We start from the raw sequence: 62,995 nt of genomic DNA, 5'->3' as shown, positions 1-62,995 counted from the left end.
CAGGAGCGTGTGGCCTTGTCATTCTTTTTGTCACTTGAGTGGGGACCCGATTTCATTGGAGTGATTCCAGCCATGCGAGACTATTTCAGCTATGTTCGCAGATATCGCTGACGTTTTAGGCGTCTTGTCGATCAAAATACACCGTCACCTTCAAACTGAGTACGGCCGAGAGGGACCAGCAGTCTGATCTTCGACGACCGGCAGCGCGCTTATTGTTGCTATCGCCGCGGCTGAGTTCAGTTCATTTGAGAGAACAGATTCACCTAACAAACAATTTCTTTTGTGAGCCATCAGCAGCCTTCTTGCTGCTACAGCTGCCACAACCGAGTAATGAGTACACCACTTTAAAAACCGAAAAAATTTGCTATAATTGAAACGATTCAATATAATACTGCACGCCCAGATACAACGAGCATATAATCATGCATTGCAATAAAACTGTCCAGCTTGTCCTATTTATTTTCCCATTTCCGCTTACAACAATGTCAATAATGGTCTTTCATATTTGATCCAGGCTAGAACTGTTCACTAAATAAAAATAGCCACTTCTGTGTGCTCCGATTGCTGAAGCACCAAATGCGGTGACCCGTTGTCCTTGAAACGCCATCTCGGCTGAAACTGCATCGTGAATGCATCAGTAATTGGAGTGCGAAAGTGAAAATCATTAAACTTCCTTCACAAACCCGATATACTTCATATGAAATCACATTAGAGCGTTCCAAAGCAGCAACAGGTGGCCGTATTGATTTATCGAAGGTGAGAGAGCTACTGACGCTATCCAAGGCAGGGGCGACGTTTGCCGTTTTGAGGAACACGAGAACACACCCAGTTTAAGCCACATCCATTCGAACTTGTTCACAAGGTGGACACCTCCAGAACACGGGCCCGGGTTGCTTAACTCATGATAATGCTAAGCAAGACACAGAGCCAGGTTACGTTCTTGAGCAAGTAAGGGCATGTCTAGGCATTGCTATAAATTTAAACAGTACTGTGTCTACACTAGAACGATAAGTAGTTCGAATCAGCTCAGCGTTTAGGGAGGAGGCTGAGGTTAGATGTGCCTCACCAGAGAACTTTCCAGTAAACAATTTATCTTTTAAGGCGAAAGCCTTTAATGCCTCATACTGTCGTTAGCAGACGCGTCGGCAGCCGTGTCGACAAACGCGTCGGCAGGAGTGTCGACAGACGCGTCGGCAGGAGTGTCGACAGACGCGTCTGCAGAAGTGTCGACAGACGCGTCGGCAGGAGTGTCGACAGACGCGTCGGCAGCCGTGTCGACAGACGCGTCGGCAGATTCACCCGCCTTTCGGCGTCACTGCTTAAAAGGCTCAAGGTTCCAGCATGAATAAAGGCGCATGAATGAATGGGCTTCATAAATAAAAGGAGTAAAGTCGAGAAGGAAAATAAAAAATTAAAAAGAAAATAAACAAAAATAAAAACACAATAAAAATAAGATGCGAAAATAAAAATAAAAACAATAAAATTAAAAAAGGAGCAAAAAACAAATAGAAAACAAAATACGAAAAATAACAAAGGAAATAAAAACAAACAGTGGCCAGGAAATGCTTTCGCCTTGCAGCACTTTAGAGAGCCAAAGTGCCCCCTGAATTTTTTACATCTGCCTTTGAACAAAGTTAGCTATCAAAGTGGATTAAACAGATGCGAATTAAAAATGCTTCCGGTCAGTCACAGATGTGAAATCAAAACAATGCAAACACGTCGTGAAGACACGTACGTAGGACCACCTTTCATCCCTGCATCAAGTGGCGCTGGAGACGGTTCCCCCAGCGGTATTCTAGAAACTTTGACGACGCTTCAACTACCCTTAACCCTTAAAGAGTACAATGCGATGGCATTAGAGATACCTCGTGCGCAAAAACTCCTTCTCTTGCTTAGATTCATAGATCGCGGGGTGTATACCGGGTGTTTTTTTTTAGAAGGTCCAAAATTTAAAAAAAAAAGGCAAATTTCTTTAGATTTATTTTAGCACTGGGGCTATACTGGAGGCTACGGCGGGCGGCAGGCAGAGGAAAACTGCTTTAATTAGTTCGCTGATTAACTAAATACGTTAATTAACTTTTCTAATTTTTGTTTTAGGGGATACGTTGTATTCGCAGAATTGGAGATCGTCCTCTAAACAGTCCAACTGAGAAAAAACAATTTTGATTAAAAATTTTTCACGCACGTTACGAGGCGCGAAAAATTCACCCTGGTAGGCATCTTCACACCGTAACGCAGCGGCGGGAGCGGCCTCTCCTCCCTGCGCTTTGCGTCACGCGTCCCGGACTGGCGGCCTGCGCTATCGCTGCTTATCTCGCTTCGCTCCGCGGCCTCACGGAATGAAGAAAAACGCATTGACACAAAGTGCAGGGCGGAGCGAGCTACGTCACAGGCGCTCACAGACGCTGTGTTATAGTGTGAAGCTGCCTACCAGGGTGACTTTTTCTCGCTTCGTTACGCGCGCAAAAAATTTTTTCATGAAAATCTTTTTTCTTGGCTGGACTGTTTGGAAGACGATCTCCAATTCTGCTAATACAACATATCCACTAAAATAAAAATTTTAAAAGTTAATTAGCGTACTTAGTTAATTAGCGAACTAATTAAAGTAGTTTGCCTCTTACCTGGTGTCCGCCGTAGCCTTCAGTATAGCTCCAGGGTTAAAATAAATCTAAAGGAATTTACCTTTCTTTAAAAATATTGGACCTTCTAAAAAAAACACCCTGTATATATAACACTACTGAAGCAGGGGTGCAGCAGTTAAGTGGTGCGTCATTGCCCCCGCAGGTTGTTCTCTTCAAACACTGCCACCGGTGGGACTTGTGAGACGCAGGTTGCTATTCCCGAGCTCCTGTAAGGCACTTTTGCTCATATAGCTCTTCGGAAGGCTGTCTATCTCTCGACCAATGAGCTAATGTGCAGTGCCAAGTTGGGCAGGCGGCAATTGCACTGCGGCAATTTGAATTAATTTCATTGCCCCCTGCCATGGCAAGCAGGTTGCCGCCATCTGGACAGTGATTCCTACCTTGTGGAGAGCACGGACAAGTGCTTCCGGTGGCCCACTGTGGCAGGTGGGCCACTTGCTTTCTAACGCGACAGCGTTAAGGCTCCCGTTGTGCACAAAATCCGGCATCGTCGTCGGCGTTGCGAGGGAAAAATCCCCAGAGAAGAAAGCTAAGTTGGCCACCAAGGTCACGTGACCCTGTGACGTCATCGCAACCTGACTACCGTGGCAGGTGGCAGTTAAATTTATTATTGGTAGCGAGAGTTTGCTCCGAAAGAGCAACCTGGGTAGCAAAAGCCCCACCGGTGACAGCACTTTCGCAGGGCAGTGGCGCATCGCTTAACCGCTGAGCCACTGCGCCATGAGTGGTATGAGGACTCCCAGGGATCTATGAATGTTAAGTGGAGAGTGACCAATTCTGCATATATGGCGATTAACTCATTAAAGCTATCGCGTCATACCCTTAAGGCGGAGCTAATGTCCCCTGCAATTCTTTTTTGACGACACGGACGAAAGGACGGACGGACGGACTTCTATAGGACCTGCATTCTATAGAGTAACCCAGCATGTCCGTTCTCAACGAAGTTGGGTTATTGATGGCCTATTCACCTATCTTCATCGAACCACTGAGATCGAGACGGACCGTCTGGCCAAAACCTGCGGTGTACCGTCCTACTGTCTCGAAGTCGATGGGACCGAATTTGTCGAGAGGATAGTACTAGGCTCTGTGCCTGATACACACGTGCATGACTGCGAAGTTACGCCAGTCGTCGTTGCACTGTTTGAACAAAACCCTGGTGATGTCTTCATGCACGCCAAAATCACGTGATCACCTGTAAACAATGTGAGTTTTCGTCTCGAGGATCTCTGGGGTTGGCAACTGACCCGCGTTGTGGAACCAAAGGACAGGCCAGGTCCGATGGTGCAACTCGTAGTAGAGACGAAGGAACTTGGGCCGTTTGTGGGCAACGATGATTTGATTCCCCATGTTCTCGCGTGGTGGCCATCCTGTGGCGGTCTCCTAGCCCCTGTACTTGTTCATGTTCTTCACGAGGTAGGAATCACTATCCAAACAGACGTCTCCGTATTTACAAAGTTACTCAGTGCAAATATGCAACCGCAAATTAAAGAAGCGCTTAATTGTACCTCATGGCAAAGCTGTGCTGCTTTTGGACTTCCCATCACGTCTTCGCTTAACCGTGCGACAGCAAAGCTGGCATCGCCGTAATACATCAGCGATCGTCCCGTGCGCTTTTACCGGCTTACTCCATAACCTAGGGAATAAAACTGCTGGTTACGCTTCGTTAAGAAGCATGAACATGTCAGCTTTTGGATTATTAAAAATGAATGCCACTTAACGGCGCTCTTCAGCGCTAAAATGTCAAACTCTCCCCGTTGGTTCACTGTTAAAAGAGGAGATAGTATTCGGTCTCTGCAGGCAAGTTTCCTACTGAACAGTTTCCTTGCTCTTAGACATAACCATGGATAGCGAATGTTCTAAAATAGATTATACTGTTTCGGATGAAAACTGCTTCCAGTCTTACTTTCATACGAAATCAAAGCGATGCAAACGTGGCGCCCATTTCGGAACTCCTACGTCGTAGAAAAAGTGCCAGGTTCATTCCTTACTCAGGCGCACATGGTGAGGCTGTCCCAGAGGCATTCGCATAAGAATACAGACGGCACCGTCACAACGTTACCTGCATCTTAGGTAGTAATCCTCTGTCTGCGCTCAACAAAGGGATGTTTTTCACGGCCGTTTCACCGAGCTTCATGGAACCACTGAGAATGAGACGCGCCATCTGGCCAAAATTTGCGCTGTATCTTCCAACGGTCTCGAAGTCGATGGGGCCGAATCTGTCTGAGGGGGAGTAGTAAGCTCTGTGCCTAAAAAATACGTGCACTGGAGTGAAATTCCTACAGTTGCACTGCTCGAACAAAACCCTGGTGATGCCCTCGTGCACTCCAAAGTCGTAGGGAACGCTGCAGACAAGGTGAGTTTTCTTCTCGAGGATATCTTTCGTTGGCAGTTGACCCGTTTTGTATAGTAACAAAGGTCAGGCCTGTATCAATGGTACAACTCGTAGTAGAGACTAAGTAACTTGGACCGTTTGTGTGCAACGATGATTTGATTCCCTATGTTCTGGCCTGGTGTCCATCATATATGGCCATCTCGTAGCCCTTGTACTTGTCCATGCTCTTCACGAGGTCGGCATCTGCCTCCGTACTTCCTCAGCACCCTGATGCGAATGATGTCGGCGGCATGCTTAATCCAACTCACCTTGACCCCGAATATTGCCTGTGGTTTCTCCACGTATTTCAGGGTAAGTCGGGGAATGTCTCTGATGTGCCTCCAGTTGGGGCTTTGAGTGATTGCGCTGCAGTCGTCGCAGTGAATCATTAGCACGTCCGGGTTCTGCTGAAGCCCTGTTGCCCGCACGCAGACTACTTCTATGAAGGACAACGGAGCATCGCCCAGTTTGACGAAATGCACTATGTTGGGCACTAAAGAATAATTGTTCACATTAATCGTCCCTTCTGGCACTGGCAGGTTCGAGCAAGGAACGTGAGGTTTGGCTTCCACGTGGTTATAAACGCAGCAGCAATCAAGGTGCAATAAAAGTACGTCGCGAATCGTCTTCCAAGCGCAATGTGAATTCCTGTCTCACTAGCGCAGCATAAACTCCAGAACTGCTTGGATATTTTTTGCTTGCGACTTTGCCAGGGCAGCGACTGGTGGGAATCTTTCTGTGCGCAGGTGGCAAGGTGCCTGCTTCGGCTGAAAAAAAGTGTGATGCCGGGTACCTCTAGCTGGATTGAATTCGGTGATGTCGGTGAAGTGGCGGGACACAGCGACGCCTCTACTGCGCTGACTTTGGAGATCGAGTTATTTCGAGATAATTCGAACTGCGCTTTTGTCGCACCTAGTCCTGCGCTGAAACTTCAGCGGTGTTCGTCAGAACTGCGTTTGATTACTACACATATAAGCGCGACGCTGCATGTCACATATACGCCGTTAGCCATCCAACCTCCCCTCCTTGCATTGTCACGCTAGCAAAGGTCATGAGAATCGGCCGACGTCATTGGCTGGAAGACTTCCTATAACAGGGAAAAGCCGCTTCGTTCTTGAGTTGTGTCCAGTTGTAGTATCTGTAGGAAGCTGATCTCTGACGTGCGCAGATGCATTATGTTGCCTTTATTGCAGTTAGCGGACACAGATGCAGAAATAATGTGCTGTGTTGTAATAACATGCTTGACGTGATGGAGGCGAAAAACTAAGTATCTTTCGCAGTGAACGTTGTGCGTCGTCATGTAGTGTTGTATACTTCCATCGGAGGCACGAGCTGTGTTGTTGTTGTTGTTGTCCTGTGCTTTCGCACCTCAGGACCTCACTGTTGCTCTTTGTTGTTTTTATCTGGCATTGGTAGGATGAGACTTGGCAAAAATGACTTTTTCATTCGTGTGAGAGCAAGAAGATAAAATTGTCGCTCTATCAATTCATGCCCAGCTAATGCGTGTGTTCGTCCACTACCCTCGTCTGGTGAAACAACACAATTTTTTTGAGCATGAGGAGCCTACAATTAGCCTACAAATCTCTTGTCAGATCAGAATTAGAATATGCATCATCCATTTGGAACCCGCATCATGCTTACCTTATGAATACTCTTGAATCGGTTCAAAATAGAGCGGGCAGATTGATCCATTCTTCATATTCTTACGACATCAGTGTGTCAGCATTGAGAGCGGAATCTGGCTTATTACCCCTCTTAGTTCGTCGCCGTGCTGGCAGCCTTTGCTTATTTCGTAAATTTTTGGTTGCCCACCCTACGTTGTCCGGCCAAACTGCATATCGCACCGCATGCGTCATCTTGTTCAAGTTTCCCGACCACGTGCCCGTACTGTGACTTTTTTCTCCTCATTTTTTTCTCGGGCTCCTGCAGACTGGAACGCCCTACTCAACAACATCGCAGCCATCACGGGCTCATCAGACTTCGTCAAAAATGTCACCACTCATCTTTCGCTGTGTTAATACTTGCTCACAATACTGTTTGCACCCAACCCTTATGTAATGCCCTTACCCGAGTTTTAAAGTATTAAAATGAGATGAAATTCGACACACATTGATAACGTTTGCACCAACCTGAGCTATTACAATGGGCACTCTTGAGCATGTTTTTTTGTCACACGTTTTTTTTTTTTTTCAGCTGAAAAAACAAAAAGCAGAGGCATGTGTCATTTACTAGGGATCATTTCCAAAGGGCAAAGTGTCTTTCTTCCCAATGCTGCACAGTAGCATGCAGTTCGCGCGCACGTGCGCCGTCCCGGGAGAAAGCCTTGCAGTGTGAGGGGCTCGGCTCACGATCATTCTGACTGGCTGACAGCTGGTGATGTCCTGTCCCGCGAGTGGAAGAACAATGCAGGCCGTTAGAAAGGTGCGCTTGCTGGGCTGCATGTCTAGCAGCTGTTTGTGTAGCACAAGTTGTCTGAACTGCAGGCTGGCAAGGCTTGCGCTGTCGCTAGGTTCATGCGGCCTATAGTTCTCTACCGTCCTTGAAACAGCGTAGCGCACCGCCTCTCGCTCTGGTCTGCAAAGGGACGTAGTCCCTGCACTCTATTGCACTGACTACGGCGATGCGCAGAGAGCGTTTTGTGAAGAAGCGGCGTCGACCACCATTTATAGACCTTTATCTCCACTGAGATAGTCAGCACAGGTCTTTTATACCGTATCTACCGTATCTCTTTGCAAATGGACTGCGCGCTACAATTGGAAGCAGGGTGTCGAACCGGAATTTTTTCGGGTTCGGTTCAGGTTCGGGTTCACACCTTTCGGGTTCAGTTCCGGGTTCGGCTCCAGAGCGACATTCCGTTCCGGTTCGAACCGGTTCGGACCGTACTGAACCGGTTCAAACGGGTTCAAACGGGTTCAGGGCAAAAAAAAAAATTAGAACGTAGATGAGTTTTAATCAACCTTGTTATGGTGTTTACTTTATTCTGTGACATCGATATATAACATAAAAATGCAAAAATTTGTTTAATGCGAGATGTTCTCACTTTACCCACTTTATGTATTGTCCGCGGCAGAAAGACGAATTTACGGCAAGAGCAGAAAAATGAAATAAACTCGAAATATAATGTACGGCTATGTGTATGCTATAATCCTTCTCATGATGTATAAGGCGAAAATCCGGATGATTTTGCATCTACACAACTCTCCAGCTTGAGGAATTTCGGAGACCCCGTCACGCGAGAAATTTGTCTCCTTGAAGCTCGAGTCAGTCGGGAATTTTTCGTACGCAGTACACTTACGCGCGCGCCGACATGACCGCCGCACCAGGCCTCTACGTTCCCGCGCACTATTGAGACACGAAGCTGCCATGTATCGGCAGCTATATACAGACAGACACCTTTTCGTCGTCCTGAAATCGACTTGCCAGCACCCCTCCCCCTTTCCTACATGTTACGAGAATATGCGAGAACCCCTCCATCACCCATCCCCCACCGAACGAGAGCCTCGTGGGAGCACTAGCTCTCCCTAACACCCTGGGCGTACCAAAACATATTTTACTGAAATCTCCTCTTCGATATAGCCTTTGTGACTCGCTTTATATATCTCGAGCCCCTGTTTCTCAGTATTTTCACAAAGACAGCTAGTCTTGGATTCTCGCTAGTACAGGGAGAAATTACGACTATGACTTATTATGATGACGTCGACCTGTTTTATTCTGATGAAAAGAATATGATAAAAAAAAAAACACCTTTGGATAGCTTAGGTTGAGGCGCTTCGTTTCTGCACGGACACAAATTGGTAACATATTCGTTGGGATGTTGCGTCGCAACATTCTTGCAAGTGCAGCATTCTGCTAGGAAGAAGGTGTACTTGCACTACGTAGAATTAATTTTTGTAACTTTTCCTGGGGGGCTATCAAAGGGAGCCTGAGCGTCTACAGAATTCTTTGCGCCCTTGGTGGAGTCTGGTGAATCTGTCGTGCACCATTTGTCCACCAACTTGTTTCAGGACATTTATTTTCAAAACTATACAAACCCCTTTTTGGGAGCTGTGCTTAATAGGCGGCTAAGTGCTCGTCTGTTTTTTCTGAACATGATCGTGAGAGAACTTTATGCTGATACATTCGGTTTTCTCCCTCTTCGCTTTTCCTTGGGATAGCTGTACGACCTCTCCACAAGGCAGACGATAAAGGTTGTCATCGGTCATTGCTTCCTCTACCGATATATCCGCAGCCTTACGTAGCCTTTCTTGATACGAATTCAGCGGATGTAGTCCAGCCCAACGGCCGAAGATATAACGAACGCTCGCTTATTACGAACGGGTGCGGTGTTACCGTGAAAATATGCATAAGGGAAACGGCAATTCGTCGCAGATACAACGAAAAACTTTGGCCGCGCCACTCGGTTATAGCGAACGAGCAGGCGCCGTAAACTACCCCCGAATTTTAAGAGGTCGTGCTTCCAGTAAGCGCGAAGTGAAAGAACGTCTCTCGACCTTCACGACACCGCTCCGGAAAGAACATGTTGACAGAAAAATGCGATAAAAGACGGCACCGCCGTGCGCAGCGCTAACCTGAAAATCCGGCGTCTGGGAACACTGCAAACGGTAACGTAAACACGGTAACGATATGCTATAACTCCCTATTCAAACAGTGAGTAACCGCAGGCCAAGCCCACGTCGATGGCCTACGAGGGCAATCATTGCCTGCGTGTTCGCCGGCTGGGCAAAGCCTCTCAAGTGGAAGCGCGTTGCGTGTGAGAAAGGGGCATCGTCGAAAGCGAAGCTGCTGACCATGGTCGTGAATCAAGAAACAGCAGCGATTTGAGAATTTTTAAAGCCTTGCTAGCCATGCGTGTTAGCCACGGGTTGGTCACGTGGCATGCATAGCCTGCCCAGTCGGCTCCATCTTTCGCGCTGCTACCACGTGCAGGCAGCGTCACACAGCGGACAATGCAACTGATGCACTCAGTGCCGCGAGCGCTGCGCTACTTTTGTCGCTTCATGAGTGCACGAACTACAGAAGCAGCTCGAAAATACACGTGACCGGACGCATGTAGATGTGTGACAAAGCTTCGCTGATCCATGGCTGGCCAGATGTTTCCTCAGACAACTACGCTCCTGCGGAGCACAAAATTGCATAAGCGCGGGCTGTGACGAAGACGAACACCAAGCACAAGCACTCCCGTACTCTCAGGAATTTTGTTTATGTGGCCGACCTGCCACCAGCTGCCGTGGGCACTTCAACCACGATTAGTTATACCCCGTCGCTAAATTTGATGGTTAGCTGCAAGGGTCTCCACGAGGATTAACTGACCACCCTAGATAGCCTGGAAAGAGCCGCTGGAGGATCTGCTTTGCACAAGTAGGAGCGCATAAAGTAGTTTTATAAGAAATAAACGCCACTTTTAGTGGCCTTAGTATTTTTGGCTGTTATACAAAGAATCCACTTACTACGAACATCAGATATAATGAACGGAATCCGCGTGACCGTCAGGTTCGTTATAAACAGGCTCGACTGGAGTTTCAATCGGCCGCAAAAACCTTGTTCACGCTTCAAACATGGACCTTACGCGTTAGGACGTACCTGCGCGCTAAGGAGGCGTTTGTGCCGTGGTCAGTGAATTGCTACCTGTGAGAGCAACGAGAAATCGCTGAGCAACAAAATAATTGTTTCTTTTTGTCGTGATGCTGCGCTTTTGGGGCATACTTCAGCAGTATCTTAAAATATACATTGAGATCATGCACTTCACTATAAGATTTCTGTCTGAGACGAAAGACTCCGAAATTCCGTGCGAACTCTTCGTGTTCGTAGGACAGCTTAGCCTGTGGAACACCCGCATGATGGATCAACACGCAGAACCACCGCGTTCAGCGAGGTCGCTGTTCAGAGAACAGTGCTGTTTACCGCTGGAGGACTATGTTGTTCAATTTCAATCTCCTGACTCATTCCGAAATTTTGATGTGCGGGCGGAGTAAGGGATCCACGGTGGCGTAAGGACTTATGCTGAGATCTTTGAATTCGATGAGATCATGTAAGGCACGAGGAGGGTCACAGAGGTTCCTAATATTTTATGCAACAACGATAAACAGAAGCCTCGGAGATGGTGGAGTATCCTAAGGCATCTCTAAACGGAGCTTTTCTGTTGCGCCGCCGCTGGTACGAATCCAACTCGGAGTATGCATACTCGTTTAGTTGTCCTTAATGCGTTAGCAGTATAGCATCCCTTCCCAAAAATAACCGCACTGTGCGTGCGCGCGCGCGCGCGCGTGTATGTTTGTGTGTGTGTTTGTGTGTGTGTGTGTTTGTGTGTGTGTGTGTGTGTGTGTGTGTGTGTGTGTGTGTGTGTGTGTGTGTGTGTGTGCGTGCGTGCGTGCGTGCGTGCGCGTGTGCGTGGAAATTGAGCGCATGCATTTGCCCTGTGGCCGTCCGGAGCACCTTCTCTCGACCCTGCATCTGGGGACGCAGCCTCGGCGAAGGACTTCATCGGGGGGAGGAGTCTGCTGCGTTGCAAGACACTGCTGGTGTGTGAGCCCGCGAACTCCGGAAAACTGTTTGTGCCGCGAGCGTTCCGACCTATACTCGGCGCCGCAGGGTGCCGGCCTCGTCGAGGACGCGGGGCTCATGTTCAGCCGAAGACGTACCCCTCTCGAACTTGACGTTTATGAGGGTCACGGCTCTCCCCTCTCCTCTCGCAATTTAACTCGGGGTGGTCTGTATTCGGCCCCTAACGACGCTTTCTTCTAAGAAACGCGGCTTGGTCACGTGACCACGGCGTTCGAAAACTCGGCCGTCAACGGACAAAGAGAGTCCTCCTCCAGCAGCGGAAGAGAGCAGCTGCTCGGGGAGCAGGTCTGTACCTTCCAAAGGCCTGGGGCCCTCTTTCCTTTTGAGTCAAAGTCTCTGAATAAAGACCCAATTCTTAGGCTTCACTGAGTCCGCAGCCCGCACCTAGCAACAGCATTCTCAATCGGTGCTCGAAGGACTGTGCACACAAATTTTATTGCGTGTTTTCTTCTTTCAAACGATGACTTAGATATCAGGATACCTGGACCACTATGCGGTATTCGCCTACGGCCGCTGAATAATTTAGAAAATAATTTATTCTCAGTCTGTTTCAGCTTCATCAACCGAGAAATGTTGTGACTTGCAGTTGAACTGTCACGTGAGGCGTGCAAACCTGTGATATAGACGCTGATACTTTGTTTTGACTCACTACTGCACATAAACCAGCCTGCGTCAAAGGCTAGAATTACAACAAAGGAGTTATTGCCGTCTTATTTCGTGCCTCATGTAACCTAAATTCAATTACAGGTAACAGCACTCGTTCTGCTGATGAAACTAAAACAACATCACGAAGAAATTCGAATATAAATTATTTATTGGCTGTAGGCAAATACCACAGGGTGCTCCATGTATACCAATGTCGAAATCATCGTTTGAAAAGAGAAAATACGCAAGCAAAAATTTGGTGTCTATAGTGCTTTATTGAGTTAGATCAGTGCTAAAAATTTGATTAAAGCCATACACAAACATGAAAAGGAGGAGAAGTAGTAACTCAAGATTTTACATAAACCTGACTTACAATGCTTTAGAATTGGCGCTTGTACATTACAGAAGTGTCAATTAGGTTTCTTCCCACACATCACACTTCATTCAATTTTGTTGTCTCATATACTGGACGCCATTCTCCCACTTTCCAGCGCAGACAGCTTCGGATGGGTAAACCTACGCGCTAGGCTATCTCATTTTGTCTGAAAAAAAAAAGAAGTGTGCCGGGTTGCAAAAAAAGTGGGGCTGAACCGAGCTCCGAACCGGTTCGGAACGGTTCCTTTGAATCGTTCCGGTTCGGGTTCAGTTCCAAGATGGCGAAAAAAATATGGGTTCGGTTCGGCTCCGGTTCCGGGTGGAAATTCGGGTTCGGTTCCGGTTTCGGGTTCAGGTTCGGTTCCGGTTCGACACCCTGATTGGAAGTCGCCTTAGACAGTGAAGAATGAAGCGGAAGCTTTGAGGGCGCGCACAAGCTTTTTTGCACGCGTTTTCAACGCTGCTTCCAGCATTTAGTTCACTATAAGATGCTACTTAAGAGTCCGCTTGTGCTGAGAGTTTACGGTTACCTGCTTTATTCCACGAAAGATATCAAAAGCGGCTACATATTGCATCCATTCTCTTTGACGAGGTTGCCTCAAAGCGCCTGGTTACGCTTTACTAACTTTGCTTTAACTTTACTTTCTAAGATGAGGCTTCTCCTCGAGGATTTTTTGCGTTGGTGTACGGCCCGCTTTGCTGTACCAAATGTCGGGCCTATACCGACGGTACAATTGTTGGTAAGAACTTGGACCGATTACGTGCAAGCCCTGACAAAATTACACGATGTTGGGAACGAATGAATTAGCGTGATTCGTTAACCATCACCGCCGGCGCAGGTAGGTCTGAGCAATAAATGGGAGGAATCGGATGCTTTGGCTTGGAGAAATAATACAAGCACGTGGCTTTAAACGCGGCAGCGATCAGGATTCAATAGACATGATTTGTTACGAATCGTTTTCATTTATAACGATCATTCGTCTCTCGCGCGTACAGCAGAAACCTCACGACGTCTTTTTTTAAAGACTTAACAAGTGCAACGACTGTCGATTTTATTTTTTTTTACACTGAGTACATGGATCACATCAGCCCCATTTGGTTGAAAAAGCGTGATGCTAGATTACTTTTTTCCGGATTGCGTTCGATCATGGGAAAGAGGGGCGTAATTTTTCACGCTTACTTGGAGATCGACTTAGGCGGGAATAATTCGAATGGCGTATCTGTAGAGCCTGGTCCTTGGCTCAAGCTTCAGCGGTGTTCGTTGGAAGCATTATGTTGAGTGCCACGCAGCCATACGCGACTATGCCGCATCTGTGCCGTCGTTTGCCTGACTTTTGAAAGGTGATGGAGTCACGGTGGGAGCGCCCTCAGGGCACACATTCAGAGCTGGCGATAAACGCGGGGAAGCGTATATGACACGCGCACGCGCTTTTTCTGTACTATGAATGTTCCTTACAGGCAACATTTTAAGCACCCTCAGCAGTCTCTTATACAGTGTTCTGAGAGTTCAGAATTACCCGCTTTATTTCACGAAAGAGGGTAGACGAAGTCATATATGACACCCTTTAAGGAAATATATGGACAGTTCCGAGCTGAAGGAAAGCATTTTTTTTTGGTTCCGTAAGTTAAGTAACTGCAAGTACAGACGAACTGAAAAAACAAGCGCATAAGCTCACCTTAAGGTAAGATTCTTCTGATGTTAAACCTCCTTTCTCATCTTCTCTTATCTAACAGTGAGATAGCAATATTAACAGCGCTGTACTGGTTTGCCTCAAAACATACAGGTTAAAGCTCCTTCTTAAGCTCTGATAACCATGCAACATGTTGATGTTAGGCTAGGGATAATTATAAGTATTTACGCCATTTAACAGCCCTTTTCTTTATTGAAACGGTCAATAGTTCGTGCTAGTTAGAAGTTTAAAGAGGAGGCACAAATTGCTATGTTGTAGGAAGGAAGTTCCTCTGTAAACAACTTCTTTTCTGATAACCATAGCCTTCGAATAACCTGAATCCTCAAGCAGATAAAACTGTTTCGGATAAATGCTCTTTCAGGCCATGCTTACGTATCAAATCAAAACAATGAAATCATAGCATACTTTCCTATGAACATCCTTCTGAAGAAGGGACCAGCCCCATTCTCAATCCAGGCGCAGGCGTAAAGACTCTCCACACGGGACTCACAAGGAACGCAGGCGGATTTCTTGTACTACAGCGCAACGGCACAAGGCCAGAGGACAAGAAGGGACGATACACAGCGCTGTGTATCGTCCCTTCTTGTCCTCTGGTCTTGCGCCGTTGCGCTGTTTCACAAGAAATCATGTCTGACCAACGTGCCCATCAGTTATTGTTGTATAGTTACGCAGACGGAACTACGTTGAGATCTGATACTTGCCTGATCCAGTGAGGCTACCGCTGCGGCCAACCTATTGTAAAGACTCTCGCTCTGGTCTGGTATAGAGTTCATGTAGACTACCATTAACTGCGGCGATGGGCAGCGAGCTTTCTGTGGTAGGGCGGCGTCGACACTCATTTAACATCCACAGGCTTCCCTGCAGTACATCCCTCAAGAAATGAACGGTGCGCTCCAACTAAAAGTCTGTTTAAGCAGTAAAGAAATGAGCGGAAGCCTAAATGACACACGCAAACTTTTTGTCTGTAATTCGTTAGCACGCCTCTTCAAATATATCGAGTGTTTGCCTTATTTTAAAGAAACCTTTTGACCTTATAAAGAAACTGAGTGAAAACATGCAAGGAGGAATCAAAGGAGCGCGAAATCGCACACCGTATGACAAAGCTGTCCTGCTGTTGAACTTCCTTCCTCGCATTCGTTTAACAGTAAAACATAAAAGTTGTCATCGCCTTAATCTGCCAGTGATCGTCTTATATGCTCGCTGACCGGCTTGTCAGCTTGTTATAACCCAGAATATAAAGCTCCTGGTTGCGCTTGGTTAAACGACATCTACAGTCTTTGTCTGTACAGTCTTTGTCTGTACAGGTTAAACGACATGTACAGTCTTTGACATGTACAGTCTTTGTCGCGTGTTGGTCAACGGCCGGCTTTCAAATACAGCTTCTGTCACATCTGGTGTTCCGCAGGGATCAGTACTGGGGCCTCTACTGTTTTTAATCTATATCAATGACATCGTAGAAAATATTAACTGTCAGGTTCGCCTGTACGCAGATGACTGTGTCTTATATCGCTCGATTAAAGCGTCATGTGACACAAATAATTTACAGGAAAATCTGGACCGCACTCAGCGCTGGTGCGAGAAATGGGACATGGCTTTGAATGCTAAAAAATGTTACTATATTTCTTTTACGCACAGTCGTACTCCTGTGTTGTCTGACTATGTTTTAAACAACCAGCTTTTATCTAAAATAACAGATTTTAAATATCTCGGGGTTTATTTTTCAGCTGACCTGACATGGAGAAAGCAGACTGAATATATATCGGCAAAGGCATCTAGAATGCTAAATTTTTTAAAAAGGAATTTTCGGGACGCTCCTCAGAAGGTTAAGGAACGTTTATACTTCACTAACATCAGGCCAATTATGGAGTACGCCTGCGCAGTATGGGACCCTCGCGTAGTAACCTATTGTGGCATGTTGGAACGGGTTCAGAATCGTGCGGCGCGGTTTGTTACCAATAAATATTCTTTTAATTATCGAAGCAACAGTATTAAGCAAGAGCTGAACTGGGACTCTTTGGAGGAGCGCCGTTTACGAATAAAATTAGAATTCCTTTACCGCATCTATTAAAAAAAAACTGCTATTAACCCCGAAACTTATTTGCTGCTCCCTCATTTTGTATCCAGAAGGCGCGACCACGACTGGAAACTACGTGAAATAAAATGCCGTACTAACGTGTTCAAACACTCTTTCTTTCCGCATGCCATAAATGAATGGAATAAGCTGCCTCATAGCATTGTTGAATGCCAGTCCGAAGAAAAGTTCCGAGCACTGTTGTCGGTACTGTGATGTACACCCATGTTCATCTGCTGTTTTCCTGTTTTTCCTCTTCCTGTCCTTTACCGACCAAGTGACTGATGTGAATGCTATGTTTAAACCTCTTTTTCATCCTCTGCCATCCGTTCTTTCTTATCCTGCACAAAAAGTTGGCACATGCTGTACGATTGAATGTTTGTATGTATTCCCCCTGCAATTATGCCTTCATGGCGCTGCAGAAATGTAAATAAATGTAAATAAATAAAAAAGTAACCAGGCTGCATGGTTTGCTTCAAGCTCGTACAGTGGAGCCCTTACAGCTTCCCTGAAGCTGAAATGGTCATTAAAGGTAAGGGTTGAGGGTCTTCTTACCTTCCAACACGGTTTGATCTTGAGGAAAGCCACAATAAGGGCTCCATTATACAAGCCAGAAGCAAACCACGCAGCCTGGTTACCTTTGACAAAGACTGTACATGCGAGAACGTTTCAGGATTAAACGGTTAAATACTCCCGGTTGCGTCAATATTTAAAGAGGAGGTACTAGTTAGCCTGCTTCAGCAGCCAAGTTTCCTAGTGAACAATTTCATTTTTATTAACCATAGTCATGTAATAACGAGGATTCTGAAATAGTTTATACTATTTGCTATGAAAACTGCTCCCCGTTGTTTTTCATAAGGAATAAAAGCAATGCAAAAATGGCGCACATTTCGGCGCTCGCATGTTGTAGAAAAAGGGGCAGGTTCATTTCCTGTTCCGGTGCACATGAGAAGGCTGTCGCAACGGCACTCGCATAAGGAACACATACGGCACAGTCACAGCGTCACCTGCATCCTAGAGAGTAGTCCAGCTTGTCCGCGCTCAGCAGAGTGATATTCTTTACTGCCGACCCTCCGAGCTTCGTGGAACCACTGAGAACGATACGCGCCATCTGGCCGAAATTTGCGCTGTACCTTCCAATGGTCTCGAAGTCTATGGGACCGAATTTGTCGAATGGGCAGTAGTATGCTCTGTGCCTAATAAACACGTGCACGGCTGTGAAATTATGCCAGTCGTTGTTGCACTGTTCGAACAACACCCTGGTGATGTCTTCATGCACCCCAAAATCACATGGTATCCTGTAAACAAGATGAGGTTTCGTCTCCAGGATATCTTGTGTTGGCAGATGGCCCGCGTTGTAGTACCAAAGGTCAGGTCTGTAACGGCGGTACAAGTCGTAATACAGGCGAAGGAATTCGGACTGCTTGTGGGCCACGATGACTTGGTTCCCAATGCTCTGGCCAGGTGGCCATCCTATGGCCGCTTCATAACGCCTGTACTTGTTCACGTTCTTCACGAGGTAGGAATCACTGTCCAGATATATTCCTCCGTACTTCCTCAGTACCCTGATGCGAACAATATCGGAGGCGTGCTGAATCCAACTCACGTTGATGCCGAATATTGTTCGTGGTCTCTCTACGTATCTAAGAGTAATCCGAGGGATGTCCTTGATGTGCTTCCAGTTGGGGCTTTGGATGGTGGCACTGCAGTTGTCGCAATGAATCATCAGCATGTCAGGGTCCTGTTGAAGCCAAGCTGCTCGCATAGAGACGACTTCGATGAAGGACAGCGCAGCATCTCCGAGTCTGACGAAATGCACTATATTGGGCACGAACGAGTCGCCGTGCTCTTCAACCGTGACCTCAGGCACAGACAGGTCCCAGCAGTAAAAGGATGCAATCGGATGTTGTGGCCTCGTCAGGTAAAATATTAGGCAGGTGGCGAAAAACGTAGCTGCCACTACAAGGCAGAACAAATGCTTTATCGAAAATCGCTTTCTCTTATGCGTGATGTAGTACATTACTGCTTCTCACTGAGCACAGCATGAACTCCAAACTTTCTTCCGTTTTTATGCTGCAGACTTCACAAAGGGCTTCGACCGACTATAGTTGCGCTTTCACTCTGCGGGTCTCAGTATCCAAACTTGAAAAAAAAAAATAAAAAGTGCTGATTACCTCTTCACAGCTTGCGTTCGATGACTGCACGTGACGAAATGGCGGAAAAGATGAACGTCTTTACCGCTCTGAATTCCGTGGTCTTCAAGTCAGCAGCAAATAATTCTGAGTAGTGCAACACACTTCATTGTCACGGCTGATCTCAATGTTCGACGCGGTTCGACGGGAGCAGCGCGCGTACAGAGCTCTGCACGTTGCACATCTGCGTCGTCAATCGCCCGACCTTTGATGTGTATGAGGTTAGGCGTGGCCACCACGGGGCGCCTACACAGCAGCACGTTCACGTCTGGTTGGAAACGCGGCGAGGCAAAGTACAGACGCGGCCGAGTACTCGGGCAGAGTCTAAAATGCATGCTGCGCGAATTCTATAGCCCAGTATCTCGTTGCCTGGCCGGAACTGGGAGGCTTCCATGACGGAGAGCGGAGGTATTTTGTTTACTGTTTCTTCCCCGTATGCAATGACTAGATTTTGCTACATTTATTCAAAGTAAAATTAGTACATTTTGTATGAGTAGGTATGGTGATGGCAACTTTTGTTTCCTTTACACCATTTCCTTGCGCGTTTATTTTGCATTGATCGCTTATGAGAGATTCGCGTTTAGATTAGTCGCTGTTGCGTTGCCTGCCCTTGTGTTATTTCGCAGCTGCAGTTATTGCCCTTGCATTTCGTGCCCTTGCACTGCTCGCTTTTTTCTTTTGCGTTCTCATTGCTTGAATATTTTCTTTTATTCTTGCATTATTTGGATGGTAATTAACTTATAGAGCACTGGTTTCTTTATTTATTGATTCCATTTATTTGATCTCAATTTTATGGTAGCGCACACTACTGCCAAAGCCTGACTTAAGATCTTATTATAACGAAATAAATAAGTAAACATAGAAACCAATACGAAGACCTCTCCTGCGGGAGCTGCTAGCTGCTGTCGGTATGAAGCAGGACACAAAACTTTCACGCGTATCATGACGCACGCTCTGACGCGTGTGAAATCTGATCGTATTGCTTTGAATGCATCTTCCCGAGGTAAAGGCGGCAGTCATTGCGCTATTCTGTGAAAGAATGCTTTTCGCGTTGAAAGCCAGAAGTTTTAAACAATGTTCGGTGCAGACGCGGTGAGCTGGGCAGACCTACTGCATCCAGTATATATCTAAGACGTGCTTGTTTTTAACATGAAAACTAGTAGTTAAACGGTACATTCTTGTATTTATGCTATCGTTATTATCGGGATCCGATGTCATCCGACGAATTGGAATATACAACTGTGTTACCATATTGGTTGCGCTGTTACATAAGTTATGTGTTACCATGTCGCGCCCCTAGCGCTGAGTAGCCTAGTCGAATTGGGGAGTTATAAAATATTGACAGCGTGCATTAACTGTAGACAGTAAACAAATCATTGCACGCGAAAACAAGAACCAGTGAACTTGAGCTCTTAGTGTCGACCTCTGGCATTTCTCGCACTGTGTAGCGTGTCCGAGTAGGTATGGAGTATGGAGGGCAATGCCTACCCATTTCTAGCTTTTTTTTTTCATTCTGGCGCAAAGCATGGCCAGACGGCATCCAGACGGAGAGGAGTGGCGCGCGCAATTTTAGCAGAAAACTCGCACCGGAACCTTTAGCGAACATGGGCACACTTTTGTAGATGCAGTCCATCTCCACAGTGTTCATGGGTAACATGCATGGGACTAACGGCTGCCATTATGTACGAAGCTTCAATCTTGGGATTACGCTTAGCAATTTTCAGTTGGCCACAGACATCGTAATTGACAGATGCTTAATTATTCATGTCCTATGTGTCATTCAGGTTCTCTCTGCACGGGAGCTTGGCGCCTGATGAGCGACCGCTTTTGCCTTTTATTCCGTCGTTGCTTAACGGGGTGATTGATGAATGGAATGTTGCTAAAATTATCAGGTAGCCTGTAGTGTGGGAACCTGACCTTGTTGTAGTAGTGGCATTAATAAAATGATGCCATATTTTCAAATCGCTCATTACGCGCTCAAGTCCGGTGACGATCATATTATAAGTTGCGTTTTCTTATTATACACTTCTAATACGTACCTAAAATCGATTATATCTTTGTATACCTTTTCCACAAATAATCTGTTATAGTAGTAACAATGAATTTAACTTAGTTGGAGAGCAAGGCTTAAAAAGACTGCAGTGAATTTCTGCATGGTCTTGTTGTAATTATGGCTCCATAAAGGCTGCATACGCCGCTTTTCATTCTCATAACAGGTTTAGTCGGGAAAGATAGAAAAGAGATTTTAGAGCGCAGCTCTTTGGCGTCCGTTCCTGGGTTTCGCGTCGTCGTCGGCGTCGGCCTCGTAACCAGCTCCGCCCCCCTTTCATCCCCCCAGCGCTATCGGCGTCAGCGGCATCAGTCAGTCGCTGCTATCTCTTCCCTCCTCCCTTAATCGTGTTGTCCGCTTGCTGCGCGCGCTTCTGCCCCCATCGTTTGCCGCTGGGTGTACACGCCGCCCCCCTCCCCCCTCTTCCTGCGAGTCTCCGGTTGTCAAAGCGCCGGCTCGAACTTAATTCCTTTCTTCGCTCCTCCTCCAATGCAACCCCTGTGCGGTGGCAATCAGAGAGCCAGATCGGTGGCGGCGGATCTGTATATGTGCACCGCCCGAGCCGAAATTGCGAATACGTGTGAAAAATAATAAAAAAATTCTGTGATAGCGCATACATGTGTTGCTCGATCTATCGAAAAGGTGAAACAGCTTATTTGCTGCGCTCAAATTTCGCATTAGGAAGTAACGTAATCGTCGGTAATTTTTTATCCTCCGTAAAGGAAAAAGGTATTTCTTGCGATGCACATACGGAAACTCCAAGGCGGAGTAGATTTCATTTATGTACTAATTACACGTAGCATCCACCTTAGTGCACCCATACGACTACAAAGCCGTACTGCTGCTCTGAGGTGGATACTAATGAGCAAATATTATGCGCATTTACACAGACGTGTGAGTGTGATGCCTGATAATATCTCTACCAAGGCACAGACATCAAACAAAACCTGCATGATCACATGATGTTGTGACGAAACATCATTAGAGTCGTATTCCGACTTTCGAGACCGAAGCTTGAGCCTTCTGACGGCCTCTTCCCTTACGAGTGCCACAGACATCGCCTAAATACAAAATACAAAATATTTCTCATAAAAAATACCAAATATTTCTCCTATGCTTTTCTTGGTTTCAGTGTCTGTTGGCTTCCTCCATATGTATGTCATAACGAGTTCTCATTTCCCTGTCCCTGTCGGCTCACACAAGGAGACATGTGGAACAAACGCATTATTTCATGCGCTCGGTTCTTCTACACATCCTCTACACATCCATGAGATGGGTGTGGAGAGGAATGCAGCTATATCTGCCATAGTTCAGGCTGACGGTTCGACATTAAGGGACAAACTTCGGCCGTTCGTCGTTGCTTAGGATATGAACCGATGTCGATTCGAGTGCGAGCGTGTCTGTGAAGTGCATCGAGCAGGATCATCGTGCACAGACGTTGCTAGCCCTTCTTTCTAATGAAGCGTCCAATGAGATCAAGCGCATGTTAGACGGCGACGTGGAGAGCTGCGATGAGCTGAAGGGTATTTCATTGAGGAAGTGTCGGCTATTACCTGTGTAGCTCAGAAAAAAAAAATACAAGTACGAAAAGTAAAGTTAACATTCGCACTTAAATTTTCCCTACCAGCTTAAAGCCGATATATATTAGAATGGCTTAACAGTTTGGATGTTTCATACGGCCCGGATACAGTGGCTGAGCGCTTAGCTGTAGAGCAACCCTCACAGTGCGTCACAGATGAAACTACCTCGTATGTTGCAGATGCACCTGCTGCTCCGTGGGCGTGTATGTGGGCGATGACGACATACTACAGCCGATGAATCATCATTCCTACCTTCTGACACGGTAGTCTCATCATCGCAAGATGAAGTTACAGAAGTTTTGCTTGTTGAGAATGTAGGTGGGCTTACAGGACCCGGGTCTTTTCTCGTGTCAACAGCGAAACAGGTGTCAGAACGTACCAGAAATGAAGTGGGGAAAGGTAGCGAAGAAAAAGCCATTTTCGACCTATGCGAAGTTTAAAAAAAAGGCACGTCGTGTTGTACATCGTCTCCGGCAGAATTGAGAAAACCCGGGATTTATTATCAACGGAAGCGGACGCATATAGAGCCTGCGGACGCTGAGAAGATGTACGCTAGTGTTTGCTGCGAGCGATGCGAGACCAGTCGATATCATTCGTACTATTGCGTGGTCAGCCACATTCTGGAAAGGAGTAGCTCTAGCGGTAAGACCGCTGGTGCGAGGAAGGACAACCACTCGCATTAGGTTGAAATGCAGTAGGAGAACGAAGAGAGCGACTTGGTAGCGTTCATACCACGCGAGAGCACTGGTTTGCCAGCTCCTGAAGAAGCCAAGGGGCTGGACTACAGTGGAGTAGAGAACCTTCCAGGCAGGATCGACGCTGCGGAAGTTACTTCATTTCAAAACGTTGAAGAAAGCGAAAACGATGAAGCGAACGGTGCGCTGCTAGCACTCCGGCGGGGGGCACGTCGTTTAAAGCAGCGCGCCACTTGCGTGGGTGCAATGTATTCTTGCTTGTAGGTTACAGATAAGCTTATCTATTAAGGCGAAAGCCTCTAATGGTTCATACTGTCGTCCGTTAGCAGAGGGTGCCACACCTTTTCCAGCGTTTAACTCGTGTTAATTGGGAAACTAAAAAAGATAGGAGAAAACAAATGGCTGCTTCAGATAGAGGAGGAAAAAATAAACCTAGAAGCCAAGTTTGATGACTGTAGGTTTATTAATTAAATAATTATAGGCAAAAATGCCGAAATTGCGTCGAAATAGCGCGGACGTCGATATAGCCACGGGAATGGTGTGACGTCACATCCACCTGAAGTCGTCACGGCATAGAGAAAATTATCACAGAATGGTCGGAAAAACGTCGGATTTGTGTCGAATTAGATGAAAAATGTCTAATTAATGTAATTAACACTTGAGATCTCCGAAATATGTATAATTTGGGTATCGATATAGCCACAGGAATGGCGTGACGTCACATCCAACGGAAGTCGTCACGGCATAGTGTCCTCGGCTTTCGCCTGTCAACACTTTAGTTGCCAAAGTGTCCTCGTAATTTTTGCCATTTTTATATAATGAGTCATCGATATTTCGAACTATTTGACCACCTCCTGCGAATGATACATTTGGATTCTGTGTACTTGAAGCCCATGGGCGAGAACCTGTTGACTAATGTTTTACGACCGCTTTTTCATGAAGCAGTTTCATTGTATTCCGTTGTACCAGCTGTGAAAGAGAAGGCTGGTTCAGTACGATGTGCAAGGAGCACAGACCTCACAGAACCTCCGTTTAGCTCTTCGAAACAGTGACCTTATAAATGAGGGTCAGATGAAGTGACAAATCACATAGTGTGGAAATGCTAGGCTGCATACCTGTTACCACATGTACCACAGCTCCAACCAACAATTGACCTCATGCTAGCGCAAATATCTGCATTTGGCCTAAGTACCCAAGTCGAATGACATTTTTTTTCGTTTTGTGTCCAGTTTAGTGTGATTCCTTGAACGAGGCTGTTTATAAGGCCGATAATTATCGTGCTGTAATCCATTTAGGTGCTGAAGCAGACAAACTTACATCATACTAAAGAAAAGCAAAATTTATACCAATGATCTCATGTCTACACCTTGTGAAATGCTTGCACATTAATATTAAACAATGAGTTGATAAACTTCAGCAGTAATAGGGAAGTCGCTGAATCAGAGAAATCACTGAGACGTGTCACTGAGACGTTGATTGGTGCTTGTTCCCAACGGGCACTCAAATGCACTTCTCCCAGTGGGACTACAAAAAGGAATACACCAGTCACCAAACTACCTTCCTGCTTCTTTCCGAATACTTCAGCTTAAAACACTCAAGACCGAGCCAATCTTCATGGGTTATTCACACAGTTACCTTAATGTCTTCTCGTATCTTTCTGAATAACACAGTTTAAAACACTCAAGAATGAGGCAATCTTCATAGGTGATTCACACATTTTAGTCCAGCCAGGGAGGACGAAACATGCAATCTGAACGTTGCTCCTGCGCTTTCAAAGTCGACTGTACCGAATCTGCAAAAGGGCCAGTAGAGGGATTTCAATCTTAAAAACGCGTGTATGGGTGCTGAATTTTCTCCCACAGCGTCACATGCATCCTCCAGAGTAATCCAGCGCCTCCGCGTTCAGTAAGGTGATGTTCTTCACAGCCGATTGACCCAACTTCGATGAACCGGTGAGGACGAGACGTGCCATCTGGCCGAAATTTGTGCCATATCTTCCGACAGTGTCGAAATCAACAGGACCAAACGTATCCAGGGGACATAAACGGGATCTATGCCTGAAGAACAGGTGCAGGGCTGAATAGTTCCTCCAGTAGTCGTCACAGTCTTCATACAAAATTTCGCTAATGGATTCGTTTACAGCGAAATCGTGGAGAACCCTGTGAACAAGATGGGGCTTCAGTTCTAGGATCTCCTTTGTGGGTTGTTCAGCCGAGTTGTAGGTATAAAGGTCGGGATTGTAGCGACGGTACGACTCGTAGTGCAGTCGAAGGAATTCGGACCGCTTGTGGGCCACGATGATCATGTTTCCAAAAAACCCGCCTTGAGGCCATCCAACCGTCGTTTCGAAGCGCCTGTACTTGTCTAGGCTTCTTACGAGGTAGGCGTCGTTGTCCAAGTAGATACCGCCGTACTGTCGCAGAACCATGATGCGAACAATGTCGGAGGCATGATGAATCCAACTCAGTTTTCTGCCGAAGATTTCTTGCGGTCTCTCAATGGGATTGAGAGTGAGTCGCGGAATATCCTTGATGTGCCTCCAGTGCGGACTTTCGATGGCCACGCTACAGTTGTCACAGTGAATCATAAATATGTCCGGTTTCTGCTGAAGCCAAGCTGCCCGCATACACACAACTTCGATGAACGACAGTGAGTCATTGCCGAATTTTACGAAGTGGACGATATTCGGCACGAGATAATTGTTGTCTTCCTCCCCCGGCAGTGCTGACTTGTTTTGAGGAAACGGTGGTGGTTCTAGGTAAGGACGAGCCATGAGGCAATATAAGTAGAACAAGGCAACTAATGTGGCTGCTACTGCATAGTTGAAGAGGCGTTTTGCTCTAAATTGTTCTGTATTCAACTTAAGATCCATTTCTTGTTCCGATACGCCGATAGACTATGCAGGGTCTCAGTGGTCTGCGATCACAGAAAGGAATTCCTGGCCTCAGCTGCTTACCGTGCTCAGTGTCAATGCTTCCAAGTTAGTCTTGGTTGACTCCACGTCGGATGATCCGCGCTTTCGTCGTGGTGAACCTTCAGCCGAAGCTGCATATGAGTTTGTCAGCAGAAATCCGATCACACCACTGCATAAAGAGATGACGTTGCCAAGAATCGGCAGTAAACTTCTTCGTCACTGTGTTTCGACTGCTGTCAGCTTGTTTTTTTGCGGGATATGACAGCAGGTGTTGTCACGTACCAGAGGGTTCGCCGAAACCCATTGAATGCCCAAATGAAAGTGTTTTGCTGTTTTTGTTTTGGACGTCAGAGTAGAAGGTTTGCACCTGTCCGATAAAGAAATACAGTCTCACGCCACTATCATCATTGCGGGGCAGGTACTGCAGAAAGAGCTCAGCCGCATATGCGCCAGTGTCAGAATATCAATAATTTACAAATTACAGCTAGTGTGACGAGCCTAAGCACACCCATAGCCACTTGAGCGGGGCTATTGCGGCAAATACGAGTATCTATAACTAAGCGATGCAAAGCGTGGCTTAAAACTATGTAGAGGAGTGAGATGCAAATGAGCTACGGTTGCAGTAGCCCTTCACGCCTGCACTTGCTCGCATTGGTGCCGGCGCTGTACTGGTGTTGTTACTGTCCCTGTCAGCGTTACGAACAATGAACGCCATGTTCCGGCCGTGGAGACGCTGATCTGCATTATCTCACTTGAGTCCCGTGCTCCTCTTATGAACTAGGCAGTCGCTCGTGATTGAATGGGCGTCCATGACGCTGCAGTGCATGAATTTAAACATTTATCGAAGCTGCAGTCATGAAGTAGTTTAGTTTTCATAAATACTTATATTCATGCATTTTACCGTCTACGTCATCGCACACCTTTCTTCTTCAACCTCGGCGCGTGTCTGATGGTACCGTTTTGGAGCTACGAGCAGCTAGAAAGTTCACTACCGCCACAGCCGGGCGAGAAAGAGAGAAAGGGGTGCGGTAGTTTGGGCGCAACTGTCGAAGAGGCGGCGGTTGCGTCAGGCTCAGCGGTTTGAGCGCTTGGCTACTGAGCCCGAGTTCCCGGGTTCGACCCCGACCGCGGCGGCCGCGTTTTGACGGAGGCGAAATGCAAAGGCGCCCGTGTGCTGTGCAATGTCAGCGCACGTTAAGAATCCCCAGATGGTCGAAATTATTCCGGAACCCCCCACTACGGCACCTCTTTCTTCCTTTCTTCTTTATCTCCCACCTTCTTCCCTTTCGTTATGGCGCGGTTCGGTTGTCCACCGAGATATGCGAAACAGATACTGCACCATTTCCTTTCCTCAAAAACCAATTTACAATCTAGTATATTCGCTGAAACGCCCCGTACATGTAATTCGAGGAAGCCTGCAGTACGCGTCCGATTTAAATTTAGCAACCAACGCAGGTGTACTTGTGTATGTAGAGTAAAAAATGCAGTCGTTTGAGACGTAGTCGATTGTTACAGGAAGACCGCAGCTCACGGGGCGGGTGGAGTACATGGCATCGCTTGGATTCTATCGATCGAGCAGCAATGCGTGTTGTTATGGGCATCCCGCGAATTACCCCAATTCACGCCCTCCAGACCGATGCGCAAATAATTACGCTCGACGAGCTAATTCACCAGCGTCGCCAAGCACGGTGTACAAAATACCGCAATATCCCCGAAGCCGCAGCTCTCGCAAATCACATGGAATACGGCTTTCTGTTGCCTATCGTTTCCTGCCCGTCCCGACCACAGTTGTTTTACCAGTAAGTTGTGGACGATGGGCCTATGACTCGCATACGCTCACGATGCGTTGGTCACGTGAGTTAGTCTGGGGATGGAGCGCGTCTCGTCTAGGATAGAAGAGAGAGAGAGAGAAACAACTTTATTGCCATAGATTGGCGGGATTTAGGGCAGGTGGGCTTGGTGTGGCCCCCAGGTGGGGGCGACTTCCTGGGCCCACGAAATGAGTGCCAGTTGGATGCTCTTGTCTGGCCTCCTGAGGAGTTGGTTCCATCCGTCTTCGGAGGGAGCTGGCAGTAAGGTTCGAGGGGGCGGATTTCCCGCGCAAACCTTACTACGGCGACACCTGGCGTGTGTTGACGCTAATGCTAGTGCAGATCACGTGACCACGGCTATCGCTTTTCCTGAATAATTACGAAAAATTGCAACATGCTCATACGCTTTCTCCCCTGCCTAGCACAGGTGGAACTGTTGGCCATTCGGTACGCATTAAGCATCCTCTGTCCACTCTTGGCACCTAGAAGCCACCTTGACATCCTCACAAACTGCTCAGGCGCCATCAGTCTGCGGTGTGTTCCGAACACCGATTTATTGGCGCAGCTAATTCGGGACATCAATAAAAAATTCTCACTCATGGTATGTGTACGATGGTATTTGTCGAGATGCACACCCTACACAGGTTTTAGCAGATGAAGCTAGACACGAATCAGCTTTTTCACGTCCGCCGCCGCGGTGGCTCGGTGGTTATGGTGCTCGGCTGCTGACCCGAAAGACGCGGGTTCGATCCCGGCCGCGGCGGTTGAATTTCTTTGGAGGAGAAATTCTAGAGGCCCGTGTACTGTGCGATGTCAGTGCACGTTAAAGAACCCCAGGTGGTCGAAATTTCCGGAGCCCTCCACTACGGCGTCTCTCATAGCCTTAGTCGCTTTGGGACGTTAAACCCCATAAACCAAACCAAACCAAACCTTTCTCACGTCCACTTCAAGCGGCCCCATCGTCTCCGGAGACAATACTCCTCCAAAAAAAAGAGAAAACCTCCGGCGCGTCACGCGGGCACTTCTCCCACCGTGTGGCACCGACCACTCTGGCGGCCTTGCGCGCTGGAAAGAGGTCTTCCGTCGAATGCTACGCCTCCGTGTCGCCCACACCCCAGCGGTAGCCTGGTCGCGGCCGGCACAGTGTCATGCCCCTTTCGGTGACTCCTGCCCCTTCCGTCCCGCTCCTGTATGTGAGGCGAACACTAAATACATGCTTTGAACCTGCCCCTCTTTGAGTGCCATCCGGCAGAAACACCAGCTCCGGTGCGGACCGCCCGTAGGCCGTCCGCCGGATGTAGAAGAAGGGATTTTTGGACAACACCACCGGACGTTACTGGACTTCCTTACAGTGTCCAATTTGTATCTATATTTGTAACTAATACTTTAGGCCAGCAGGCACACTGTCGCAATAAAAAAAAGACACCTCTATTTTTCTTTTCGAGACGCCTTGTAAGCAGTACAGATTCCGTACTGTTATCACTGCTTGGGCTGAAGAAAACGAGGTACAGCTGCGAGTGCTATTGAGTGTCCGTGACATGATTTGGAACTAATAAGGGGAGATATTTAGGAAGCTTCCAAGAGATCGCGCTTAAGGCATTCACGGGTGGGCAGTATTCCAAAAAAAAAAAAGAGGGCGTGAAAGAATAGGGGCACTATTATCATATTTATTCTCTGTTTAAATTTCTGCCGAAAGATATCTAAAGAGCCTAACTTTTCTTTCGTCGGGAACACATCTTGAGGTTATGTCTGCATGTACTATTGCATTTAAAAGCACTGGCCATTCATATAGTCTTTTTCAACACTATTGAGTACAAGCGGTTCGCTCTTGTTCTTTGCTGTGCGTCTGCGTTCCAAATCTCACGAACGTCAGACAGATTATACTCCTCGTCACTTGAGCCCCCAGACTATAGCCAAGCCTACGCTGACGTCAAACAGTTTATGTGGATATACCTGGCCAGCAGGGAACAAAAGGAAACGAGTTGGCACACAACTCAAACCCAGCTTTTCTCCTCCGGGACCGCTGCAGATGTACCTCGGAATCAGGCCAGTTCGATCCACTGACCACATACAACGAAATGCCACAACACCACGGATTAGGGCGGCAGACATATCCATCACCTGCCAAACGCCTCCGCAAACACGAGGAGATTTATCTTCGTACACTGTAGACTGAGATATTCCACAGCCCTTGTGTGCAACACACCATAAAGCTGGATTTCATCGAATTACAATTAAAATTTTGTGGCGAGAAGGGGGACCTGTGCCATGTAGTACGGGCCTGCCGAAAAAGAAAAAGCATTGACATTATAACTCAGCCAGCGGGAAGGGAGTCGGCGCTGTCTAGTTCGGACGAATGACGTCAACGTCAGGTTACCGAATGAGAAAGGCGCAACTGTGTCCCGGACTGTGCAACTGTGTCCCGGACTAAGGACACCGCCCTCCTATTCCCTACCTTCTACCTGTACTACGATAATCATTTTCATCGTAATAATCCGAAAGTTAGAGGCGAGCCCTTAGGCCTCTTGAGTTTCGACAAATGCTGCGCAAAGCGTCACAGAGAAACTACTCGTTGAACAGCTGTCAGTTCGCTCACGACTAAAACTTTCATTTTTTTTTATTGCATAACTTACCATCCAACAGTTTCCTTTAATACTGTATACAGCTGCAGCAGACCGCTGCCGGCCATGACATCAGCGCACGCGTGAACGGCGTGGCTATGCACTCATGCGGCAGGTGCGGCACGTCCGAGAGGAGGGTAGTGAAGAGGAGGGAGGGGGAGGCCTGATCGGAGAGAAAAGGGAGGACACGTGTTGTACGAACGAGGAGACAGAAGTGTGCAGTTTTGCCTATCATGCAACCCCCCTGCAAGTTTTGCTAGTCTTTATCTCTTTTTCAGTAGCCTGCAGCCTCAGATGCGGCAGCCCGCGCGCAACGCCAGGCTCCCGTGCCGTTGCCAGTGTCAGCGGTGCTACACCGCTACGGTAAGAGCAGTACGGCTGCCGACGCAGGTGCACGCAGTTCCGGAGCCTTTCGGCGTGTAATGCAAGCGGCAGACTGAAGGCGCACGAACAAAAGAAAAAAAAATATATAAGCGAACAGCTGAGCCAACTGTTGCACAAAAGCATCCCCACCGATTCACTGATTCTCTACTGGAGCCCGTGTAGTCTGTCGTGGCAGTTTTTGTCCTCTTCTTCCAGGCTCATTTGAGAAGCATTTACGGGCTACCCAGCAAGCACTGTATCTCCCGATGTGCGCCCAAAAGGACTGAATGAGTCATATGCCAGTCGAAAAGTCAGTAAATAATTCCAGACTGTAGAGGCAGGAGATAGACACACAACCAAAAAATTACGAGGAATTTTAGCGGCTAAAGTGGTGAAAGGCGAAAGCCTGAGTGCTGTATTCTGCTACGCGATTGTTCACTTCACATTCTGTTGGTGCATTAACTAACTGCTAATTAATGACGCTTAATCTTTGCCTTTAGGAGTGGAACGCGACAGCGTGTTGTAGCGCTGCCAGGGAGCCCACGGAACGCAACCACCCGTTCGGCGCGATGCGTTGCCCTTTGAACGCAACGCTTTTTGAAGACACGAAATGTCGCTGTAATTCTCTGTCACCTCGGTGGACACCCGAACCGCACCGGACAGGAAGGAAGTGGAGTGAAAGAAGAAATAGAAAGAGGGGCCGTAATGAAGAAAATGGAAATATTATTTGAGGAAAGGAAATTACGCAGTAACTGTCTCATATTTCGGTGGACACGCGTCAAAATTCGTGCGCAGTGACATCGCCACCATTTCGACCAATCAGAAACGCGGACAAATTTGCTAACACGTCTTGGTCACGACAGTATGAGCCAATAAAGGCTTTCGCCTTAAAAGGCATTGGTCCCATTAGGTATCTAGAAGCGGCTTTTCGGGAGTTAGTATGTTAATTAAAACATCAAGAAAAACGGGAGTCCATTTTATTTTTTCCTGTGAAGTAACTCCGGGACCAAAGATTTTCAACGTGAAATAAAAAACGACTGATCTCACCTCAAGCGCGTGGCAAGAAGGCTTTGCTCTTGCACTTGTTCGAAACTTAATAGAAGAAAAAATAAAACACCTACTGTTGTGGTTGCAAACATCTCGTTATGAGTTTAGATATTGTTTGGTACAGCACAAGCAAAGACGTATTTCCAATAACCTGCGTTAAAACTTTGCACTATCATCATCATCTATTTTACCCTTAAAGGTCTTTGTTGAGGTATTATATAAAAAAGGGGGGGGGGGGGGGGGGCAAAGCAAATACAATTGCGAATAACACGTTCCTACAACAAAACACAATGAAATGCAATAAAATGAAAAACGAAAGAAATAAAATGAAAGAAATGAAAGAAATGAATAAGTTCCGTTAATATCTTCCTGCATTCTTCTGAATAACCCAGTTTAAAACACTCAAGAATGAGGCAATCTTCATAGGTTATTCACACATTTTAGTCCAGCCAAGGAGGACGACACATGCGATATCTGACCGTACTTCCTGCGGTTTCAAAGTCGACTGTACCGAATCTGTCAAAGGGCCAGTAGCGGGATTTCAATCTCAAAAACGCATGTATGGGTGCTGAATTTTCTTCCACAACGTCACATGCATCCTCCAGAGTAGTCCAGCGCCTCCGCGTTCAGTAAGGTGATGTTCTTCACAGCAGATTGACCAAACTTCGATGAACCAGTGAGGACGAGACGAGCCATCTGGCCGAAATTAGTGCTATATCTTCCGACAGTGTCGAAATTAACAGGACCAAACATATCCAGGAAACATAAGCGGGATCTAAACCTGAAGAATAGGTGCAGGGCAGAATAGTTCCTCCAGTAGTCGTTGCAGTTTTCGTACAATATTTTGCTAATGGATTCGTCCACAGCAAAATCATGAAGAACCCTGTGAACGAGATGAGGTTTCGGTTCTAGGATCTTCTTTGTAGGTTGTTCAGCCGAGTTGTAGGTATAAAGGTCGGGATCGTAGCGACGGTACAACTCGTAGTGCTGTCGAAGGAATTCGGACCTTCTGTGGGCGACGATGATCATGTTTCTAAAAAACCCGCCTTGAGGCCATCCGACCGTCGTCTCGAAGCGCCTGTACTTGTCTAGGCTTCTTACGAGGTAGGTCTCCTTGTCCAAGTAGATACCGCCGTACTGTCGCAGTACCATGGTACGAGCGATGTCGGAGGCATGCTGAATCCAACTCAGTTTTCTGCCGAAGATTTTTTGTGGTCTCGCAATGTAATTGAGAGTGAGTCGCGGAATATCCTTGATGTGCCTCCAGTGCGGACTTTCGGTGGCCACGCTACAGTTGTCGCAGTGAATCATAAAGACGTCCGGTTTCTGCTGAAGCCAAGCTGCTCGCATACATACGACTTCAACGAACGACAGTGAGTCATTGCCGAGTCTGACGAAGTGCACGATTGATTTGGCACGAGGTAATTTTTGTCTCCCTCCATGGGCAGTGCTGACCGCCTTTGAAGAAACGGTGGCGGTTCTAGGCTAGGACGAGTCACGAGGCAATATAAGCAGAACGAGACGACTGGTGTGGCTGCTACCACATAGCGGAAGGGGCGTTTTGCTCTAGATTGTTCTGTATTCAACTTCGAATCCATTTCTTGCTCCGATACGCTGATAGACTGTGTAGGGTCCCAGCGGTCTGTGATCACAGAAAGGAATTCTTGGCTCCAGCTGCTTACCGCGCTCAGTGTCAGCGATTTCAAGTTAGTCTTGGTTGATTCCACGTCGGATGATGCACGCTTCCGTCGTGGTGAACCTTCGGCCGACGCTGCTCCTGAGTTTGTGAGCAGAAATCCGATCACACCACTGCACGAAGAGGTGACGTTGCCAAGAATCGCCACTAAACTTCTTCGTCACTTTGTTCCGACGAATGTCACTTTATTTTTTTTAGCGGGCTATGACAACAGACGTTGTAACGTAGGAGATGGTTCACAGAAATCCATTGAATGCCCAAATGATATTGTTGTAGTGTTTTTGTTTTCAACGTCAGAGTAGAAAATTTGCACCTGTCCGAAAAAGGAGTACAGTCTCACGCCTCTATCATCATCGCCGGGGTGGCCGTGCAGAAAGAGCTCAGCCGCACCACCAGCAGTGTCAGGATTACAATAATTTACAAATTACAGCTGGTGCGACGAGCCTAAGCACATTCATAGCCACTTGTGCTGTGCTATTTCGGCAAATACGGGCATCCAGAGAACTATCGCATGAAAGGTGTTAGTTCGAGGTGATGCAAAGCGTGGCTGGAAACCATATGCAGGAGTCACATGCAAATGAGCTGGAGTTGCAATAGCCCCTGATGCCTGCACTTGCTCGCATTAGTGCCAGCTCTTTACTGGTGTTCTTTCTGTCCCTGTCAGCGTTAAGGTCAACGGTTGTCATGTTCTGGCCGTGGAGTCGCTGATCTCCTGCATCTCACTTGAGTCCCATGCTCTTCTTACGAACTATGCTGCCGCTCGTGATTTAATGGACGTCCATGACGCTGCGGAGCATGAACTTAAACATTAATCGAAGCTGCAGTAATGAACTAGTTTAGATTTCGTAAATGCTTAAATTCATGCATTTAACCGTCTACATCATCGCACACCTTTTCTTCTTCAGTCTCTGCGCGTGGCTGATGGAAGCGTTTTGAGCTACGAGCAGCTGGAAAGTTCACTATCGCCACAGCCGGGACCGCCGCCGCATCGGCGGTTGCGCCCGGCTCAGTGGTTAGAGCGCTCGTCTACTGAGCCGGAGTTCCCGGGTTCAAACCCGCCCGCGGCGGCCTTGTTTCGATGGAGGCGAAATGCAAGGGCACCCGTGTGCTGTGCAACGTCAGTGCACGTTAACGATCCCCAGGTGGTTGAAATTATTCAGGAACCCTCCATTACGGCACCCCTGTCTTCCTTTCTTCTTTCACTCCCACCTTCCTACCTTTCCTCACGGCGCGGTTCGGTCGTCCACCGAGGTATGGGAAACAAGTAATGCGCCATTTCCTTTCCTCGAAAACAAATTTACAATCTAGCATGTTCGCTGAAACGCCCGCTACATGTAATTTGAGGAATCTTTCAGTACGTGTCCGAGGTGACGAAGCGCGGCTACGGCCGCTTATCTGCTTTTTTCAGCCAGCGTCCGCTTCGGCGGACGCGGTTGTTGCTGCGACGCGCGTCTTTCTCTTGTTTTTCTCTTTCCTCTGATCCGTTAACTCTCCTCTATCTGCACGTGGCAGCGGTGGTGGCTCGGCTGGAGCCAGTGGGCAGGCCCGTGCAATTTCCTTTTCATCCTTCTCTCAGTCGCAACAACAACAACAACAACAGGTGTACCTGGTGGTGGTGGTGGAAACTTTTATTGCCAATGATGTAAATCGTGGGGGCGAAGCCCCCTACATGGCACTTGGATGCCTCCTCAATGTGAGGAGGAGGCACCCTTACAACGCGAAGGATAGCCCCTGGAGCGCAATCCTACTGTGAGCGCTGGAGATGATCCGGCGCTGGTCTTGAGCGGACGAGCTGGTCAGAAGAGACTCCCAGTAAGACTCCGCCGCGGTTGGTGATGGGGGATGAGGGAAGGTGGGGCATGTGAGGAGGGTGTGTAAGAAGTCTCCTGGTTTGCCGCAAAGTTTGCATGATGACGTGAATTGGTCTGGGTATCGGGCATGCAGCAGTATTGGGTATGGAGCAGTTCGGGTTTGTAGTTGTCGCCAATGTGCAGCCTGCGGTATGGTGAGGGATGGAGCTGGGGGTGCGTATTCCCTTCGTTTGTCTCGGTAGTACGAGAGAATATCACGGAAGGAGAGCAGGCGCTCCGAGGCTCGTAGAGGGGGCTCGACTCCTGCCCGGAATGTGAGACCTCGGGCTAGGGAATGAGCTTCCTCGTTGCCAGGGAGGCCAGCATGTGCTGGCGTCCAGATGAGGGTGATGAGGCGCCGGGGCTGCCAGAAACGTAGTAAACGAGCAGCGGTGCTGGATATGTAGCCCTTCGCATAATTTAAAATTGCAGATTTGGAATCGGAGATAATTTTTGTGGCTGCCTCTTCTGCCTCTGTGGTCGAATTGGTAATGATTGAGCTGGAGGTTAGAAGCTTTGCATTACTGTCGGCTACCGCCAGGGCCATACGGGAGCCTGTCGTATATTCCGCTGCGTCCACGTAGACCACCTCATGGTCCTCGCTATACTGTTTGTGAAGGGCCCGAGCTTTTGCTACTCTGCGTTCCCTGTCTCGCTCAGGGTGCATGTTCTTGGGGATGGGGGTTACGTTGAGGTTAGAGCGGAGGGTAGCAGAAAGGGGGACCCCCTCGGTAGGCTCTGTAATTCGGGTCAGGTTCAACTGGGACAATAAAGTACGACCAGCCTCTGAGCTGGATAGACGGGATAGTTGTGCCATAAAGGTAGCTTCTTTTAGCTCCTCAAAGGTGTTGTGTACACCTAGTTTGAGAAGTCGGTCGTTGGATGTGCTGGGGGGAAGACGTAGAGCCGTTCTCGTGCAACTACGTAGGAGCGCATTAACCCGGTCTCTCTCCTTCTGTTTGAGGGGTAAGTATGGAAGGGCATATGTTGTGCGGCTTATGATGTAAGCCTGGGTGAGGCGAGTCGTGTTTCGCTCGCGTAGGCAAGCCCTGCGGTTCGCTATGCGGCGAATCAGTCGAGTGGTGTGTTGAGCGTGTGTTTGAAGTGTCTTTATGACTTCTCCGTGCGCACCGTGGGAGTGGAGAACCAGTCCTAGCACGCGGATTTTGTGTACTAGTGGGATGGGATGGGTACCTAGGGCGAGGGAGATGGGTGCATTGACTGAATCGTGTTGCTTGGGCCGGTAGAGGAAAAGCTCCGATTTTGAAGGGGAGCAGGTCAGGCCACACTCCCGTACATATGCGTCGATGGTGGTTAGTGCCAATTGTAGGTGTTCTTCTATTTCGACATCGCTGCCATGGTTTGCCCAGACAGTGATGTCGTCAGCGTAGAGGCTGAAATGGATGTCGGGAATTTGAGCTAGCTGTTGTGGTAAGTGAAGAAGTGCTATGTTGAATAAAATAGGGGAGAGGACGGCTCCCTGGGGCGTACCTCGTGCTCCCAGCGTGATCCCTGGTAGGCTGTGGTCGCCGAAGGTAAGCGTGGCTGTGCGGTGGCTGAGGAAGTCTCGGATGTAGTTGTACATCCTGGCGCCGACTCCCAGGGTCGTAAGGTTTTCCAGGATAGCTGAGTGTGTAACGTTATCAAATGCCTTAGTGAGATCCACCTTCAGGATAGCTTTAGTGTCGGAGGTCTGTGAGTCGAGAATGTGATGTTTTAGCTGCAAGAAGACGTCCTGTGTGGAAAGCCCTGGTCGAAATCCAAACATGCTAGTGGGCATGAGATTGTTGCTTTCTAGGTATTGGCAAAGCCTGCGCTGGAGTACATGCTCCATGAGTTTGCCAACAGAAGATGTGAGGGAGATGGGTCTGAGGTTAGAAGTAAGCAGAGGTTTGCCAGGTTTCGGTATGAAAATGACTCTTGCCTCTTTCCATTGTGGTGGGAGGGTGCCCAGTCGCCAGCACTCATTAAAGTATTCTGTAAGTGCAGCAATGGATTGTGCGTCGAGATTCCTGAGAGCCTTGTTATGTACCCCGTCTGGGCCGGGGGCTGAGGACGTGTTAAGCGTCTGGAGTTCAGCCTGGACCTCTGCTTCTGTAATGGGTTGGTCAAGCTGGTCGTTAGGGGGGCCTGCATAATCAGGGTGGTGTGCAGGAGGGTATGTGGGGAAGTATTGATTTCGAAGGCCTTGGAGGAGGTCTGGTAGAGGTATATCTGAAGCATGTATGAGTTTGGTGAGGGCGTGTCTCTGGGCAGTCTTAGAGTGAGTGGAGTCTATTAAGTGGCGAAAAAGGTTCCAGGTTTGAGGCACACTCATATTGCCATCAAGCTTGTTGCAGATAGATTCCTGTGTATGCAGAGTAAAACTTAACTTGCAGTCGTTTGTGACGAAGTAGACGATTGTTACAGGAAGACCGCAGCTCACGGGGCGGGTGGAGTGGGATCGCTTGGATTGTATCAATCGGGCAGCAATGCGTGTTGTTGCGGGCATCCCATGAATTACCCCAATTCACGCCCTCCAGAATGAGGCGCAAAGGATTACGCTCGACGAGCTAATTCACCAGCGTCCCCAAGCACGCTGTACAAAATACCGCAATATCCCCGAAGCCGCAGCTCTCGAATAGGGCTCCGTGTTTCCTATCGTTTCCTGCCCATCACGACCACCGTTTCTTTACCAGTAAGTTGTGGACTTACGACCTATGACTCGCATACACTCACGATCCGTTGGTCGCGTGAGTGTGTCTGAGATCTGAGACCTGAGTGAACATGTTTTTGAAGATTGCTTCGTGGCATTGTGCGAGTCTAACTTAGTGGGAGGCTTCAACATGTAGAAAGTTGATGTCCGGAAACCGTTTATTTTATTTTTTTTGCACTGCACGCCGGTTCTGTGTTTTAGTTTGGTCTCCAAGGTTGCTCTTTACATGATGTTGCTCTAATGTATATGCTCTTATCGTCGTTTAGATTGTTTGTCAAAGGTAAGTCAACTTTCAGCCGGCATTATGTATGTTTTTGTTGCTTTATTTTTCACATTTCTTAGAACTGCAAAAAACATGCAGTATTGGAATTAAACGACCTTTATGTGCCGATGTTGTAGTGCTTCATCGTGTATTAAATGGTACATACTTGCTTCTGCTGCCTGTCTTCATGGCATCACACCGCATACTGCGCAAGAGGAAAGTATACTGATGCAGTAGCGCACAGATAATGAAATATTGTACACACGACCGACGCAGATTACCTCATGCTATACAAAAAAAGTAACACAGTACGCCAAACCACTGCCGAGAAAATTCGAAGTGACCTTTGGGGCCTTCTCTGGAACGCACAACTTTTCGGACACAGCTAGTTGAAGGAATATTTTTGGAGATGTGTCCGGGAGAAATGAGCACCTCCTTGGGCGATACCAAATGCTACGATGGGTTATTATTGCGAAATCAATACTACGCTCATGAACGGCATCTCGCGTAGCGGAGGCTGGTAGCCACGTTCGACCTTTAGAATGACCTCTGACGTCATGCCATGCTTAGTGACGTCATAACGTGACGTCATACCAGGGTGAGAGATAGGCTACCAAGTCGAGTCGTCACGCAGCGGCGGCCGGTAGCCACGGCGAGCCGCGCTCCTCCCGCTAGAGGCGCTAGTGACGTTATAGCGTGACGTCATACCAGGAGCGAGAGACGGGCTACCAACTCGGCTCGTCGGGTTGCCACGGTGCGCAGCGCACCTCTCGCTAGAGGCGCTAGGGACGTTATGGCGTAACGTCGTACCCGGAGCGAGAGACGGGCTACCAACTCGGCTCGTCGGGTAACGGCGGCCGCTTGCCACGGCGCGCCGCGCTCTTCCCACTAGAGGTGCTGTATATGCAGCATAAAACACCTGTTTTCGCAACCTACCAGGCTTAACCAAAGCTAAGCCCCCGCCAATTGTTTTGGGTACATTTTGAGCAAGTTTTGTGTTTGCTGAAGCATACTATTCCTCCTGCGCGGCCACATATGCAGTGTACGCTCATAAACAGATGGGTGGACTCTGTGATTACCCTGCAGATGACCTTTTTGTTAGGTTACTGATCTCTATAATGCAAACACAAAAATTTTGCCGCGAAAACAAAAAAAAAATGCTCGAAAATTTCCGCTGCAGATTTTTGCTCCGCAAGAATCTGGCGTGCAAAGCATGTAATGCATTTTAAGATTAAAATAAAGGCAGAGATAGAGAGGGGGAACTTTATTGGATTCTTGCTGTCGAAGGTCGTCCTTTTCATTGAGAAGCTGAGCGCTGGCTGCGATGTCAAGCGCGCGGTGGATCAGCAGAAGCTGATATGAAAAGCATAGCAGAAAGCACACTGATAGGTGCTTACTTCGCACTGTACGTCGCTTTTTCGAACCATGCACTTTGTGCGAGCAGTTCGAGACGCCTACAGAGCGCGATATTTGGAGTGCAACTGCCTAACTGCTAACTGCTGGAACAGGCGAGGAAAGCACGCACTCCGTTGCCATGGTAACCGAAACAAAGACATTGTCCAAAGGCACAGAAATCGGAACCTGTCTTTTACTGGCGCCGCGATCTTGGAAGCCGCCATAAACGCTCCCACTACACTACACAAGGCGTCGCTGCAGTCGCGCCGGTCTTCACTAGCCAAGATCCAGTTCCTGTAAACACTCACTCGTCGAGGCGCGGGCCGACCTTGACGGACGCCTTACTCGACCCGCTCCTATCACGTAACTAAGGCTTCGTTATCGAGTGTCCCGAATAGGAGGAATTTCCTTTTCCACTGCGCCGCGAGTTGGAGAGATCGGGGCTGGGATAGAGCTCTGCATCATTTGCCCTTGGTTGAAAGCGAGGCGGCGTCAATAAAGCAGCTGGTGGCTACACGGTATAGACGCATGCTATAGCTCCACATTTACTCGTATCACACGAAACGAGGAGGGGGAGAGAGCTCTTTAATTAAAAAAAGACTGAGATTTTAGCCGGCGTGAGTACACGCTGACATGCTACTCACTCTGCGTAGCGGAGGGAATAGGGGAGTAAAGATGGAAGAAGGATGGATGGAAGGATTTTGTACGGCGGTCAAAGTTGTAAAGTCTTAATTATAGTGAGCTCTATCGGCGAGTAGGTAATCACGCAATGGTCGTGTGAGTGATAACACAGGGGTGCCATCCGCGCGATATTTTGTGCAGGGTTTGTGCGCTTTGCGTTGCGGCTACGATTTGAAGGCTTCAATTTCATATGCAACCGAACAAATGTGCTGCGCGCATGGTCTTTGCGAATGAAGTAAAGGGTTCTTGAAGCAACGAATAAATATTCAGCTGTGCATATTTCATGCTTTGGCGACTTTCACGACAAAAGGGGGCAACATAGGTACAACATGGCGGCACTGCAAAGGACTGCTTCTCAGGTCATGCAGTCTAGGTAAAAGCGTGCTTTTATTAGAATTCCACGACGAATTCGCGCTTGTTCTTCGACAGTGGCAGCCTCGTGACATCCAAACAGTTTTGCTTCTTGACTGTTTATAGGAATAAACCAGAGATAAGGAATAAATTGCTGTATGTCATTTGAAACCTTCTGGTAGACCGCAGTAGGGGCGTAATTGTTTGAGTTCCGCGACAGAGCTTAGCGTTACTGCTAAAGCCAGCGGCTGCTGACAGAGCTCTGCAAAAAAAAAAATTAAGTGCACCATCAGCAGCCGCTAGACTTTTCTCAGAATTATACCTTCCTTGAATCGGCAGGTGGGCGCACTGAGGGTACTTCTTTCAATGGTGCCCTGTTCAGCAACACCAATGCCACCACCAAGTCGTCAACTACATCCTTGAGAGTAATCCAGCGTCTCTGCATTTAACAAAGTGATGTCCTTCACTGTCGATCTACCAAGTCTCGCCGAGCCAGTGAGGACAAGACGCGCCATCTGGCCGAAATTCGTGCCGTATCTTCCAATCGTCTCAAAGTCGACTGGACCAAATTTATCGAAGGGGCAGTAAAACGACCTGAGCCTGAAAAAGAAGTGCACGGCTGTGAAATTCCTCCAGTCGTGATTGCACTGTTCGTATAAAACCCTCGTGATGTCCTCGTGCACGCCAAAGTCGCATGGAATCCTGTAAACCAGTTGAGGTTTTGGTCCTAGGATCTCCCGTGTGGGCAGTTCACCTGCGTTGTAGTACCAAAGGTCAGGCCTGTACTGGCGGTAAGACTCGTAGTAGATGCGAAGGAACTCGGACCGCTTGTGGGCCATGATGATCATGCTCCCGACGCTCTGGCCTGGGGGCCATCCTATCGCCGTTTCGTAGCGTCTGTACTTGTCCAGGCTTTTGACGAGATAGGCGTCCTTATCCAAGTAGATGCCTCCGTACTTTCTCAATACCCTGATGCGAGCGATGTCTGAAGCATGCTGAATCCAGCTCACCTTTATTCCAAATACTGTTTTTGGTCTCTCGATGTATCTGAGTGTCAGTCGAGAAATGTCCTTGATGTGCTTCCAGTTCGGGCTTCGTAATGTTGCAGTGCAGTTGTCGCAGTGAATCACCAGAATGTCCGGGTTTTGTTGAAGCCAAGCTGCCCGAATGCTGACAACTTCAATGAAGGACAGGGGAGCATCGCCGAGTCTGATGAAGTGCACGATGTTTGGCACAATTGAGTCATTGTACTCATTAACGGACACCTCTGGCACAGGCAGGTCCCAGCAATAAAATGGCTGAATGGGATGCCTTGGTCTCAGCACGTAAAGTGTGAAGTACGTCGCGACGACTGAGACCACCGCCACCAAGCAATACAATATTTTCAGTGAAACTTGTCGTTTGATATAAGAAAGATGCATCACTGGTTCCGGTATTAATAAAGGCTTTAAGTTTTTGTAAGCCTGTTACTTTCAGCAAGCCGTCTAATTGTCGTCTTATCTTGGACGCACCGCCTTATTTCGCTTTAGTCTTGGTAAATGGAGGCATCGGTGAGCTACTTGCAAGGCAGTGCAGCAAGCAGCATCCGAACACCAGGAGAGTTGGTGTAGTTGATGGGCAGTTTAGATGCAGAGCTGTGTCAATGGTCTGGTGCCCGGATTCCTATAACATGGTTGCTGGAAAAAAGTGATTAAAGAGCGCATAAAATCAGAGCACTGAAGAGTAATCCTCTACAAGCTGAGAACACAATGTACAAGAACAATGCATATGCTCCGACAAGTTACCTAACGGCGCCACGGTCTCACAGAAACAGCCAAATTGCGGCTCATACTAGAACTCGTACAGGAGGTGCAATCCTGCCTTGAACGCGCGACAGATGTGGCTTCACTCCTCGGATGGCCAGTGCATTCGACACGGAAACGCATCTAAGCAAAGAGGCGCAGGCGTGGAGGGACCTAGAGCTGGTGCTTTTCACCGTCTGGTATTTCTCTTTGATGCGCACATACAACAGACACAATTGGCACACTGAAGAGCGCAGCCATGCCGCTCGTGTGTTCAAGCGAAAAGTGGATGAGCTTGTGTATAGATACCTTCTCTGTAACCTGGTTTACCGTAGTGTGACGTAGCCAGTACACAAGGATGTGGAAACTCTGGCGAAAAGCACAGAAGGTAGCACTGGGTCTGCTCGCATGTATGACCACATTCAACCTCGAACACCATGGAATGAGCAACGCACTAGAAAAGCTATAGTTGAAGCCTATCGAACCGCTCAGTTTAGAAGATTTCGGTTTACAGCACTAGGACGGGGAGTTCCATCTATGCAGTTCAGGACCGGGACCTGAACCCCTCCAGCACAACGGACTTTCCCCTTATGTCAGGTCAAAGATAAACCTTACGCGTATATTGTGACATATGAATCGTAGCATAGCTGTACAACGAGCGACGACAACATCGGGTGCGTTATCTAAGACGCAGATATCCTTTAAAATCCACGCATGTAACGAACTAGAGGACCCTGCAGTTCCCAGAAGAATTGTCGCGTCGTTTTGAGCTTCCAGTAACTTGCACATCCTCATCGATTTAAAGAATGTGTGTAGACGCTACCTGCACAACTACTTACAACCTACCACAACAAGCCGGCTTGAATCTTTCCTCTCCACTGGGCATTGCGCCATACCCGGAACTGACCGTGCTCATACGCTAGCCTAGGAACTCTCGCACTTTGCGAAACCATCCCTTTGCCGCGGCCCAATCGGCCACTTTCTCCTGTAGCACATTTGTCGGAATTCAGGCATGCAGGCAGCTAACAGACACTCTCTTCAATCGCATACTGTGCTCACGCGCCGACAGGCAATTCTCAGGCGATGACTGCAAGCCAACAATTTCCCCTTTCCGCTTTTCTACTCAAACATCATCTGGGTCCTCACGGTGCCCGTATAGTGTTGAACCTCCTACACTTCTCCGCATGGTCTAGTAGTGGGGGGTGGTTCGAAACTTCCCAACCCTATCTCGTGGGAGGAGTGGCTCATCCGCGTCACTGCAGCTGGCCAGCATTAGCTGGTGCTGCTCTCTGAAGCTTTGGTGGAAGCCTGTCGTACCCCGGACAGTACAGTCTACCCCGGGCTTCGGGTGCTACCCGGCAGTCCATGTGAAAGCACTCTTTTAGGTGAGAGAGAAGCTTTTATTGCGACCGTAACAACCTACGGCTACACATGTTAGAGAATAGGCTGCCTCGAATATTTAACGAACTTAAAAAAATATATTTATTTACACGATGTCGCATGCAAAAGTTTAGAGAAACTCTGTCTCGCACGCATAAACTTTCTTGCCCTCATCGCTTTGTTATTATTTTCCATTAAACACATGATTTTTGACCGAGTGCTATTGGTTATGCGCTTTCTGTTTTCTCACCCGTCTTTTGATAAAAAAAAATATCAGTGACTGGCTGTGCTGTATGCTTTTTTGCAGTTTCTTGTGGATGAGTGCGTTTCACTTTGAAGTGTTATTTTATGCTTATTTGTGTTACCCTTTGTCTTTTTTATTGCAATGAACAGTGTTTAGCCGGAATAGGGGTCCAGGGCTTTGTCAAGCTATCGATGGGCGGCTTTTACTCCGGGCCCTGTCATCATATACGACATGATGGTCGAATAAAGATTATTATTATTATTAATATTCTCTGTAAAAACTGATTCTGTGGTTCTTTCTGGTCATCTTGACGTCTGACCAGCAGCTAAAGGCGCATTTACCGGCGAGAAAGTTTGGTTTGGAAATCTTCCCTCTATTCGATTAAAACTCGCGCTGAACCTCACAAAAAGCATGGGGAGTTGCGAAGTCGCCCGATGATGGCGACACCTGTATTTGGTTTATTTTTTCTTGTTTTTGGCTCATATACCTCTGTTCTCGCTGCGAGTGATCTCGTGATTAAAGCACGATACCCTTTTGGTACAGGCCAACAAGTAATTCTCCTCAGTGTCCCGATAAGCTTCGACGATATCTTTCGTTACGGTCACCAAAGCCAACTGGTCCGTTAGCTGGTCCGAGGCTAGCCAGGCACGTCGTCACATTGGGGTAGAGGGGACATAGATAAGGGGGGTATCGAATGGCGCATGGGACAGGAGAAGAGGGAGTTTTTCTTATTAGCAAAGTTCTTGGGCAAACGTAGGCACGCCGCGGAAGGACGGAGAGGGCTGAGGAGAGAACGAACAAGGGTGTGGAGTGTATCGATGTGGATGTACCGAAGAACGTGTTACTCGGAGATGGTGAGCACAAACAAGAAAAGTACGACGATATTAACTAATGTTGCCAAGGTGCATATTTTTATTTAGTGCTTGTAACGGAGTGTAGTATCCCCCGTTGGTGGATAAGACTAGGAACCATATGTGTATACTGCTGAAGTTCGCGGGCGAGGCGATATACCACCTCATTACCTAGGACTCCAGCATCACCACACTTTGAACTGGCACTGAGTTGGAACGAAGTTTCTCAGCTGTGTAGGAATGCGACCCATATGAATTGCGCATATAGTTTGCGTCGTATTCGTGCTTATCGCATATCCGGAGGAGTTAAGGGGTACTTCGGCGAGGCTCTGTATAATGGTAATTTTCGAAACGGTCGCGAGGATTGCCGCAGCAGGGCAATCAATGTTAGGATTCATGGTGCATGCCACGATCTCGCCGTCACGCGCAATGAAATAAGCAACAGCGCCGACCTGACCTCGTGAAACCTCTGTGCAGACATGGAAGTTTGTTACTACTACCATTATTGTACTAGATTCATTGCAAAACAATTGAAAACATGCTAGGCGGTTTCCAAAATGCACTTATCTGTTTCTCCTGTAGTTCGTGGTTAGCTTACCAACTTTTCAGAGCCAATTTCTTTGAAGGCTTCCACAATGCGTTATCCCTGCTGTCTCCTCTTCGCAAGGCAGCACGGGTTGCGGACCATCCTCACTCAATTCCTATTCTCCGAGTCTACCCAGACAAGCTTCGCAGTTTGGTCTTCCAAAGCACGGCTTCGTTGCTGCTTCTGTTTATGTTATGACTTTATGTTGAGACCTCAGGAACAATGAGAGCCAGCCGCATCCATCAGCCGACAATGGTGTTGTGGCCGAGATAAGCGTAGAACGCGCAGCCAGCGGCAAAGCTCGGTAGGCCGCAGTGCGACTGCTTGAAAGTGGAGGCGTACAGAAATGCGTCAGCTGCTTGCACCTGCTCCGGCAAGAAATATAACAGCCACACGTACTCACGCGCTTTGTTAGTTGCCGTTCGTATGTGTGTGGTACAAGGCGAGAAACTCTCCAAGCTCGCAGTGATGGATAATGTATAGTGCAGACATCTGTGCGCTTGTTTCTCAAAGCCAGTGTTAAGAATTAATGTTACAACGAAACTTGTAAAAATTATAAGCTACAGGTGTCTTCGGATAATACCAGTAAACAAAATGTTTGAAAATGTGCACCTTAAGTAAGGGTTACCAGGATTAGAGTGATCGTGCTAGCTGCTTTGTTTCTTTGCTCATGCATATTTACATTCGTTTAGGGCGAGATAGAGAAAATTTGATAACAAGAGAATAATGAAAGAAACTTTCTTGCTTTTTCTCTACCTCACTGAACATGTAATATGCATTGCACAACTAGCCATCTGAAGTAGTACAATGGACTCATTCTGCACAGCTTTAGGTACGGTTTACAGATTCTAGCTAACGCGTGGTTTAAAGCAGCTAACGCTGGCATACTGATTCTTGGTTTTATTTGCATACTTGCGGATGACAATTAATGAGCGCAGCATGAAAGCATGCACGCTAGCCAACATGCGGGTGTTTTGAGTTTTTTTTTTAAATCTTGTTTGTGAAAATGGACGAGTACCATCTGCTGAATATATAAACTCTATCTGGGGTCAAATTTGTCTCTAGTCGTGAACTTATATGACAGAAATATTGGTTTGGAAGTTAGTATCAATACTGAATTCGCACATTGCTGTTTGATGCTCCTCCTTAGAACAAATTGAGGCAGGAACTTTTGGGACTCTTTACTTGCTGATCACCAAAGCAAGCAAAGCGAACAGTTAAGTATAAGAATACAAAATATGTGGTTTTCGAATTGCCTTTTCAAGTAATTTCGCATAGTCTTACTAAGCGGAGAATCCTGAAAACATTTTAACAGCGGTACGAAGGACCCTCAGCTTTGCACAGTACTGCTGCGCCTTACCTAATACATCTCCTTCTTGCACCTAAAGTCCACGTCTAACCTTAAACAACCGTACAGAAGTGTTATTCCGACTGTACGCCTGGTGTGATTTATAATCACACGCAAGAAAATGAAAAAAACACGTACTATGAAATTATTTTAAACGACGCCCCAAACATTTGCCAAGTGCGTTTGTTGTTTCCAAGGCGTGGTTAAGTATCAAGCAACAAAGCAGCTTCTGCACCGTTTGTTGCAGTAGTATCACACAAAAACGGCTGAATGTCTGCGCCAGAGCACGTTGTCAGTGCTTGATCAGTTGAAAAGCCTGGTCATTGACTTAGACAGGCAGAGCAGAACGGTGGGTGGGAAAATTAATTTGCAGAAAACCAAAGTAATGTTCCACAGTCTCTGAAGGGAATAATAGTTTACGATTAGTACAGCGAGACGCTGGAAGTGATAAGGGAATGCATCTACTTAGGGCAGCTAGTGACTGCGGATCACGGCCACGAGAGTGAAATAACCAGAGAGCAGAGGACCAGTTTTGCGATACTCAGCCATTTTGTTTTGTCATAAGTGTTGGCTGAAAAGGCAAGCCTCTCTGCCAAAAGATTCTTTTTACGTGTTTGTGATCACAGACTTCAAAAACGCTCAGCCAGCGTAGGGTTCCACATTGGAATGTTTTACGAAAGTAGTCTTTCATCAAATCATATCAAGAAGATACGTGAGAAACAAAAAACTTGGCAGAAATCTTACCATACAACTATTGGTGAATGAAAAATCGGCTGAATTACACGTGTGGAACCGATGGATATTCTCACAAGAGGGACCATGCAGCTGGGCAGTTGGATCGAATTGGCTTGTTTAAATTTTGTCATATTTTTATGGTTGTGTGTATTACTATATCTACACAAAGTAAACAGTTAACCTTGCACCTTGGAGTATTAACTCAAGACAAGAGAAAAATTTCGAAGGTTACATTTTTGGCCCCCTAATTTTAACTACGAACCTGACGAACAAGTTGCGTGATGATAGAAATTGAGCCGCAAACCTCTTCATTATCTTTCGCATCGAGATACACTGTACACGACAGTTCGAGCTGCAGTGAAGGCTTCCGCACACTTTAAGCAAGCAATAAATCATAGATATTTACAGGTATTTAAAAAAAAACACTAGTTCCGGATCTACTACTGGCGTTATTTTAGAATTCAGGTAGACGCCCTTTTTGAGATTTTTCCATGACCCGTTTGACGTCATAGCTCGTCTTCAGAGCGTACCGATCTGAATCGGACATTCGTCGGGCATTGCTTGATCAACAACAACAACCAACCAAACAAAAAAAAATCTGTCTTGGTCTACCGCATAAGATCCTAGGCTATGAGCATCCACTTGGAGAGTACACCATATTGTTCATATTCAGCGACGTGATGTTTCTCACTTCAAACTCTTCAGGTTTCGTTGTCCCCGCGAGCACCAGTCTCGCCATTTGGCCAAAGTTCGTCTTGTATCCCGCCACGGTGTCAAAGCTAACTTCTCTCTCGCCGTCTTGCCGGTACCGCCAGAACAAATTAATGGCCGTGTAGTCCCTCCAAGCGTCGTTGCACTCTTGGTAGAGAATATGGGTGACCGATTCGTGCACACCAAAGTCCCAGGGGACGCGGCGGACCCGGCCAGGCTTTGGGCCATCAATGTCCTCCCTCGGGAGCCGGCCCGTCTTGTATCGCAACAGGTCTAGCCGATACCACCGGAACGATTCGTGCCACAGGCGAAGGCACCGGGAGTCTCTGCTGGCGACGATGATTTGAGTGCGAATGCTCTCACCAGATGGCCATCCTATCGACAATTCGTGGCGCCTGTAGTCGTCCATGCTGGCAACGATGAACGTGTCGCTGTCCAGGTATATCCCTCCGTACTTTCTGAGTATATCTATCCGTACATTGTCAGAAACATCCTGCACCTTTCTGCCCAACACCGTTCCCGGTGCCTTGGCGTGGGTAACTACAAGGCGCGGGATATCCTTGATGTACTTCCAGTTGACGCTCCGCACTGTCGCGCTGCAGTTGTCGCAGTGGATAAACATTACGTCCGGATTCTGGTGCAGCCACGCCGCGCGAATGCACACGACCTCCACAAAGGTCAGCGGCGCATTTCCCAGTCTCACGAAGTGCACGATATTCGGGACGACGAAGCCTCCTTCGCGCGCATATGGTGCTGTCGAGTAACCGAACTTCAGCGCAATGTCTTCGTTTTCGTAGTAAAAAATCAGGCACATAAACAACATGACCGCAACACCGGCACCGTACTCCACATATTTTCGCTTTAGATGTCCACCAAAAACACGAGATGCCATCTCTGTTCTTGCAAATAAATAAATTCTAATATAAAATTATAATTATGAGGGCATTCATAACACTTGCTGATTTCAGGACGGCAGCACTGACCAGATTCTTACGTCGTCAGGCGACCTGCTGTATTTGCAGTCCATGTGCTGCCGCGGACGATCCAGAAAGAGGGTATACCTGCCATGCGCACTTTTAAACTTCACGGGTCAGCACTGTTAGCACCAGCGAGAAACTACTAACATAGCGGCCGGGCGGCGATTCGCACGCGGAGAATTGTTGACGCCGATGGGGATGCGTGTCGAAACTCTTCTTGTCCCTGGTGCCTGCGTAATCCTCGTTCGGCAATGCAAGCGGAACAGGTGCGAATTGACACTGCGTTCAAACATTGCCGGAGGCTTCGCTCACCGCATGCAGTCCGCGTTCGCAGAAAACAGCTGCTTCGAAGGTTCGCTTTACGGGCGACGTGGCTGCAAGCGCAGCCCAGCACTATGGTTGTTATCGGTACGAGCCTTATCGTACAGTCAACATGCGGCCCCAGGCTTGGGCTCGGATACTCACACAAGTCGAACCAGAGCAGCCAAAAACAAAGACGTGTGTTTTACTTTTGCCTGCTTGGTACGTATTGCGCCAGTTCAGGATCTTCTGATTATACGCGTATGTGCACGTTACCACTGCATCAAAGCACAAATGTCCCGCCCCTCACAACGTACTGTGAACGGAGAGAGAACAAAAAACTTGACTAAGTTATCACCAGTTTCTTCAGCCTTTCTCCTTCCTTCTCCACCCTGCCCCTCCTTTCTTTCTTTCTTTTTTTTTTTTCGAGGAGAGTAGGTGGTAGAGGGACTTGAAAAGGAGGACTTTTGCACCGCCGGTCGAGCTGGTATCAAATTTCTCGGTATACCCGCTCCGCTATCGCAGCTTGTTGAGAGGCGCTTTTGGAAAGCTCGCAAAGCCTGACAAGGTCTGCTGGCCTGTCTTATCTAGTCGAGTCTATCTGCCTCAGCGAGTGAGTGGCTTATGAGCACCGGTGATATTTTGAGATCGCAGCTGCCCAGTAGACAACAGCCGAGAAAAGAAAGCAACTGGGGGGTGGTATTAGTGTGGACCGTACAGGCGTAAGATGGCCATAACTTTCCGCGCCTAACACAGTAGAAAGAAAAGAGATAGTTAAAGTCGGCGTAAGTTTACGTCATAAGAGAAGCTACATGTGGGGCTTCGTACTCATCACCGTTGCCGTCTTCGTCGAAGGTGAGAATTTCGTCAATCGTTGGATGGATCCTTTGGGACACGGGGCAATTATTCCAAACCAGCAGCGTGATAAAAAAAAATAGGGGCGACCAATTGGAATGATGAGGAAAAAAGCATTCGCCTTATCGGCTCCACTTGTGCATAAATGAGAGGCACATTAAAGTTGCTGTGAAACTACTTTAACGACGAGCCCGACGGGCTTCGTCTGGGTCACTAGTCGACGGTCCAGCGTCCATTCTCACGCTCCTAACGGTTAAATTTGTATCGTTGTTCAAGCATCAACTTCTCACGCTCAAGCATGCTACGCTTCGGCAACTTGATCTTTTGATGGGGCGTTCTTCAGGATTTTTTATTCTGGTGAGTCATTCTTAGTCATATGATATTTTGCTGAGTCATTCTTCAACATCTTTAATTTTTCCAAATCCATTCCAATTAAGATTCTGCAACAATATTATTCCATTTCCATTCGCATTCACTTCTTTTATTCATTTATGAGTAATTCTTAGTCATTTATAATTTTACTGAGTCATTCTTGGCCCGGCCTCTCCTTTCTCTTCTCTACATAGATTATACTGGGACTAAAAGAAAGAACAAAGGAAATGCGTCCCAGCCCGCACCGTGAGCATAACGGGCTTCCTACAAGTGGAGAGGAATTTTCTTTTCTGTACCTGTAAATTGTGACAGGCGGAAAGAGAGAAATCCTTCTAAACTCCTTCTTCCACCTTGGCAGGTGCAAGCTTCAAACAGATGCCGACGCCGGACTATTTTCCCTGTCATGGCACTCCTAATGGTATCGCACTTAATATAGTTAGAACCGAGAGGTAAAGAACACCAAAGAAAGAGACGATAACACGGCGCTACGTGCCATGACTATTTCTGAACGTTTTTAACTGCTTTCCATTTCGCGATTTCATTCATTCATTCATTCATTCATTCATTCATTCATTCATTCATTCATTCATTCATTCATTCATTCATTGTTTGTGTTCGGTGATTGATTATTTCGCTCATTCACTCATCTTTAAATGTACGTCCGTCCATTGAAATTTTGCTACGTCTCATTGAAGTTCGTGTAGGGTGTATTAAAAGCGGATGTCTTATGTAGCTCCTGGATGAAACAACACCACGGGATACCCCTGAAGCCACTTGGTTCTTCCATCCAGGCGCTTGGTCACAATGCCTACCCAGAGACTACGGCAAAGGCAGCGTGGTCTGCGTCTGCAACGTCTCCTACTGCGACTACCTAGGAGATGTGGACCCGGCGCCGCATGGACAGATCCTGGTTTTTGAGAGCAACAAAGCTGGGCTCCGGTTTGCCAAGACAACCGGCCAATTCGTAGCCCCTTCAGGTACACCCCTGGAGCCCCTGCCGCGCGCTCCCTTGCGTCCGTATTACAGTGCTGCTGTACTTTACCAGTCAGCAAAATTCACATGATGCATAATGCTGACAGAAAAATCACAAATAGTGCCACGTGGTGGTGAGCTCAGTAATGTGTTTATTGCTAACGCGGCGATATCATGCATGACGCACAACACAAGATGCAGCTACTGATTTGACGAGAGAAGTGCTAGCCAGCGTGCAACAAGATGTATGCATGCCCTTGATTGAAAGGGCGCAGTGACTACAAGACATGAAAGAATACACAGAGGTGCACTGTGTGTTTTTTCTCTTTCGCGTGTTGTCGATGTGCACCAACTCGCTTAACAGTGTGCCTTATTAATGTATAGATGCCTAGGATGAAGGCCTAGGTCAAGATAGCAGCGCAGAATTAATGGCGACTAAGTTTCAGCAGTCAATGGTTATGATTATGAGCCGCCGCGGTGGCTCAGCGGTTATGGTGCTCGGCTGCTGACCCGAAAGACGCGGGTTCGATCCCGGCCGCGGCGGCTAGAATTTCTTTGGAGGAGAAATTCTAGAGGCCCGTGTACTGTGCGATGTCAGTGCACGTTAAAGAACCCCAGGTGGTCGAAATTTCCGGAGCCCTTCACTACGGCGTCTCTCATAGCCTCAGTCGCTTTGGGACGTTAAACCCCATAAACTAAACTAAACTATGATTATGAAACTGCCGCGTGAATCTGAAGTTATGTTCACGTGACGGAATTTTACTTCCTTTATTTGCATGGTGCTTTGACGGCATTGCGTAGAGAAACGAAGTATTGATGAGACGCTGAAATAATGAAGTGCCTTTCTCCAAGTGCATGCAGGTACGTGAATAGAACAAAAAATAAAATAAAACTCCACTTCAACAATTCACAATTCCATTGCCACTCGTTTGACAGGTAAATGGTGGACATTTTTTGTCATTTTCTGTTTTCTTCAATTTCTCTTTCAAAAACCTTTTCTTGTTCTTCAGACCCTCCTCAGAGCCACGATGACACTGTGACCATAGTCGTGGATACGTCGCAGACTTACCAGAAAATTTTCGGGTTTGGAGGAGCCTTTACTGATGCTGCAGGCATCAACATCAACTCCCTACCAGACAACATGCAGGAAGATATCATTCAGTCGTACTACTCTGACAAAGGTGCGTACTGGGCTCGCTACCGAACGCGCGACGTTAAAGCAATCCAAAACCAACAGCTCTCGTTCCCGTTTGTTTTACGAATCGCCCAGGGCTGTCCTACAACATCGGTCGGGTTCCGATGGCGAGCTGCGACTTCTCCGTGAGGCAGTACACGTACGCTGACACGCCGGGCGACTTCGCCCTGGCCAACTTCTCACTCGCCGAAGAAGATTTCCAGTTAAAGGTGCGCTCCAACATCGACGCAGTGGATTACAATATTCTCTTAGAAATGAGGCAAAGAACGCAAAAGAAATACTGAGAAGTTAACTAGAAGATGTGATTGGCTACGACTCTTTGGTAGAGGGGAAAACGTCTTCAAAAATTCACTGGGACGCGTATTTCCATTATGTATTAGCAGTGATTAAGTATTTAGCGAAAGTGATGTAACTTCCGCTCTGGTAACGTCGCTTCCCTCTAGCCAATGAGAATGCTCCGTTCTGGTGACGCCACTTCCCTTCGGCCAATGAGCGAATTTTATGACCAAAAAGGCATTTTGGACCCATGAGGCTTCTAATGATCGAAAACGGAGATCGAATATAGAAAGGAGGAAAAGTGGAGTGTGAGTCCCAGTAAAAAAACCTATCGCACAATAGCCATAAACAAAAAAAAAAAAAACGAGCGAGTGCATAAAGAAGCTTAAGTGTTGACAGCCAGCGTCACATGAAACGGGCTTTATACGAGAAGAGGCCGACCCAATGTGGTTAAGTTGTCACCGTCAGTGAGGCGGTTGCTGCGCCTTTCCTCTCCTCCTTACGCCCCTCTCTTCAATCCGGTTGTCACTAGAGCCAGTCTGAGGCAAGGAAAGAATGCGCACTGGTGACGCAGGGAGTGATGATGAATAAGTGGGTCGAAGTGACAAGTACTTCCCGCTCTATTTGCAGATACCTTACGTCAAGCGGGCGTTAAAAATTTCGAAGCATCCGGTGTGGATGTTCGCCAGTCCCTGGAGTGGCCCTGCATGGATGAAAAACAACGGAAGGCTCAACCACGGCGGCTGGCTCATCGGGCATCCTGGAGGAAAATACTACAAGACATGGGCCAACTACTTCGTCAGGTGCGATCCAATTTGAGAGTTGTGCAACAACAACGCTAACGATACTAATAATAATTATAATAGTAACAATAACAATGTCATGATGACGATTATGATGAATAACTCCGTAGTGAAAAGGAGCACCAGTGAAGCTGTGGAGCCGAACCGCCGTAAAAAGGAGTGGAAAGAGCTCGCAATACTGTCGTAAAAGGTCAGAACTAATAGTTTACATTTACATAAATAATATTTAGGATCTGGCAACCTAACGAACGTGCTGCATGCTTTCAGGAAGGGTTTCCTTGCGACGCCGCAGTTAATCGATATTATCCTTGATATCCGTTGAATCATTAATGTGTGCAACCGTGCTGACGCTGTTTTCTACGAGTTTCGAAAACATTGAATATAACACTGCCATTACGCCCTGTTAAAACGTATTGCAATTTTTAAAAATCGCTCCCTGGCGTCGTGAATTTTTCTTTTTTTTTCTGATAAGTTGAAGCTCGTAAATTTCAGTTCTTTAGACTTCCTTGGTCCACCCCTTTTCTTTTTTTTTACATAAGAGCCTTACACGGGCCTTATCATGCACTGCCCGATTACACGCAGACTGTTGTGTGCTGTATCATGTATTTCATGTATTTATTTAGCGGAAGATTATCGTCCCCTAAACCTCTCGGTAACGTCGCTAGCATACATAGCCCGAGATTTGCAAAGGGCTGAAGCCTAATATACCGCCAATGGTTAACGAGCGCAAAAGAAACGAAGACGGCAGAAAAAAATCCCCCCCCCCCCCTCCCCCCCGTGGGGGTATGTGCCATGTTTACTGAGGAGAAGAAGAAGAAGACCACAGCACAACACAGCTTAAGCCTGAGGACATCATCAAGCTTGAGCGCTTGTTGTTGCTGTGGCCTCTGAAGCGATGGCACATACCCACGGTGGGGGATCTGCCAGGGTTTGGTGCAGATCCAAACAGGATAAAAATTCATGAAAGCGCCTCTAAATAACAACAGTAATCTTGGAAAATGAATAACGAATTTGGAGAGATTTTTAGGAGATTGGAAGGAAAATCGATGAAACGAAGAGGTGAGCGTTGAAATAAATTAATTCAAGAACAGTAATATTAAATAAATGAATTTTGAGAGAAAAGTAAAGGGAAAGATGAGTTAACACAAAAATCTCCCGGTCTCGATAACATACTTGTAAACAAGCTCACACACCAGCTTAGGGGCATGCCCTTTGACGGTTGCACCGAAGGCGGGGAGGACAGGAAGAAAAAACGGCAGCCCAAATTGTGTTGTGTTGTGGTCTTCTCTGCTTTCTTCGTATTTTTCGCGCTCGTTAACCATGAATATGTACCAACTAGCCCGACTTCTAATGTTAACCCGATTTATTATACCCTTCGCTGTCAGAGATCTAGTGTACTTTGAACTACAGGTGCCATCATTCATCATTCTGAGGTGTGTTTCTTGATATGTGGCAGAGGAACGGCTCTGGCAGAAGTGCGAATAAGTACTGCTCAGTGCATCATGCACAGTGATTGCGTAAAGTGAGATGCGGATGGTACTCGGGCACTACAAATAATGTAGGTGTACTTTGCAAACCCACATTTAAAGACATCAGGCAACATAAAAAGTAAATGAAGTCGGTTTTCGGTTTTACGTGAATTTGTTCAAGTCCCCCCCCCCCCCCCCCCCCCCTCAATCTACAGTTGGGTAAATTACTAAGGCATTCGGCATCGGACCACGAGATCGCGGGGGGCGGGAGGGGGGGTATTCTATTCCGGCTATTTGATGCAGGCAAAATGTAAAGGTGTCAGTGCGCGTCCGCGCACTGACACCTTGATGCACTTTGAAAAGGTGGCTCAAGTTAATCCGGACGCTTTCCATTCACCCGCCACTTTGCCCGTTGTGTCTCTCTGGCATGTAACAATTCATTAACTATTTAAACGATATAAACTCAGATGACCTACGGGCGTCTGGTGTCTAATACAGCAAGCTCATCATGCTGATACAGATTCGTGCTGGCTTTACATTGTTTGAGCTACATCTACTCCTCTTTTGTTCCCTGCAGGTTCCTGCAAGAATACGAGCGCAACGGAATTCAGTTTTGGGGCGTGACGGCAGAAAACGAACCGACGGCTGGATTCGATCCCAACTATGCCTTCCAGTGCATGGGCTTCACGCCTGAGAGCCAGCGCGACTTCATCAAGCTGGACCTGGGCCCCGCTCTTGAAAAGGCTGGCTACGGGCCTGACAAGCTCGCTCTCATGATCATGGACGATATGCGGTCGTTCCTACCATTATGGGCCAAAGTGGTAAGCTCCAAGGCCCATGCAGTTTCGCCAGTACCATGTGTGCTTGGCACGGTCCTTGCTGAATGCGCATGATGCCTCATTTTATAGAAATGTGGCAGCTTCCTCATATGTTATTGCTCGATTTGGCAACGGGAAGTCGTGTGCGTATAACTTCAAACAGTCCCAGTCACGGGCTGCAACACTACTTGAGCCGAGTATACTGCTGCCGCGGATGTGTATAGCCCTTGAATACGATGCTTGTTCACCAGAGCTGTCTAGACGTTACCAAGTGACTTATATGAGGCAGTTTTAGTTACGATTCTTATGAGCCGGAGTCTCGGTAAAGGCGCACCTGGAGCTGGCGAAACATCGTATTTCTCTGTCTTGATGCGCACCGGGACGCGGGAATTGGTGCTCCGAAGAGTGCGGCTATAATCATGCGTGTTAGTTCTGACAGTGCATCACTCTGTACAATTTAGCAACTGGAGAAACACAACAAGATAGTTGGTGAGGTAGGTCGAAGGGAATGAAAGTTTTGACTCCTGCGTTTTCTGCTCACTTCTGCACATAATGGGTAGTTTATCAAGAAGTCTTCCTCGAGAAAACTCGGCGGAGCAGATGGTGCTCTTGGGGCACAACTCGGCTTCGCAGCAACTGAGAGGTGTGATAGTTAACTTTCATTTTGCGTGCACACAGGTGCGCACATATAAACTTTTTGGTTTCGTGTTACCACCGGATAGCAGTGCAGGCCGCTTGAACTGAATGACGGATGCGAACGAGGAGCAATGAATAGTGCTGTGAACTGCTCGGAAATAGGCATTGGTTCATGTCAAAATGGCATAATGACAGTCGTGGCGAGTTGCCATCCGTGCGGAATATGTGGCGTAACACGCAACATAAGCATTCCAGCTTTACTCGCTTAGTTATACGTCTAGCTATGTAAAAGCTTTGTGACACCCCCCTTCCTCTTTCTCTCCCGGCCTCCATTATCTCTTCCCGCAGGTCCTGAGTGACGCCGATGCGGCGAAGTACGTCGCCGGCGTCGCCGTTCACTGGTACATGGACTCAGTGACAGACGCCAGCAGGCTGGACGAGACTCACGACGCCTTCCCCGACAAGTTCATTCTGGGCACCGAAGCTTGCATGGGCGACAAACCCTGGATCAAGGAGAAGGTGCAGCTGGGAAGCTGGGACCGGGCCGAAAACTACTCCCACGACATCCTCGAGGTGGGAATGCCACTCGTTGACACGTGGTCGAACGACTCTTTTCGCATGCCTATAGCTTTCACTGGTATTTGAGTAGTCAACAGTCACCGAAACCAAAGAAAACGTAAGAGAATGTTTCTATAATTTTTAGCTAATTTGTGGTGTTGAGAAATGGTAAATTAGGAGCGTAATTCTTTAATGACTTAAAGATAATTGATTAGAAAATAAAAGAGAAACGACCAATGTCCGCCGGTAGGATGAGAAACAGCGACCTCTGTATGTCGTGCACCGTGCTCTACCAACTAAGCTGCCGCGGCGGCTGTCCAATCTGCTTTCGGAGCATGTTTCGGAGGTATTTATGTTGCATGCTACCTAACCTTGAGAGTGTTCCCCAGCGCCAACGTCGCCGATAGCGGTGGAAATATAGCGTCCTGTATTACTACGAGTGTCATGAACGTAAACGAACGGTGAAGACGAGAGCTGTGCGAGAACCCTCTTATGCTACCTATGACGTGAAGGCTACCAGAACCGAGGCCCTCGTTAAGCTATTGGGCAGAGAAGGGTAGGGAGATGAGGTGCTCTTTATGAGATGTGTATTAAAATAAAGTCAACAGTCACTAGATTATCTGAAGTGGGCTGCTTTCATTCAAGACCAGCCCAGCTTGAAGAAGTTTTTCTAGAGGTCATTTTTGAGCAGCGATAACACGCTTCAGCGCGATTAATTTCTTTTTGCATTGCACCTGTTTCCGGTATAGCAGTACTGGGTCACCTCATCTGTACTCGAACCCTTAGGTAGTAACAAAATAGAGTGATCTATCTTGATAAACTCCATGCGATGACTGGTGGAAGATACTCAGAAAAGAGGTCATGACTTCTGTGTCGACGACAAGCATAAAGAAAGGATGAGTAACTAAAGAAGGTCAATCGCATGCATTTTCACAGTCGTTAGTACAGAACCGTGCTTTTTAGCTTGGTTACGCCAAGTGACTCGCCATCGCGCAATGCATACAGTTTGGCAGAGCATAGAGCTGGAATCTAGTTTTGAGAAGAGTTTAAATATCTTCAAAGAGAGATGCTATGAACGTTAATTTTAGGTGAGTAGGAGAGCTCTTTGCCTGCATGTGGGCGCAGTTGGACTGTTGCTGCTGGGTACGATGATGACGGTGACTAGCAAAGAGCCGCTACACTTGAGCAACACTCCAAAGATATGTCTGTAGGCAGCCGACTCAAAATACATTGTTTTTGACATGGCCTTCTTACCCACAGGACCTCCAGCACTGGGTGACGGGTTGGGTGGACTGGAACTTGGCTCTGGACAGGCAGGGCGGGCCAAACTGGGTGCAAAATTTCGTCGACTCGCCCATCATTGTCAACGCCGACGCTCAGGAGTTTTACAAGCAGCCTATGTACTACGCACTGGCGCACTTCACGTAAGTATACCAAGCAACACTCATTCTTAATGACTCAGCCTCACGCCCAGAGGAGAAAAAAAGAAGACAGGAGCAGTAAAAAGTTTGGAAGCTTTTTCACGGCGTCCAGTTCTTTCAAAATTTTGCGCTAGGACCTTTAAACTTTCAAAATAAGGAGCAAAAGTCGCTTCGCTTTTTTAAAGTAGATTTAAGAGCCTAATTGGAGTCCCTGCCGGGAAACAATCTTAAGAAGAAAACACCAAGAATAAAGGAGCAGACGGGAGAGGCGCTGATTTCCTACCGATTTTGTTGTGAACTCAGACCGTCTTATGCATACTTGCCACTCCGCGATTAGTTTTAGTTGTTATTTATTCTTTACCGTAGCATTACAGGTTTCAATCCAAAAAATCTATTTCTTTCCTCAGTAGCAGTGATGCTACTAAAGAAGGGCTGATTTGCGTTGGCCTGCTTTTGCTAAAAAAAAAGAGATTTCCTTCACTCCCTTGAGAAACTGCGTCTCTTTTAGTCGCAGCTTACAAGGCTCGCAACGGGACCTCTTGCAGCGTTCCTTAAAGTTTCCTCCTTACCGTCTCTTAAGCGATAAGATGTGCTCCCTTACGTGCTAGTTGCTCCACTTACTTACTTGGCCGATAGCAATTATATTGTCATTAGCCACTTAATAAGCAACTTATCAAAGGAGCCTATATTGTAAAAAAGAGAGAACGAAATGCGGATAGAAACCAATCGTACGCTAAAGTGGCACGTGCATATCGCGAAACGCTTGCGAAAGAGGCAGTATTAGGATTGACACTCGCGCTAACCTTGACAACAAGCGCCACCTGATACGAAAGAGAGCTGCAAATATTCGTCAATTATTTACGGACAAAAATTAAGACGAGTGTGGAAAGTACCGTTTTGCATGAACGCAACACATTTTACTTCACTTTTTTGTTTGCTTTTACACCACCAGGAAGTTCTTGTCCCGTGGAAGCCTGCGCGTCGCATCCAGAGACGAGGGCGGCAACCTCAGCGGGCTGGAGTACGGGGCATTCACGACTCCGCAAGGCAGCACGGTGGTGATTGTCCTCAACCCGTAAGTTTGCGAGAACTTCGTGGTAGAGCCCTTGCGGGGGTCACTGCACTGCCGTGAGAAACGCACCTCGCAACGGTGCCTCCTCCTTGTTACCATGGTTCATGTGCTTCGTGAATAAGCGCGAACGTTTCTAAGACGATCCAGATTTTTTATTGCGAAAGCAATACTACTTGCACTTTCACGCCTTTGCCGTGCCGCGGCGGTGACCACCATTGACCTTCATTTGAGCTTGATTGCATTAGATTGGATTAGATTAGATTACATTGGATTGGATTGGGATGGATTTGATTGGATTGCATTGGATTGGATTGGATTGTATAACCGATGCATCACCACAATAACCACAAGCACCACCACCAGCTACACTACCAGCTGAACCAGTGGCGTAGGTACAGATATTGCTTTCGCAATTACCGGGCTTAACGAAGCTAAGCCACAGCGAATTTTTATTTCTCTGTATTTCTACGAAATTCTGCTCACTAGTGAGGACATTTTGCTCCTGAATAAATATTATTAGGATTCAGTCCGAAATATTGCCACCCATATTGACGCAGTGGCCAAGACTTTGCGCAGTAATCGCAACGTGAAAGCAGCGATGCTTCCATGTGTCTTAATACGTTGTCGTTGTACACGTAGGAACGTTCAAATGCAAGACGTCATCTTTTCTCTATACAGGGTGTTTCATCTAAGACTTTCTGCAATTTTTAAAAATAAGCTATTTGAATTAGATGCCCGCTTTTTCTGGCATTGCATTGTCAGTGGTGTAGTACATCATAATGCAGCTAAGACGTGCTAACTAGCAGGCTTATTAACCAATATTTAAGAGTTAACTTTTAAACTATTACCGTTGGGATCCTTAATTATTGAGAGGCATGTAGCCCACCGTTAGTAATGTCCATATCCGTTTTTAGAATTTCGAGAACGCGATTATCCTCGGCGCTGTGGCCCAACAAATTTTGGCTATTTCGACGAGTTAGGTACTCTGGAGAGGTTGCTTTGCCTGCAAGCTTCTCAAACCGCATGTATCTTGGCGCGATGTAGGCGAAATTTGTTGGGCCACAATGCCAAGGATAATCGCGTTCTCGAAATTCTAAAAACGGATATGGACATTACTTACGGTGGGCTACATGCCTCTCAATAATTAAGGAGCCCAACGGTAATAGTTTAAAAGTTAACTATTACATATTGGTTAACAAGCCTGCTAGTTAGCACGTCTTAGCTGCATTATGATGTACTACTCCACTGACAATGCTATGCCAGAAAAAGCGCGCATCTAATTCAAATAGCTTATTTTTAAAAATTGCAGAAAGTCCTAGGTGAAACACCCTGTATATATGCAGTTTCCTCGTCAGCACTTACTTCGAGCAAATACGAGGAAGTCGGGGCTCAGCTAGCACGCGCGATAAGCGAGTATCCGAGAAGAAAGGTTTTAGGAAAGCACATCCTCGAACATGGCAGCGCATAAAATGTATTTATTTATTGATTTAGTACATACTGTAGGAATCTCTTTGAGGACGTGACTGGATTGGTTTCACACAAAATTTAGACAGCACAGAAAAAAGAAGAATCGCACATAGTGACAATGTTAAGAATTTTCAAAGTTTCTTGTCAAATGTGACACAAGTGTTTAAGTGACGCCTGGGTTGGAGTTTCACAAGGCGACAAATTCCACTCTCGGATCACATGCGGGATAAAAAAAAATTTGAATGCATCTGTATCCTCCGGCTAGAGATAGCACTTCTGCTGTCTAATTCAGGATTGCGTCAAATAAAAGAAGTCGGCACTTATAAGCCTGAGAAGTACGTAGATAGGCACTGTACCGTTGAGATGACACAGGTTGAGTGTTTTTATTAATATTAATATATTCTGGACGGGGGGGGGGGGGGGGGGGGGGGGGGGGCGACTAGAAAGCAAATATACTATGAAGCTCTTCGTAGGACGATCTACTGCGCCATTAGAAAACACGACACAAGTCCCTTGCTTCGAAAATAATCATCAAACAAAGCCGGAAGTGACGCGACATTCGCTCAGCAACACACGAAAAATGACATTACGTCACAGCAAGACTGGGTAATGCTAGCTGGAAACACTTAATGTGCGCTGAAAAGGAGGAAAACCGCTTAAACGATACAAACATGAAGCTGTCAGCAAGGAACATATGGAGAGTACTAAATATGAGAGAATACGTTACTGGCTCACGAGCAATATTATTGAAAATTGCATTGCTTTTACACCTTTGTTACGCTCAGGAGGCACCACCAACTTGCCCAATAACGGTGCTTGCGCTAGGGGTTGAGTGCTTCGGTGTGTTTTGTTGTCGTCGCTCCATGTATACGTATTATAATGTTTGATTCTCTGAAACACTGTTCTTCTCTTGCTTGTATTGTGTCGCAGAACTGACGCTGAACGCAGCGTGCAAGTAAAGGAAGCTTCAAGTGGTACCAGCTACGCGAGGACCCTCACGCCGCGTTCAATCAACACCTTTGTCTGGTGGTAGAAGCGGAGAACGAACACCTCGCAGCCATCTTTCTACGTGACTACTCGCTTTACTCTAGCTTTGTTTCTGCAAAACCAAGCTTATTCTAGGAAATAAAAATAGAACTTTCTCCGTGCGTCTTTTTCTGCCCTCCGCCCAACAAGAAAGGGGTTTGGTTAGGTTAGGACTTGAAATCTGTGCCAGCTGAACTGTAACGAGTGGTATGCGTGTGTGCTTTGTTGCGACTTTTCCGCAATGCGAAATACGGAGCCCTCCACTACCGCACCTCTTTCTCCCTTTCTTCTTTCACTCTCACTTTCTTCCCTTCACCTCCCGGTGAGGTTGAGGTGTTCACCAAGAAGTGAGAGAGTTACTGCGCCATTTTCTTGTTTTTTGTTGTCTTTACTTGTGTGTGAATTATTAGGGGAGGGGGGGGGCACATACTTTCGGATGTTAACGGGCAGAGTCTCAAGCGTGTTCCCGTGATTTGCCCGTCGGACGTTTGCGGCTCTGACCTCCTCCAGGGTTCTACCCCTACCGCGGCGGCCGTGTTTCAATGGAGGCGAAACGCAGAAGGTGCCAGTGTGCTGTGCGATG

The 62,995-nt window shown here is 47.3% G+C and overlaps 5 protein-coding genes and 2 pseudogenes across 8 annotated transcripts; 1 reads left to right on the top strand and 6 right to left on the bottom strand.

Moving 5' to 3' along the window:
* Window positions 1–3,464: 3,464 nt before the first annotated feature.
* LOC149341130 (uncharacterized) lies at window positions 3,465–4,091 on the bottom strand (annotated as a pseudogene).
* A 598-nt stretch (window positions 4,092–4,689) lies between these two features.
* On the bottom strand, window positions 4,690–7,454 carry LOC149341129 (uncharacterized; annotated as a pseudogene).
* A 9,617-nt stretch (window positions 7,455–17,071) lies between these two features.
* On the bottom strand, window positions 17,072–18,478 carry LOC149341128 (uncharacterized). Its single transcript, XM_089541942.1, has one exon. It carries the CDS (start codon window positions 18,374–18,376, stop codon window positions 17,360–17,362), a length of 1,017 nt encoding a protein of 338 aa, XP_089398068.1. The 5' UTR covers window positions 18,377–18,478; the 3' UTR covers window positions 17,072–17,359.
* Window positions 18,479–18,827: 349 nt separating this feature from the next.
* On the top strand, window positions 18,828–62,530 carry LOC149341124 (lysosomal acid glucosylceramidase-like). Of its 4 annotated transcripts, none has more exons than XM_089543005.1 (10): window positions 18,828–18,956; window positions 51,491–51,676; window positions 52,682–52,852; window positions 52,942–53,075; window positions 53,773–53,945; window positions 55,992–56,235; window positions 57,217–57,441; window positions 58,687–58,850; window positions 59,800–59,922; window positions 62,317–62,530. In XM_089543005.1, the coding sequence occupies exons 1-10, from the start codon at window positions 18,941–18,943 to the stop codon at window positions 62,417–62,419; spliced, it is 1,539 nt and encodes a 512-aa protein (XP_089399131.1). In that variant the 5' UTR covers window positions 18,828–18,940; the 3' UTR covers window positions 62,420–62,530. The 4 variants fall into 4 exon arrangements, with proteins under 4 accessions (XP_089399131.1, XP_089399128.1, XP_089399129.1 ...); XM_089543002.1 differs by lacking the exon at window positions 18,828–18,956 and adding an exon at window positions 44,629–44,818 and having other exon boundaries at window positions 51,433–51,676; XM_089543003.1 differs by lacking the exon at window positions 18,828–18,956 and adding an exon at window positions 44,629–44,837.
* Window positions 24,541–25,926, bottom strand: LOC149341127 (uncharacterized). The gene has a single exon (XM_089541941.1). The coding sequence runs from the start codon at window positions 25,743–25,745 to the stop codon at window positions 24,738–24,740; it is 1,008 nt and encodes a 335-aa protein (XP_089398067.1). The 5' UTR covers window positions 25,746–25,926; the 3' UTR covers window positions 24,541–24,737.
* Window positions 31,997–33,453, bottom strand: LOC149341126 (uncharacterized). Its single transcript, XM_089541940.1, has one exon. It carries the CDS (start codon window positions 32,977–32,979, stop codon window positions 32,218–32,220), a length of 762 nt encoding a protein of 253 aa, XP_089398066.1. The 5' UTR covers window positions 32,980–33,453; the 3' UTR covers window positions 31,997–32,217.
* On the bottom strand, window positions 40,577–45,920 carry LOC149341125 (uncharacterized). The gene is made up of 2 exons (XM_089543006.1): window positions 45,414–45,920; window positions 40,577–42,235 (listed from the first exon to the last, which is right to left on the bottom strand). The coding sequence occupies exon 2, from the start codon at window positions 41,978–41,980 to the stop codon at window positions 40,967–40,969; it is 1,014 nt and encodes a 337-aa protein (XP_089399132.1). The 5' UTR covers window positions 41,981–42,235; window positions 45,414–45,920; the 3' UTR covers window positions 40,577–40,966.
* Window positions 62,531–62,995: the final 465 nt, after the last annotated feature.

This window comes from Amblyomma mixtum, chromosome 5 (assembly GCF_055824585.1).
Source record: "Amblyomma mixtum isolate Tamu chromosome 5, ASM5582458v1, whole genome shotgun sequence".
NCBI lineage: Eukaryota > Metazoa > Arthropoda > Arachnida > Ixodida > Ixodidae > Amblyomma > Amblyomma mixtum.
This window is presented reverse-complemented; position numbering and strand designations above follow the sequence as displayed.

Coding starts and splice junctions, on each gene's coding strand:
- LOC149341128 (XM_089541942.1), bottom strand. CDS start 18,376: ATGTACTACATCACGCATAAGAGAAAGCGATTTTCGATAAAGCATTTG.
- LOC149341127 (XM_089541941.1), bottom strand. CDS start 25,745: ATGGATCTTAAGTTGAATACAGAACAATTTAGAGCAAAACGCCTCTTC.
- LOC149341126 (XM_089541940.1), bottom strand. CDS start 32,979: ATGCGAGCAGCTTGGCTTCAGCAGAAACCGGACGTCTTTATGATTCAC.
- LOC149341125 (XM_089543006.1), bottom strand. CDS start 41,980: ATGCATCTTTCTTATATCAAACGACAAGTTTCACTGAAAATATTGTAT.
- LOC149341124 (XM_089543002.1), top strand. CDS start 44,666: ATGGGACAGGAGAAGAGGGAGTTTTTCTTATTAGCAAAGTTCTTGGGC. Junction 51,677..52,681: donor CCAATTCGTAGCCCCTTCAG/GTACACCCCTGG, acceptor CTTGTTCTTCAG/ACCCTCCTCAGAGCCACGAT. Junction 56,236..57,216: donor TACCATTATGGGCCAAAGTG/GTAAGCTCCAAG, acceptor CTCTTCCCGCAG/GTCCTGAGTGACGCCGATGC.